General features: G+C 39.1%; 1 protein-coding gene and 2 long non-coding RNA genes across 3 annotated transcripts; all 3 read left to right on the top strand.

Annotated features, from left to right (window-relative positions):
* Positions 1-44,969: 44,969 nt before the first annotated feature.
* LOC145805658 (uncharacterized) lies at positions 44,970-46,793 on the top strand. Its single transcript, XM_082900832.1, has 2 exons — positions 44,970-45,508; positions 45,957-46,793. Exons 1-2 carry the CDS (start codon positions 45,107-45,109, stop codon positions 46,791-46,793), a joined length of 1,239 nt encoding a protein of 412 aa, XP_082756958.1. The 5' UTR covers positions 44,970-45,106.
* A 709-nt stretch (positions 46,794-47,502) lies between these two features.
* Positions 47,503-51,434, top strand: LOC145806400 (uncharacterized). The gene is made up of 4 exons (XR_014349465.1): positions 47,503-47,643; positions 47,726-47,778; positions 50,224-50,278; positions 50,895-51,434. It is a non-coding gene; the product is annotated as an uncharacterized LOC145806400 (long non-coding RNA).
* Positions 51,435-61,163: 9,729 nt separating this feature from the next.
* LOC145806401 (uncharacterized) lies at positions 61,164-62,667 on the top strand. Its single transcript, XR_014349466.1, has 2 exons — positions 61,164-61,436; positions 62,249-62,667. It is a non-coding gene; the product is annotated as an uncharacterized LOC145806401 (long non-coding RNA).
* The last annotated feature ends 9,422 nt before the right edge of the window (positions 62,668-72,089 follow it).

Raw genomic sequence — 72,089 nt, 5'->3', positions numbered from 1 at the left:
CAATAAAGATAAAGGCTATATCCTAAAAAATATATATATGTATATATTTTTAAATATATTATAATTAGTTAATTAATTAATTAATTAATTTCATAGCAGGTCAGGTCGGACTGGGTTGAAAATATGAATCTCAAGCGCAACCCATTAACATATCGGATTAAAATTTTTGGCCCAACTCGGTCTAATGGGTTAAAACAATCTTCTCACACCCTTAAAAAATAAGGTTGGGCGGGCCAACGGGTCGATATCTATCCCTAGTTTGTGGTGGTGGTGGTGGTGGTAATATGGAAATATAGGTAACACTAGACAGATATGTAACAGATGGATAGATTGATGGAAAGATAAATGATACTATAGCCTGTATAGATATGTGACACTAGACAAATAGGTAGAATAGCGAACAGATTGCCAAATATCTAGGGATAATATGGCATTTCAAATTATTGTTGTCCTTAAAAATATTAAAACTTGGGAGCTGTTGCCCAATATTTTCAAAATTAAATTTATGGCCCATTTGAAACTTATTAATGTCATATTTTAATATGTTTTAGTATTAAAATGTCATATTCTCAAAGATCCCTTTTACCGGTGCATATGTTATTTTTTAGTATGATTCAATTTTGCATATGATGCGATCTTGTGTCCCAGCAATGTCTTTAAATTATATTTTTAATTAAAAATTGTAATCTAATAAATAATATTTCTAAACACTTCGATTCATTATATTAATTCAAACTTAAATTAAATAAATTAAATAAAATTTGATGGTGAGTATTTTTTGATGAAATGCCTTCAAATTGTATTTTGAATTAAAATTATTTTAATATGATGTTTAGTATTTAAAAATAATATTTTTTATATGAAGTTATTAATTTTATATTAAAATTTCATCACGCGACAATTTTTTATATTTATTTGGTGAGGTAATATAATATTTTAAAAAAACCATCGGCCAAACATTCATCAAGTTAAAATTTAGTATGTCTATCATACCAAATTCTAACAATAACATGAATGATAACATAGTGTTAGAATTGCTCTAATAAAATCGTTTATAGAATTTGAAAATTCATAAACTCTCAGTCCAAATTGCTTTTGTAACTCGTTCAAACTGATCTAAAAAACAACCATCTTTTCAAATAATTGTCATAAATCTTATACTCACTTGTATAATTATATTCATACATTTTTCTCACGTATGAGCACTCACAACTAAGGGTGATAAACAAGCCGAATAGTTAACTATTCAAGTTTAGTTTGATAATTTTAATGAGTTTCAAAATTTATTCAAGTTTGGTTCATTAAACTTTCGAACTGATCTCAAACGAGTTTTTATTGAGTCAAGTTTGAGTAGTTTGATATTTTATATAATTTTAAATTTTTTGAATCGAGCCGAATGAGTTATTGATTGTTCAGGGTTAGTTTGAAAACCTTAATGAGCTCTAAAATGTGTTCAAGTTTGACTTATTTATTTAACGAATCGAGCTCGAATGAGCTTTTAACAAACATGAGTTGAGTTCGATCTGTTTGGTTTGTTTATCACTCTTATTCACAACTGAGTATGACTCATATAGTTATTAATATATTTGATTTGGAGTAATGCTTCAATAATTATTTAAATCTATCATCTTATCTTATCATCTGATAGGTTAGTCTAACTTTCCGTATTGTATTTGAGATATACATATCTAGCGGAACTCATCACACAAATGTTGGGTTGATAAGTATGACAATACGCATAATATAAGAATACAACAATGATACAAAAGGAAAAAAATTACCCAGAAAAGTATATTTATAAATAATAATCTTTTTTGGATACATCGGAAAGGATTTATAAATAATAATCATTCTATACTATACAACTTGTTTTTGATTAAAATTTTAGTAAGTTTTTATAATTCATAACATAATGATAATTGTGTGAGTGATTTTCTGATCACACTGCCCGTTTAGTAATCAGCTAGAGATAACCGGCAGAATAGATGGCTTCAGTTAACCTGTAACAGAAAGAGAAGGCTCCGGCGGTGGTTCTTCCACCCGAGGACACTACAACGATCAAGTCAGTATATCTCTCAAAGATAATCAAGTGCTAAACTCACTATTCAAAGCATAAGATGGCGTACCTTAGACCCACGGAGTGCCTCTCTTTTATAGTTACCTCAATCCAAATCTCATTAGAAGCCTAACTTCTGTGGATTCCTGTTCAGTACTTACTTTGAACTCCTCAAGAGATAAAGATAAACTCCCTAAGAGCTTTATCCTTATCTTGGCTAAGTCTCCTCTTCATTCTAGGACTCTTGTCCCTTATCCTTTATCCGATTATCTCGGATTCCGATATCTTCGGAGATAACCTCGGCGTATCCGAGATAACCTCGACGTCATGACCTTGACACATGACACCTCGGCTGACATGTTGGCGTCACCTTACTACGTGTCGGTACTCAAAAATATATCCCCACAATAATATACCATTATTAGTTTGAATTAGATGTAAATTGTTTGTGTTTGAAATGTCTAGAAGTCTAGCCAAATAGGCCAATATCTGGTTGGCTGCCAAAAAAATTTCAAAACATTAGCACAAAAAGTTGAAAACAGACCAAAAAATACCCTTTTTGTTCATTCACAAGTCAGAGTTGCCTAGACAATAGTCATCCAAAAAAAAAAGTGTATTAACCCATTTTGGAAAAAAAAAAATATTTAAAAAAAAAAAATTTCTTTAGTGATTTTTTTCAAAATTATGTCAATTTTTTTTACTTTTTCAGTCCACTTTGTCGAGACGAATCTAAAAAATATATTTTTAAAAAACTTCCGGAAAAAAACACTAAAGATGAAATAAGCCAAAAAATTGCTAATTTTGGCTTATTTTGTCTTTTTTAGATTTTTTAAAGATTTTTTTAAAATATATATACATATGTTGTCCTAATTCGTCTTGTCGTGCTGAATTTAGAAATCTAAAACTTTCTAAATTTAAAAAAAAAAATTCACTAAAGATAAAAATAAGTAAAAAAGCAAAAGCCAAAAAATACACTTCCCAAAAACACCCCTAAGGTGTTTGGCATATAACTATAAAAATGAAAAAAATAAAAATAATTGATTCTTTCATTTTTAGTGATTTTTTTTTTTTTTAAAGATTACATCACTTTATTACTTTTTTAGTCCATCTTGTGTAAAAGAATCATAAAAACTCAACAAAAAAGAAAAAAAAATTACTATTTTTTGGTTTTTTTGTTCTTTCTAAACTTCTTTTTTATTTAATTTTTATAAAAAAAAAATTTACTTTTTTGATCCATCTAATAGCGTAGAACCCAAAAATATAATGTTTTTTTAATTTCCTTTTTCACAAAAAAAAAAAAAAAACCAAAATTAGTATTTCTTTAGATCAATTATTATTAAAGTCAATTGGTAACCAGGGCAAACCTATATCAAGATTTTTTGCCATTTGGTCCCTAGGAAAACACTAGTTTGTTAGGAGAGACTGTTTATAATTAATTAAGTTAATTCAGTTAGTCACTTTTATATATTCCTGATTGAGAGGTCAATGAGTCAATCTTTATCAAAGTCAAACCTCGATTGTTTTTCTTTGTTATGGGAGTTTTGTTGTATTAAGTTATTTTTTCTCATTATGAGTTTAGTATTGGTTGTTGGTTTGCATTTATGATTGTCCATTTGATATAATTCTTTTCTCATATTTGTAAACAAAAGTGGAGGCTCTTTATAAGATTAACTAAAAGGGAAAGTCTACAATGTGCACCTTATAAAAGGGCATATGATATGCACTTATTGTATGGTCCATATCGTGCCGCATCATAAAAAATGACCTGCTAAACCGGTCATGTAATAGGTTACAGAAAGAATCATAACTTTTTTTCAAATATCATAACAATACTACAATGAATCATAACAATGTCATAATATTCACCGAAGTGTCATAACAAAGACACTATAAATCATAACAATATAATGACAACTCATAACAAATATAGTTATTTCTAATCAATTATCATAACATTTGAATCGTAACATTTTTTATTATGATTCACCATGACAAATCATAACTTTTGGTAGTAAAATCATAACTTTTACTAAAATGAATCATAACCACAACTTTTTTCTCCACAATCATAATAAGATTAACGAAATGTCATAACTTTTATTAATGAATCATAACCACAACTTTTTTCTCTACAATCATAATAAAATTAACAAAATGTCATAACTTTTACTAATGAATCATACACTACAAGAATTTTCACTTTTGGCGACTAAATTTTTAGTCATCAAAAGTTAATTTTTAGTCGCCGAAGGGTTTTAGCAACTAAATTATTTGGTCGCAATAGTCGTCGTCAAAGAGTTGTCGGTGAAGGTAATTAGCGACTAAAATTATTTCAGTCTTCCATTTGAATTCACCTACACACTAAATCTAAATAGGATTTTGCATTCAAGAATCAATCATGCATGCTTTCTTCGGATGCTTTTGCAAAAAGTTAAAAAGAATTCTGGTTTAATGATCATACCTTGCTGTACCAGGAAGAAGGAGATCCACATCCACTTCCTCATCACCAGTAACAGATGCAACCCTCAATTGGCTACCTCTGATATGAGGGCCTACAACATTACTATTATCACCGCCTCCACGGGGGACCAGAACAAGGCCTTGTGGGTAGTTGGAGATTTTTTCCTCCATAGATTCTGATTGGATCATATCAACAAAATTTAGTTAAGAGTTTCATGTCCCAATAGATGATGCAGTTATATTTGTATAAAGAGGGGAATGGTGATTTCAGATTGGATGAAAGAATCCAATTATTATGGCTTTGGGTATCCAAAGAAGAAAAAAATATTTGCGTTCAACATTTATGCATAAATCAAACCTAGCATATTGTATGAAAGATCCAAATCCTTTAAGAACCAGCTATCAAGATCAAGAATCATGTTTGAATCTTGTATCTGTGAAGGGAAATGAAAAGAGAAATGTAAAAAAAGAAAAAAAACAAATACATAAATAGCATCTACTTCATTCACTTTTCCCTTCTCATTTCTTTTTTCCTACACAAATTGCTCCACAAATCCAAGATCCAAAAACAGACTAAAGAAAAAGTCAAGGAAAATCTAATTATTCAGTGGCTGAGATTTGAAAAAAACTGAAGAAATTTGAAAAAAAGGTAACCGGCTGAAGAGGTTCTCAAGATCCCTAATCAAATTATTCAGTGGCTGAGATTAATTTGTAAAAATCTAATGACTTAAAATAAAAGTGTATATGATGTACACATCTTATTGAGGTGCACATCTTAACAGCTCCCTAACTAAAATTCCTCACTCAAATAAGAAAAGGGAATAGATGATGGAATACTCAACATTAGTATGCGATAAATAAACATTACAGATCAACTTGCAAAACAACTTGCATCAATCTCCCTTTAACTACTAATCTAGCATACCATCACTCAACAAACTCGCCCTCAACGATTAACCCGAGAAACCTCCTAAGATAAAAATATAAATAAATAAACAATAACTAGCTTTAAAAACAAAATATTTTTGAAGAAAAAAATTGACAAAAGCAATATAATGGAGCGAGCAAGGAATTCTAAGAAGGTGTATTGAAGTATAAACCCCTTGATGATATTCAATGTAAGCATGTTGATTCATAGATCATTCTTAATTCATCAAGGTACACATGTAGATCTCATTAGAAAACCCTCTATCTGTTTTTCGAATTCTATGGATGAATATTTGAGAGTCTTAGTTTAGATTTGACAAACAATGCACTTTAAGTGATTGAATCGACTTAAACTTCTTGAGCACAACGTTTTCTCCACTCAAGATCTTGAGCACAACTTTCTGCGCTCGAGCATACATATCTTTACTTGAGCTGCAAGTATGTCTTGACCACTTGAGCGCAACTTTCTGCGCTCGATCGCACATGTCTCTACTCGAGTACAAACTACATTGCTTTGAGCACAAATTAAGTTGGATTCGTATATAAAACACTCATTCTTACAAAAACAAAAGAACAAATGCAGTTACAATTGAATGGAGTTTTGTCTAATGAAATTGCTAACTACTAAAGGCCTAACATTAATAACAACATTTGATTGGTTAGTTTCATTTTAATAAAATTTCGTTTACTTTTGAGGAAAAAAAGTTTTTATTTGTGCTACTCGAAAATGGAGATTGAAGTTGTTCATGCATTTTCTCATGTTCCACCATTTTCAAACCAAATGGAAACTCGCATTTATCCAAAAATATCAAAAGATGATTTAACAATGCCATCTCTCTCACAAAATATTAAAATTGTTGTGGGTGTTGATTTTTGACCACACAACCAAACATGGAAACTCAACAAGAGAGCACTAACAGAATAGATTAAGCCTGAACAACCTGTTACAGAAAGATAAGAATCCAGTGGTAGTTCATCCACCTAGGGGCACTCCAATGATCAAGTCAGTAATTATCTCTCAAAGATAGCCAAAGTGCTTAACATACTAGACAGAGCCTAAAAAGCATACCTTAGTTCCACAAGGGTGCTCTGTTTTTATAGCCAGCACTGACCTGATCCCTGTAGAAGCCTAGCTTCAATGGATTTTGGCTCAATGCTCATCTTGGACCCTCAGCTAGATAGAGATAAACTCCCTAAGAGCCATATCTTTATCCAGACTGAAGTTCTCCTCTATTCTGGGACTCCTATCCCTTATCCACTCATCTCGGATTTCGATATCTCCGCAAATAACCTCGGCCTAGCCGAGATAATCTCGGCGCATGACCTAGCCACGTCACACCCCGGTTGACACGTCGGCGTCACCTTGGCCACATGCTACCATTTACGAAATATGTCCCCCCACAACTGCCCCCTAGGTTTTATTACCTCGGCAACCTAAGGTGATGGAACCTACATCGTATGTCTACATAGCACGTCAGCTAAGACTTACTTTATCCTTCACTACTGAGATCATCACTCATCGGCTCCATATGACCAAGACTCTGTAGTCTACTTTATTAATGACCAAGAACCAAGAACCAAGTTCTTCAAGTTCCTTAACCGAGATCGCTTCTCTAGCCGATGTTTTTTGCTTCATTAAATCAAGAACTCCAGGAGTTTTATCTGCTCATGAGTTGTCACGTACGTTTTTCTCAACCATTTCTGCCACACGTCCCTCTCTCATTAATTCGTACCTGACACGCACCATTAGGTCACGCCGTTTCTGCGCACGCCGCCTGACAGACATGTCGTCCAAGGCGTATTCATTATGATTTGTCGCATTTTCAAAATTTTGACAAAACTTCTCCCTCTTTTTCCGTCTCTTCACTTTTGAGTATTTCGCCTTTAAACTTTTCTCTCTCTAATGTCTCTCTCTCAAATCTCCATTTTTATACCTTCAAAGCCTTCTACAACCGCACTCCGTTCCGTACCTCCGGCAAAACCTTCACGTCCGTCTATCTCCGGCACACCTTACTTCAGCGTCCTCGTTCTCGACTCGATTCGGTAAGTCAGAATATCTTTCCACTTTAAATTTAGTCTTTCATTACTCCCTTGATTTTCAAAATCCATTGTCTGTTTACAGGCTGTTCGTTGCCATTGCAAATTAGTTTTTGTTCTTGAATGTTCATTGTATTTTGAATCTCGTGTTTTGTCTGTGATTCATGCACAAACGTAGTGTTCATAACTTCGAAGTTTTAACAATTTTGCCACTATTTTTGGCTTTTGCACATCCGCACACACCTTACTCAGTGTTTCTTAAAAAAATGTTGCTTTCTTGATTCTGAATCATGTTCCTTTCTGTTTTTCTTTGACTTGTTTCCAGATTCTAGCCTTTAGGTTTGGGATTTTGATAGAGATCACATTCCTTAGGAAAATTGAAACAAATTCCTCCTAGATCTTCAAAAACCTTTACCCCGATTCCAGCTTAGGTTTTAGCCGAGGTCTTTAAACTCATATCAACCACTTTTTTATGAATTTTTGCCCCAATCTTCACTAGCCGACATCATAGGTATGTTCAGGTAGAGAGTAAATACCCCAGAAAAAATAAAGTATTTCCATCGAGAGTTCTCCATCCCAGCCAATGTTCAACTCAGGTTGGCTGGGGAGAAGGACTTTATCATGCCGGATGGGGATTCCATACCCTTCCCAAGAGTGGCCTTTATAGAGTGTGGACTTTGGTTTCCCCTAGACATTCTCTTTAGGGAGGTCCTTCACTACTATAAGCTCAACCCTATGCAGCTAGTCATCAACGCATATAGGGTTATCAACGGCATAATTGAACTAGCACACCGAGAAAAAACTAGGATCACTTTAGCCGATATGCAATTCTGCTATACCATGTGTGGCCTTAAGTCTAAAAAAGGCTATACATACTACCTCAAGCCCAAGTCTATTGCCTACAAAGTAATAGCCAACCTCCCAAATTCTAACAAGTGTGCTGGAGATAATTACTTCATCGTCTCAGGTAACTGGAAATTTGCATCTGACGACGACCTTCATCTCTATCCTCTGTGCCAATTGGTGTTTAAACAGGGTGATGGTAAGAGCCGAGTTATCCTTTTAACCATATTTCGGCTTGGATTTGTCAATGTACATCTGTTTTTTGTAATGCTCTTCTTTATTTTTGCAGCTCTTCCCCAGCCAGCAAAGGACTTTCGGCAGACCTTCTTCCCCAGCCCCGATCTGAAAAGGCTTTTAGGCTTGGATATTAACAAGCGCAAAGCCCCTTTACTGCTTAATTATATCCCGACCTATAAGTCTGCGTTACTCGACGTCCCATCCGAAGCAAGACTCCCCCATCAGAAACAACTCCCTCAGCTGCTTCATCACCAAGGCCAGATCAAGCCTTTTCATCAGACCCAGTAGAGCAACCCTTCACTTCTGCTCTAGCTCAACTAATCCCACCATCTCAGCGCCAACACCAACGTCGTGCTTTACCAAACGTATCAGCAGGCTGAACTCGTAGCCGCAAATGACAAGATTATGAGGCGTCGACCTACAATCTAACCAATCCTTTAATCGCCCTTCCCGCCATTCATTTTGGCACAAAAGTTACACTTGTTGCCACTGCCGATGAAATGGGCCACAAACCAGCAGTTGTTAAGGACCTTCTAGCCAATATCCCAGGGGTAGTGACTGTGCAGTCCTCCCCTTCTCCTTCCCAATCTAAGCCTAAGCCAAAGAGGGTCAAGAAGGCTAAGGCCAAGGCTACAGTGACTCAGATTGATTCTGAGGACATTGTACCAATCTCCAAACTGGCCGAGGCTGAAAACAACACTCCTTCTGCTGACAAGAGGCTAGCCGAGGCCGATACATTAGATTTCCAACCATCAAAAAGGCCGAGGTCTGACCAACCTGAGGGTAGCAGCTTTCCTCGCAATATGACCTGGGCTCCTGAGGTCATGGTGGGGGACAGACCCCTGACAGCTGGCAACAGCGCAATTAATGACGTCGAGGTTAGTGCCACCTTGTCAACAGTCGTGCTCTTACCTGAGGATATAAATCACATGGCTGACCTCCATGTGTATGAAAACTTTGGCCTCATGATGCAACACTCAGTCTTGGTAATCCTCTTTATTTACTCTTTTACAGTCTTTCTACACTTAGTCAAATTTCACTGATGTGTGTTACTTTTTGCAGGCTATCCAGCACGCACATTCATATGCAGTTAAGACCGAGATGACAAGGAAGGAGTTGGCAAGGAAGACTAAGAAGCTGCCAAACTCTTTTCCTTACTCAATCATGTCGAAGCCAACAATTGAGCTCTGCTGAATCAAGCCAAGGCTTCCAAAGCTGCTCAGGATTTAGCCAAGGAAAAAGCCAAAATGGCCGATGCTGAAGTCAAGGCCGCCAAAGCCGATCTTGAGATTGCCAAGGCCAAGGCAGTTGATTTAGAGGCTAAGCTTCAAGAGGCCCTTGACTCAAAGGAGGCCGAGGTCAAGCTGGTCGATAAAAAGGCTTACAAAGAGGGCGGGCAAGCCGCCGTCTGTGACAGCACAAAGAGCAAGTCAACCTGGCTTACAACCGAGGTTATTACCTGATTGGACGATAACACTTAACAAGTTATCTGTCCCAATGGACTCTGACCTCCGAGACATCAATCAACTTCAAGTGCCTTTCCCTCTAGAGCCTAAGGATTTTGGTGAAGAAGCCGATGAGGATGATGCCGAGGATGGTGGTGCTGATGAAGAGGAGGAGAAGGCTACCACTGATGCCAAGTCCCCCACCCTAAACGAACAAGTCCTAGACTTGACTCAAGATGAGGAGGATGAGTTGGCTTCCAAGGGCGCCTCTTCCAGACCAATCATTTCTGAGGCCGAGGTACAATGTGCCGAAAAGAGTTTGGATCAGACTTTGCTTGAAATAGATGCCGAGATAGTGGCAGAGAAGAATGCAATGCGACCAACCGAGGCCGATACAACTCCAACAGCTGAGGTTGAGCAATCTCAGACCAATCCTAGTGCTTAGGATATTGTTTCCTTATTTTGTACTCTTTCTTCCTTAAGTTGTACCTTCATTCTGCTTGAACAATTTTGAGTTTCAATTTGGCAGATGTGCCTTTTTTTGTACATCAAACAAGTTGTTGTTTTTTTTTTTATTTTAATACAAGCATTCTTTTTTCTTCTAAGTGTTGAATGTTTGTTTCATATATGCTTTATTGCTTTCCATTTGCACATTTTCCATACTTAGAATATTTGTGTATTTCTTCAAAGTACACCTTAATTGTGCAATCACCTCGAGGGAAAGTACCTTGGATATATCTTCTGATTTGTTTATCTCGGCCTTGCCTAACACTAAAAAATATTTTGAATTTACAAGTGTTGTTTCTTTAAACTTTCTGCTTCACTTTCACTTACTGTCTTCTATCAAGACTTCTTCCTCCTATCCTTTCCAAGTTTGGCAACCTGGTTGGTCATCTCAGCCAGTATGTATCTTGGATACCTCTTTCAATATTACCTCGGCTAACTTCAACTTGTAAATTTTCCTGAAATTTCAACAAGTGTTAAGCCTATTTTAACTTGTAAATTTTTCCGAAAATTTCAACAAGTCCCAAGTACTTTAAACTTTTAAATTTATTCATCATTCTCCAGCTCTCTACCCCCTAATGTGAACCTAAGTTTCACTTCAGTTTACATTAAGCGCTTATAGCCTTTTGCCGAAGTCAGATTCGAACAAAGACTAGCCGAGGTGTTCAACCTGAGTTTCTCTATTAACTCGATTAAAGAACACTTAGTTCCATTCAGAGTTTAACTCTGGCAACATGGCAAATCTTATTTCAACTCTATCATATGCAAGTACAATTCGACTCTATCATATGATAAGTTTATTCGTCATGTTTCATTCAGAAACATCGTAACTTAGTTCAACTCTATTATAAGCAAGTATAATTCAACTCTACCATATGATAAGTTTAAGTTATTCGTCATGTTTCATTCATAAATATCACTAACTTAGTTCAACTCTATTATATGCAAGTATAACTCAACTTTGCCATATAATAAGTCTAAGTTATTCGTCATGTTTCATTCAGAAACATCGTCATAGGACTGGTTAGTCCTATCACACAAATTTCAGATAAAAATCAAACTAAAATTTTATTATTACTTCGGCTAATGACATAAACTTCGAAAACCAAAAATCCAATGATAGAAAAACTTCAGGTTGTAAGTGTTCTAGGGTCTTAGCAACTCTTTGCCATCACTGTTTTCAAGCCGATATGCCCCATTGCCGGTGACTGAGATGATTCTATAAGGCCCCTCCCAATTTGGGCTAAGCTTGCTCTCCCTAGGATCCTTCTTGTTGCTGACTACTCTCCTTAGCACAAGGTCCCCAACCTTGAACTCCCTTGGGTTGACCTTCTTATTGTAAGCCCTAGCAAGTTGTTGCTAGTATGCCCCCAGCCGAATTGCTGCTCTCTCTCTTTTTTCCTCCAGTAGGTCTAGATCTCGGGCTAGAAATGCCTCATTAGTACCATTTTCCACTCCCTAGGTTCTGATCCCTGTGATGCCGACTTCCAGTGGGATAACTGCTTCAGTATCATAAGCCATGGCAAATAGAGATTCCCCAGTTAATCTTCTCGGCATAGTCCGATATGCCCAGAGCACATTAGGCAACTCCTCCACCCATTTTCCCTTTGTTGCTCCCAACCTTTTTTTGATCCCATCCAAGATAATCTTATTAGATGCTTCTACTTGACCATTACTCTAAGGGAAACTTGGAATAGAGTAGTAGTTCTTGATTTTGTACTTTACACAGAAGTTTTTGATTAACTTATTGTCAAACTGAGTGCCATTGTCTACTATTATTGCCCTTGGAGTCCCAAACCTGGTGATGATGTTCTTCCATATGAAGTTCTTCGCATCAATATCTTGAATCTTTGCAAGGGACTCAGCTTCTACCCACTTTGTGAAGTAATTAGTTGTTACCAGCAGAACTTCATTTGCCTAGTTGCTTGGGGCAGTTGTCCAACAAGATCCATGCTCCACTAGGCAAATGGCCAAGGGTTGGATACTATGTTCAAATCTGCTGCTAGTTGATGTATCAAGGGTGCAAACCTCTGACACTTCTTGCACTTTCTGACGTAGGCTTCAGCATCCTTCTGCATGTAGGGCCACTAGTACTCTTGAGTAATGGCCCTATGAGCAAGTGATTCGCCCCTAGTGTGGCTGCCACATACCCCTTTATGTATTTCATACAAGAAGTCTTCAACTTGGGAGAGATGCACACACCTCAAAAGGGGACCAGTGAAAGACCTTCTGTAGAGATGTCCTTCTGCTGTTAGGCTAAACCTTGCCAACTTCAGTCTGTTCTTATGCGCCTCTTTGCGATCATATGGCAGTTTTTCGTCCCTAAGAAACATCACTATTGCATCCATCCAACTTGGACCCATCTCCACACACATTGCTTCGTACTCTGTGATTAGTGGTTCTTCACTTAGGCCTAACAAATAATCAACCATTATTGTCCTTGCCTCCACTGATTTCATTACACTAGCTAGGTTAGCCAAGGCATCGACATGGTTGTTGTCATCTCGGCTAACCTGCTGTAATTGACAATCCTGAAATAAGGCTAGCAGTCTAACAACTTCTTTGACATAGGCTATCATTCTATTATTCTACTTCATTGTTTGACGTTTTGAATCCCAAACAGATAGACTGTTCTAGCATTCGCCCATCTGGTGATACCAACACCACTCCTGCTCCCGCTCCTTAACAGTTTGAACTCCCATCAACAAATAGGCAAAAAGAGTCACCGATGTAGATATCGCAGGTGTAGACTTAACTTTCTTCGCGTCCCCCTTTCAGAGAGCTCGAATCGGTCCTACAGTTCGGACTCCTGTCACGGTTCTGAATCTAATCTCACAAAGTGCAATATGAGACAAATAAACACCAAAGAGTCCAAATTTGGCAAATCGTTTTAGAAATCGATTTTGAATCAAAAAGCACCAAACATGGACTGCTTTGCCAGATTATAGAGTCGCCACTTAACTATTTTATTTTTGAAAAATTTAAGAAACCCTGACTCGTGCCAAAGGCCACGTGTCCGTCATCACCAAAGTTGCCTCGGCTCGGGAACTTGGGTACGAGAGTGGAAGGTCTTGAAATGAGCACCCCCGCTCGCCCGGTCAAAGGATCAGCCTCTACTAAGCATGATATGTTGTTTTATAAACACATGTATTCTTATTCCGGTTATTAGCTAATTTTACTAGGTGACGCACACAAACAAGTATAGACTAAAATTGCAAGAGTTGGAATGAATTCAACTCATATTTGCTTTCGAAAATGGTTTGAAAGTGCCACCCTCAAGTGGGCTAAAATGCAGATATGTCATCCTTAAGTGGGCTTAAAACATGATGATTTGCCACTTCGCAAAGTGGGCTTAAAACTCATATTCGTTGAATTGTCCCAATTCAAGTAATAAAGCCTTCCTCCACAAGCATTCATGCAGTTAAACAAATAAGCACATAGCCTCATGGCAAGCATGCTATCATGGCAACACTCGCACTCATGCAAGTATGCTAAAGCGTAAAAACTTACAGTGTACTCCAAGCCAAGACAAAAGCTAGTTAGAAATATGCATGATCCTAACTATGCTAAATGCTTAGTGCAACACATGCAATAATGCAACTAAATAAGCTTGACTATCTAAGATGGCATATGAATGCAACTTTTTGATAACATGCTTTGAAACACATATTCAAATAAGTATTGAAATACAATGCAGTTTGAATGATACGCCGAGTTCGGTGCATGCAAAACAAATGAATGATGCAAACATGCAAGCATAAGATATGCTAATCGAAATATGACCCTAAACTAACCATCAAAAGCGGTTAAGTAAAAGGGAGAAAGACGTGGGGTTGGAAAACATGCACACACACACGCACGCTTCTTACAACATTACGCCCTCTTGAATGAGGGTCCAAATGAATAAGCTAAGCTACATTAAGCTAAGCTAATTATTACAAAACAAACTAATTAACTATTCTAGTTAATGAATACAAAATGAATCTAATTAGCTATTATAGCTAATTAATTATTACAACACAAAACTAATTAACTATTCTAGCTAATTAAGATATTACAAAACAAATTGATTAACTAGCTATACTAGCTAATTAAAGCCATTAAAACGGCCTTGTGGGGGAGGGAGACATGTATACTCGGTTGGCGTCCACTCGGAAATCCATCGCTTTGCCGTCAATTGCCTCTGTTTGCACTCGCCTTGGTTTCGGAATATTGAACCAACCTCCACATTGTTTTAGCTCCAAAATAGGATCATTTCTGCACAAAAATGGACTGGTGGCCGGTCGGCAACAAAAAGTGGCTGCCGGCCACCTTAACTGGCCGGTCGGCTAGTAGAACTGGCCAGTCGGCTACTTCAAGTGGCCAGTCGGCCACCTGCTTCTCCAAACTTCTGGTTTTGCTGCAACAGAGCATAGTAATGTATTTCTCAAGGAATGTGTGTACTACCACCCTCATCATTTCTCAAGCTCAAAGGAGTGTGACACTTAGCTCTCAAGCCACCAATCAAGCATTTTCATGCATGATGGCCGAAAACCAAGTGTGTACAAAGTCAATGAATGCACAAATAGACTCAAATGGCTGCCAACCTATCATGCATGATCAAGGATGACAAGGACCAAGAAATGTGACGCGTTTCATCACTTTGAGTATGAAACGTCCTACATTCTTAGTGTTTGGATTAACGTCCGATCCAAACACATGCAATGCAACACAAATGCTTATCTTGTTCATGTTTTACTTGGCTCATTTTGTTTACACATTTTACATTACCGATTAATCCCTTAACCGATTAAGTCCAAAGTGAAAGTCCTCTAATGCGAGAAGGATCAACCAAAGAATGATTCAAGACATGAGAGAGATCATGCCTTTGGTTAGTAGAAACCCTCAAGAGAAGGCTAAAACCATTGAGCATAAGTCTCAATCTCAAGCTTGAACACAACCTTAAGCCTAGCAAAACAAATGGAAAAATAAAGAAACGAGGGAGGTGGTAGACTTTCAGTGCTGAAATGACATGAAACATAATACAACAACATGCAAGCAACACATGCACAACATGCTGAGGGACAAAAGCATTAAATCTAGTGAAGATCATTACACAAGAAGCATGCAATACAATGCTCAAATGACCAAATCAGCTATGGAAAGACCTAAAGCATGCCAAGACAATGGCCTAAACATGCTGGAATTGAAGCTCAAGAGACTAGACAAACATGCTGTAGACGTCCCACGAACACCCCAGGAGGGAATCCCGTTCCGTTCGTTTGGGCTCACTATAGTTTAGGACTCAAATGTCACGGTCTTGTATCTAATCTCGCAGAGTGCAATGCAAGACCAATGAATCATCAAAGAGTCCAAATCCGGCAAATCGTTTTTGAAAACAGATTTTTTGAAAGAAGTGCCAAACATGGATTGCTTTGCCAAATACAAAGTCGCCACCTAAATATTTTATTTTGGGGGAATTTAGGAAACCCTGACTCGTTTGCCTAAGGCCACGTGTCCGTTATCACCAAAGTTGCCTCGGCTCAGGAACTTGGGTACGATTAGGGAAGGTCAGCTATGAGCACCCCCGCTCGCCCGATCAAAGATCGGCCTCTACTAAACATGATATCTTGTTTTGAAAACATATGCATTCTTATTCTGGTTAATTAGCTAGAATTTACTATGTGATACGCACAACACACAAGTATAGACTAGATCGCCTAATTTGGATCAAAGCATTGCATATCCATTAGCTTGGAAAATAGTTTGAGGTTCGCTACTCGCAAGTAGGCTAAAACATGGATTTTGATGAATTGTTCCAATTCAAGCAATCCAACCTCCACCCACAGGCAACCAGGCAGTTATATCACATAAGCAAATAGCCTCATGGTAAGCATGCTATCATGACAGTCACTCACACACATGCAAGGATGCTAAAGCATAAACGATTACCGAGTATTTCGAGCCAAAATACAACTAAGCTAGGCTTGGCTATTCTAAGATGGCATGTGATGATGCTACAGCTAACACGTATTCAACTTGGAATTGAAATACGATGTAGTTAGTATGATGCGCCGAGCCCGGTGCATGCAAGACAAATGAATGGATGCAAACATGCGAGCATAAGTATGCTAATTGAAACATGCCCTAATCTAACCATCGTAAGCTAGTAAATAAAAGGGAGAAAGACGTGGGATTGGAAGACATGCACACATGCACGCACACTTATTACACAATTGCCCTCGCTCGGAGGGTCCGAAAGAATAATACAGATTAACTAATTAACTAATTGACTAGCTAATTAAATATTACATAACCCTTAATTAATTAAAAAATTAATTACAAAAAAAAAGTCTAAATATGAAACTGGGGAGACCGCCGCAGCTCTACCTCGGAATACGTGGATGATGCATGCTTGACTCGTCTTGCTTGGAAACTCACTGCCATGTCAAAAGCTGCCTCTGCTTACACTGCTTTGCTTATCTGAAAATTATGCAGGTTTCCAGAACTGCTTTGAGCTTCCTCCCGAGTGTTGTGGAGTGCCACCGGCCACAATTCAAATCCACCGGCCATGGGAATAGGATTATCGGCCAAACATTGAACCACCGGCTGGACATTGATGGTCGGTCGGCACAAAAAGTGGTCGACCGGCCATTTCTTCCTGCAGAGCCCTGTTTTGACAGCAGCAGAGGACAGACAGTGCATGGCATATAATTTTCAAAGCAATGTGTGCATGGCCACTCTCCCAATCATGCTACGGACTCAAGGGAGTGTGGCCCTCGGTACTCGGGCCACCAATCAAGCATTTCGATGCATGATGGCCAAAGGCACCGAGTCTGCAAATCAATGTAAATGCATGCAACAAAACAAATGAATGCCTTATGCCCTATCATGTTGAGATCAAGGACATCAGCGACCGAGGATTGAGGCGCATTACGTCACTTTGAGTACGAACGCCCCTCATCCCTCATGCTTGGTTTGACATTCCAAACCAAGCAAAATGTAATACATGTATGCAATGTGACTCAAGTATGCAACATGGGTCAAATATGCAACATGAAGCTAAGTTAACAAGGCATGCCAAAATGCAATGTGCCAAACATGCGAGATACAATGCAATGCAACCTATCGTGCAAGCTAGGATATGAAATGCAACTAGCTAAACAACATGCAAACGTGCAAAGATGGTACAATGCAAGCATGAAACCAAAGTAATGCAACGTGTCAAAACATGTAATGGTGGACTTAAACTGAAATGGGAGGCCTCAGCCATGCCCCAAAACAGTGGCCAAAGATGATGCAAATGATGGACAAATGCTCATGCAAACATACACACCAATGGGCCTAAAGCTAAGGCACAAAAGGTAACTTTCAAGATCACTCAAAAGATGGCAAACATGGACATTAGACCAACATGTTAAACTTTGAAAATGCATAGAGGGTGATGCCAAATCAACCATGTTATGCAAGCAAGGCATGCAACAATGACCAAAACTTGAAACCAACAAAGGGGTCCAAACCATAGCTATGTCAACCAAACCCCGAAGGACCAAAATGACATAAATTAGTCCTAAGGCACTCCAAAACAAGACTAAAGCATGCATAGATCATGGTCAAAACATGCTAAGAAATGGGTGCAAAACAAAGGGGGATTCAAGGCCACAAAAGGGAGCATTACTCTACACCTACCCCAACCCAACATGGCATGGGTTATGCAAACAAAAACAGAGTTTCAATGCATCAAAATACACCCCAAAACCCACTAATATGGCAGCCCAAATGACTTAAACAAAAGGCATGCACTATGACCCATTTCAAGGCATAAAAGAACAACTCTTTAAGACATGAAAGGGATGATGAATGCAAGCATACAAGCATGGATTATGGACTGAAATAGCATGAGAAGTGATTCCAAATCACTGAAATAACCCAACTAAAGCATGCTAATGACTCACACACTCAAGGCTCACAAGCCAAAATGCAAAGAGGCTATACCAAACATGGCAAATATGATCAAATCAGTACCCAACAGACCTCAAGCATGATGAAATATGACCAAAAGCTTCATGAAGTTAAGCTAGAACATGCAAGCATGGAGGGGGCAAATGCATGGCACATGTTATGACAATAAAGGGGATTACTAAGCAAGTGTGTGATGCATGTAATGGACCATGAGTCCGACCAAAAACAGAAGCATAATATGACTAAATAACACCCAAAAACCTCTGAAATGAAGCTAAGAACAACTAAGCATGCATGCTACTTTTATGAGCCAATAACATGAACAAATGAGACACAAAGGGAGAGGGGTGTCCCTCCTCTGTGCAAGACTTCAAAATCTCTTCTTCACCACTGAAAATCCTTTGGATTTCAGTGGTGAGGAGGCCAATGCACAAAAGTATTCAAAGCTCAACAAAAGAAGGCACAAAAGGGGCCAAACAAGGCCTAAGAGGGGGAGGTCGACCCCAAACACAAAAGAGACCTTAATGAAAGATCTTAAGCATGCAAATACAAGACTTTTTTCAGTTATACACAAAGAATAAATCAGTATGCAAGATGGGTTAACAACTAGTGCAAGAATGGGGAATATAAAGCAACTATACTCACCCTTGAAGAACACTTGAAGAACAGTAAGTCCAGCCCCTTTTTCTGATCAAAACCAACCCAAAACCTCCAAGAACAATCTCTCAACACCTCAAGAACCGAAGTATGGTGTAATACTATGTGTCCTAGTGCAAAACTAAGAACAAAACACACTTTTGAACTTTCAAACACACACAAATGAAGAGAGAGAGGGGGATATAGAAAGAGAGTGGTTTATATATCAGATATATTTGTATTATCTCTGGTTTTGCTGAGCCTCTTCAAAGGAAGAGGAAGGTCCTCTTATATAGAGCAAGATAGAGGCTTAAGCTTCCAAGAGAAGCTAACAAAAGGGGTCAAGGCTTCTAAAAGAAGCTAAGGCAAAGGGGCCAAGGCTTCCTTAGGAAGCTGAGACAGGTGTCTAAGCTTCTTGAGGAAGCTAAGACAAAGGTCCAAGCTTCCCAAAGAAGCTAGACCAAAAGGGTGCAAAGGGTGTGGAGGACAGGTCCGTGCACTCCAGCTGGCACAGCTGGCATGTACAATGCCTGAAAAAGGCAAAAAGGAGGTACCGGCTAGAAAATGAGTCCATCGCCCAAATAAATAGTCAACCGGCCTCACAAAGTGCCGACCGGCCATCACCAATGGCCGGTGGCAAGAAGACACGGCCGGTGGTCTCAAGACATGGCCGGTGAGGCGTGGGGATGGCCAACAAGCCATTCTATACCTCCCAAAGCAAAAACCAACAAGTGTTTGGTCCAACCAAGCACAAGACAACTGAGTTAAGAGATCTTGAGGCAAGGCGCGTAGCCGAGACCTCCGGGAACTCAAAACGAACACGAACATTGATGATCACCGAGTGTTCAAATGGTGACGTCCAAGTCTTGAGGACGGTCAAAAATGGGGTGTCTACAGTTGCCCCTCTTTGACAGAACTCGAAAGTCATAACAATGACGGGAGTGAGTGTCAAAACCCAGAGACGACCCATTTTTGACAAGGTCGAAGACTTAGACAAAGCAAACAAGCTACAAGCAAAGATATGCGCCCGAAGGCAGGGGCAAAATGCAAGACAATGCCCAAAGCCGAGCCCAAAGCCGAGCATAACTTATGATCATGCAAAGAAAGCTGTAACGAAGCATATACATACAATAAATGCAACAGTTTTAAGAAATCTAACATAAATCCAACTACATCACAATGCAGAAAGGATGTAAGAGAATCATGTAATTCTCGCTACGTTTTACGCGGAGAATACAATACCTGTGCGGTTCGTCTAGTCGCGCCAGCTTCGAATGAACCGTTCATACAATATCGTGCCTATAAGAGAAAGAAAACCTAACAGGTACAATATCGGTAGCAGTATGCATAACAACGCAATCTGAAGCTGCGTGACAACGCGAGTCGAGTAGGAAGCATAACAATGCGACTCAAAGCAAGCATAACAATGCTATGAAGGTACAAACACATGTAAGTAATGAACATGTGACAACATGCACAGTGCGTGAAGATGCAGACACATGTAAGTAAAGCACACGCGACAACGTGCACAATGCATATAAAAGGAAACTTGAACATGTGTAAGTAAAGCATAACGCGACAACGCATGCAGTGTGTATAAAAGGAACTTGAACACATGTAAGTAAAGCATAACGTGACAACGCATGCAATGTGTATAAAAGGAAACTTGAACACATGTAAGTAAAACATAACGTGACAACGCATGCAATGTGTATAAAAGGAACTTGAACACATGTAAGTAAAGCATAACGCGACAACGCATGCAATGTATGAAAAGGAACTTGAACACATGTAAGTAAAGCATAACGCGACAACGCATGCAATGTGTATAAAAGGAACTTGAACACATGTAAGTAAAGCATAACGCGATAACGTATACAATGTGTGAAAAAGGAAACTTGAACACATGTAAGTAAAGCATAACGCGACAACGTATGCAATGTGTGAAAAAGGAAACTTGAACACATGTAAGTAAAACATAACGCGACAACGCATGCAATGTGTATAAAAGGAACTTGAACACATGTAAGTAAAGCATAACGCGACAGCGCATGCAATGTGTGAAAAAGGAAACTTGAACACATGTAAGTAAAGCATAACGCGACAACGCATGAAATGTGTGAAAAAGGAAACTTGAACACATGTAAATAAAGCATAACGCGACAACGCATGCAATGTGCATAAAAGGAACTTGAACACATGTAAGTAAAGCATAACGCGACAACGCATGCAATGTGTGAAAAGGAACTTGAACACATGTAAGTAAAGCATAACGCGACAACGTATGCAATGTGTGAAAAGGAACTTGAACACATGTAAGTAAAGCATAACGCGACAACGCATGCAATGTGTATAAAAGGAACTTGAACACATGTAAGTAAAGCATAACGCGACAACGCATGCAATGTGTGAAAAGGAACTTGAACACATGTAAGTAAAGCATAACGCGACAACGCATGCAATGTGTAAAAAGGAACTTGAACACATGTAGGTAAAACATAACACGACAACGCATGCAATGTGTAAAGCAAGCAAGGTATGAATACATGTTCAGCATATGTATAGTAAAGGCATGCTACTCGCATTTGTTGAGATGCAACCAAATCAAGATGAGGCATTTGTTGAAAGGAAGACGTGTAACGAGCGTGCTTCATCAAATGAAGCAAAGTAATACAACGCAATTGAAGCGATTTATGGAAGTCACAAGAGACAAAAGGATACGGGAAAGGATGCTCCTTGCACGCAACGAACATCGTTCATAGAAGACACGGCTCGAGGTTGACATGAAGATCTACTAAGGTTTCAAGAGTGCAATTCCCTGCATTGTCTCGAGTAATGAAGGTGCCAGACCACATAATTGACCCGAACAAAGGCGTAGGAAGTGCATCGACCACAAGGGGAGGCTACTAGTGTTAATCCGGACACTCTGCTGCCCTGCTCCTCCTTTTTGCTTTACCTATCTTTTTTACCGGTAGTTTAGGCACATTGCACTGCCTCAGGCAGGTTTTCAAAACTGTATATCTTTGCAAAAGACATGATGGAAATGAAATAGCTATTTCATTCAAAAAGGTGTTACATTTGTACTTTCCATGCATCGCATCGCATTGCATTACATAACAATGTAAATGAGGTTAGAATCTTTTGATTGCTTGAAAAGTAAGCGCTTGCGTCGTAATAATCAGTTAGTGAACCGACTTACAACTCGATAAGCAAAACAAAGAAACTCGATAAGCTAACCATGTACGAGTACAACTCGATAAGCAAAGAAAAGACTTAAAGAGAGTGAAATACAACTCCATAAGCAAATATACAACAACTCGATAAGCCAATAGGCGTGGCTCCGCAAAATCAATCACTAAAGACACTTGAAGTGGAACCAGTCACAAGTTTTCAGCATTTTCAGCAGATGGACAACTCTGAGGATAGGAGGGAAGGCCACCGGCCAAATAAAGAGGTCACCGGCCACAATAAATGGCCACCGGCCATTATCACTAGCCGATCGGCCAAACATGGTGGTCGGTCAGCACTATTTATGGTCAAGAACCACCAGAATGTTGACACCTGTCCTCCACCCACACCTTATCCTCTACAAAAGGCCTCAGCTTTGTAGTTTTTCGCAATTCATCATTGATTTGCTCCAAATGGAAGAGTTTCTTGTACAGAATCTCATGGCTTGGATTGCCAACTTGGACGGCTCGAAAAAGCTGCATTTCCGGGGCTTCGACATAAATGCACTATTCACTCTGAGTTGTACCCCGCTGCACTTTCCGTTCCTTCATTCCGTGGCGAGTTTTTAGAACCTAGTAACACATGTCTTTAGCTTTAGCGGGCAAGAGGTGTGTCCTACATTCGAAGACTTCCAAGTTTTGATGGAATCTGAGCGCAACGAAGAAGTTCTACCTCAGCTTCGCTTTGGCCATGCCCAAGCCTTAGGGCGAATGTGTGGACTTACTATGCACGACGCTCGATCTTTGATTTGTGATGGAATGCTGGATATTTCGAGTTTGATTTGTCAATTTTTTGATGCCGGTGACCACAGTGACCATCATTGGCAAGGCTTTCGGCGACATGCCCTTTGTTTGTGCATGCTATCTCATTTTTTGTTTGTCTCGGGCTCCGGAGGGTCTAGTTTCCGGTTGATCGAGGTTGCCCAAGGTTTGAAGGAGGGCAAGAGCTGCATTGCCATGATATTGGCTGAAACATTAATGGGCTTGGACGCTTTCCATCGCCGAGAAACGACCAGATTTGCGGGGAGTCCACTACTGCTGCAGGTAATGTTTCCCGCCCAATCTCACATATGTATTGCTCACATCACTCGGCCCTCAGGCTCGGTTTTTCTCACAAAACCCTTTTCTCAGTTTTCTCTCATCGTACATCTCTCTATTCTTTATTCTCTCATTTTTCATCCCTTCCCAGGTGTGGTTGATGGATAAGTTGCTAATTGTGGACTCTTGCCCAGCGTACTCAGCTTGCGGTTACTTCTTCCGGCAACGCCTAGTCGATGGCCTTGATGAGGGATGGTGGTTCGATTGGATGTGCAGCTTGTCTGGGGACCGTATTGCTTGGCGGTGCCCTTGGCTCAACCTACCGACAATGAGTTACAGCATGTCCCGAAAGACCGGGATTCAGTTGATTGGCTTAACTCACCGTGTGTTCTACTTCCCATTCTGGTTCCAGCGCCAGTTCGGCCATGATTAGATTTGCCCGCCAGAGGGGATAGAGTACCCAGCTGCATTTCCGGTCTGAGGTGCACAGCTTGCTCGATATCCCACAGCATGGGGAACTAGAGAGCTTCTGGCCCCCGCTCCCACTTTCAGTTGCACTTTGACTGATGAGTGCATTGATTGGCTCAATGACGAGGCACAGATTGGGCCCAGCTTGGCATCAGAGGCTTCGACCAGCTCTGGGAGGGGGCACAGGAGTACCTGACTTATCTATGCCCCGGATTTATTGCTTTATTAGTACTTTCAAGTTTTCTTTATGAATGTAATAAAAAGCAACTTCAATTTGTATGCAAGAGCAGGAAAACTCTGTATTGAAATCAATGAAATTGAAGGTTGTGGGTACTGAAAATTTTCCGCTTTGGTCCAAAAATGGTCTAAGTTGTAAAAAAGATTAATTTTGAACAAAGTCAACTTTTATTAAAACTTTTCAAAACCGTTTTTGGTATGGATCAGAACTGGACACGCCTGAGATCTATCACTGAGAGGTGCAACTCCGGATCCCAGCAACTGGAAAGTTGCCCCTAGTCTGAAAAGTACTGCACCGGAGATCATAACCAGGCTCTTGAACGCTGACTAGACAAAGATGGCCGAGATAATCAAATGGACAAAGTTGATCGGGGAAGTGTTTATGGCTGAACTTCAGGATGAAGTTGCCTACGTATCCCAAAGATGGGGATCAAGCCTTACGTAGTTCAGGCTCTGGTTTACTCGAGTATTTTCACTCTCCTTTTGCGCTCTAACTTTTGCCAAGGCCGCCCTTTGCGGGCTTTCAACCTTGCGAGCTCAGTTTTTATGATTTCAAATTTTCTATGCTCTAACTTTTGCCTAGGTCACCCTTTCAGGTTTTCGGCCTAGCGAGCCTCTCAAGGTTAATATTTCTTCAACTTGTCCATGTTGATCGGTTGTGAGAACTCGAGGCCATCTAGGTTCATCAGAATGACAGCTCCACCTGACCAGATAGACTTGATGATGTAGGGACCAGTCCAATTGGGTTTGAACTTGCCCCTAGGGTCGTGGATGAGAGCTCTGTTATCCTTGAGCACCAAATCTCATTCCTTCAAATTCCTGGACTTAACTTTCTTGTTGAAAGCCCTGGCAATTCTGCGCTGATAACTTTGAACATGGTACAATGCTTTCAGTCTTCTTTCGTCAAAGAGCATGAGTTCCTTAAACCTGTTCTGCTACCAATCTGCCTCAACTATCTGACACTCAGCCAGCACTCTCAAAGACGGAACCTCAATTTCAATAGGTAGAACAGCTTCCATCCCATAAACCAATGAATACGGAGTCGCCCCAGTAGAAGTTCTAATTGAAGTCCGGTAGCCTCACAAAGCAAACGGCAGCTTATCTGGCCAGTCCCAGTAGGTTTCCACCATCTTCGGCAGTATGTGTTTGATATTCTTGTTGGCGGCCTCAACCGCTCTATTGGTTTGCGGCCGGTATGTGGATGACTTATGAAAAGCCATGTTGTATCTTTCCAACAAGTCAATCACTTCCCTCTTGAAGTGGGAACCGTTATCTGAAATTATCTCATTTGGGACCCCATAACAACAGATGATGTTGTTTCTGATAAACTTTGCAACATGCGACGCCTTCAACACCGCATAAGATTGGGCCTCAACCCACTTTGTGAAATAATCTATCGCGACTAGGATGAACTCATGTCCATTCGACCCCTTCGGAGTGACAGCCCCGATCACATCGATTCCCCAAACCGAAAATGGCCATGGCGAAGTCATATTGTACAGCTTCGATGGTGGAATGTTCATGCGGTTTGCATGGATCTGACATTTGTGGCATCGCCGAACAAAGCCGATACAATCCTCCTCCATGGTAGACTAGTAGTAACCCTGTCTAAGGATCTTCCGAGCCAACATCACCCTGTTCATGTGTGTACCACATTCCCCTCCATGGATCCCCTCCATCAGGCGCTTCGATTCTTCGGCTTCTACGCACAGCTTATGCATTCCCAGATGACCTCTTTTATACAGCTTACCCCCGCAAATGATGAATTGAACGGCCATTCTTCTGACTGCCCTTTTATTCTTGGCATTTGCCCCTAGTGGATACGCCTCTTTCTCCAAGAAGTTCCAAATGTCGTAATACCAGGGGTTCCCGTCCTGAACCTCATCTATGGCAGCAATTGATTCGTATGCCGAGACAAACTTCTGGTCAATGATGATCGGACGCATCCGGACTCCAAACGGGATGTCTATCATGGAAGATAGAGTTGCTAGTGAATCTGCGAAGCTGTTATTCTCTCTTAACAGATGAGCAAAATTTAGCTTCTCAAACCGAGGAATTAACAAGTCCAAGGTCTGGTGGTACATTATCATCTTTTCTTCTTTGACTTTCCAGTCTCCTTTTGCTTGAGACACAACAAGGTTCGAGTCCCCGATGACGTCCAACCGCTTTGCCTCTACTTCTAGGACTGCTTCTAGACCGGCAATGCATGCCTCATATTCTGCTTCGTTGTTCGAGACCTTGAACCGGAGTTTGAAGGCTAGAGGGATACGGGAATTGTCGGGTGCTATTAGCAACACTCCTATGCCATACCCATATTGGTTTGACGTTCCGTCAAAGTACATCGTCCAAGTTTCATCATCGATATGCAAAATGGCCTCATCTGGGAATAAGTACTCAACTGCTTCACCCTCTTCCACTGGATGATCGGCTAAGAATTCTGCTACCGCCCTTCCCTTGACTGACTTGCGCGTCACATATTTCAGATCGAATTCGGAAAGCAAAAGCAACCAACGAGCTAGCCTACCCGTAAGTGCCGGTTTCTCGAAAAGATATTTGATGGGATCGAGTCATGAAACCAACATTACGGAGTGAGCTAACAGGTAATGCCGCAACTTCCTGGTAGCCCATACCAAGGCTAAGCAAGCCTTTTCCAACGGTGTGTAGCGAGTCTCATATTCTAGCATCTTCTTGCTCAGATAGTAGACAACCTTCTCCACCTTGTCCTCTGATTCTTGCGCGAGCATACAACACATTGTAGTCTCAGTTACTGAAAGGTACAATATCAACGGCTTCCCCGGTTTAGGCGGTGACAACACGGGTGGGTTCTGTAAGTATTCCTTGATCTGTTCAAAAGCAGCTTGGCATCGGCCGTCCCATTGGAACTTCGTTCCTTTCTTCAAAAGACCAAAAAGTGGTTCACAAGTTAAGGTTAATTTTGAGATAAACCGTCTTATGAATTGCACTTTACCCAGAAAGCCTCGCACCTCCTTTTCAGTCCTTGGTGGTGGCATTTCTAAGATGGCCTTGATTTTGGAAGGGTCGACTTCGATACCTCTTTGTGTAATCAAAAACCCCATCATTTTCCCCGCTGTAACACCAAACGTACACTTTTGAGGATTCAGCCGCAACCGAAATTCTCTGATCCTTTGAAAGAACTTTTGCAAGGCGGTGTAGTGGCCTTCTCTTTCTTTAGACTTGACAATCATGTCATCCACGTACACCTCAAGCTCTTTGTGGATCATGTCATGTAATATTGTGGTCGCAGCCCGTTGATATGTAGCTCCAGCATTCTTCAACCCAAATGGCATCACTCTGTAGCAGTAGGTCCCCCACGGGGTGGTGAAAGCAGTATTCTCCTGGTCTTCTGGTGCCATCACTATATGATTGTATCCTGAGAAGCCATCTATGAACGAAAGCAAAGCATGCCCCGCTGTGAAGTCTACTAACTCATCGATATGCGGCAAGGGGAAGTCGTCATTCGGACTGGCTCTGTTCAAGTCCCTGAAATCCACGCATATCCTGATCCTGTCATCTTTCTATGGCACCAGAACGATGTTGGCCAACCAAGTCGGGTATTCGGATACCACCAAGAACCCTGCGCCAATTTGCTTGGTGACCTCTTCCTTAATCTTGAGGGCCCAGTCCAGGTGGATCCTTCTGAGTTTTTGCTTGATGGGTCGGGCCTCGGGGTCAAGAGGGATCCGGTGCTGTACAATCTCAGGATCGATTCCAGGCATGTCTTCGTAGGACCACGCGAAAACATCTTTAAAATCTTTTAATAAAGCGACTAAGCGCTCGCGTTCCTCCGAAGACAACGTGGAACCGATCTGGACCAGCCGCGGGTCCTTCTCAGTACCAATATTCACAGTAGTGATTTCATCCATTAAGGGTTTAACAAATCTCTCCTGCTCTTGCTCAATTAAGCGTTGCAAAACCGGAGGAATTTCTTCCTCGTCGTTTTCATCAAAGTTTTAAAAGTCTGAGGTAATGTAATAAATCAAGGGCACAGAAAAGTACTCAGAAACCACAGCCACATCATTCTCATTAAGCACATCCAAAGCGTCCGATTCTTCGGTTACAATAGACTCAAAAGAGAAAGAAAAAGACGACCTGGACAGGACTGTGGCATCCGGGTTGTCACCCCCAAGAATACCGAACTCAGACTCAGTCGAGCGGGAACCTGATTCCGACTCACAAGACTCGGTGGAATCAGATTCCGGCTCATTACCTGAACCAGTGCTGCTTAACAAAAATCCCTCTTCATACTGTCAAATGAGAGAGGGTGCGATAGATACATCCAAAATGTTTGCTAGTAGGCCTGCAGCCGTTTTATTCCCGATCATGGACACCGAGAAGTTATCCCCCAAGCACTTCTGTTCGATCAGAGGATCTAAAAGTAGACAAGCCAGTGCTACCCCCATTTCAATTTCAACGTCCTCAGACTCCACTTTCTTGCTCTGCTCAGCCTCAGCTAATGGGTCCTTCTGCTCTTCGGCAACGTCATCCCAGCCATCTCCTTACCCTTCCTTATCCAATCCTCTTTGGTGGGCAGATAAGCCAAACCAAAGGTGTGTGGGTTGTGTGGCACTTCGGCCAACGTTGCAACGCCCTTCCGGCCACTCTCTCCCAATCCTATCCCGGGGATGTGTTGAAGCTTGTTCATGAGGTATACTGATTGAGCACTGACATGCACCCTCTCATTAACAGCCAAAATGTTCTGCACGACCCGGGCCTCAGCCAGAGTGAAACCGGATAAGAACACATCCTCCATACTGTGCTCAATTTCTCAGACTGGTGTAGACACCTCTGGCGGTGGATGGATCGATGAATTCCCAAAAACAATAGCTACTCCCTTCCCATGGGGGTATTTCACCATCTGATGCAAAGTGGACGAAACTGCCTTTACTTGGTGCAACCACGGCCGCCCCAAAAGTAGATTGAAGGTCACAGGAACTTCTAAGACGTGAAAGTCTACCTCATGCTGTCCCGGCCCAACCTTGGTCTGAATTTGCACGGTCCCCTTCACCTCTCTACTTGTATTATCATACGCCCTTATCACCTGGGTGGTTGGCACAAAGTCTGCGGGTTTCAACCCAATTGCATAGGCTGTCCTTGCCGGGCACACATTGATGGCGGATCCGGTATCAACAAGAACCACCAGTATCCATTTGTTCTTACACTCCACAGAGATGTAGAGTGGCTTGTTGTGATTCGCACCTTCAGGTGGCAATTCTTTGTCAGAGAAGGTCAGCGTCGGGGAAGCTCCTCCCGGAAAGACCAGTCCCATCAATTGTTCCGGTGTGGTTTCTATTGAGAGCTTGGCCTTATCCATTGCCGATAGGACGGCCTGTCGATGAACACGTGATGCCATAAGCAGTCCCCAGATGGAGATGTCTGCTGGTATCTTTTTCAACTGCTTCAATACAGCCTCTTCTTCGAGTTGCTTCTCTTTCTGTTTCTCCGTCTCCTTATGTTTCCCAGACGCCTCTGGCTGATCTAGATGTGGGGGCTTAAAATACCGCCCGCTTCTAGTCATATAATCGACTTCGCTGATATACCAGGTATCGTCTGGTTGATTGCTCCCTCAATCCTCATCCGTGTGGACAAGACATAAATCATTGTCCTTCCACCACAATCCGTCAGTAGCTGATAGGCACCTGTCCGGCTCCAGTATGACTGTTCTCGTACTCGCAGTACCTCCCGTCCATATGCTTGCAGCACTTCCTGTTCTCGTGTATACAGCACTTTCATTCCCCTCATGGGCTTTAGCTTTCTGGATTCTCTCAGACTCTTCACTTCTTCCCTGTTCTAGCTGCGTCAATGCAGTCTGCTATACAAAATTCCCTGTATCCAAAATGCCCAGATCCTGAGCAAAATTCTTGGCACCGGCGCTCTCTGGCGACATACTCTGATCTTCGGCCCTTTCAGCCACAACTGATATCCTTGCCCTGCCAGGCCCTGTTCCAACTGAGATTCTTCAACAATGTCTGGTAGGTCATCAAGCCACCCGGTAACCTCTACTGACTCTTCGCAGTCGGACCAGTTGACCGCCACACCCTCTAGGTCTTGTTCGTTGAAAAACTGGAGGTCAGCAAAGTCCCTTTCCACAGCCGCTAAGTCCTCTGATCTCTGATCAAATCTATCCCCCTGTATCACACAAAGCTCTGCCCCTGCTGGCAATTCCACATTTGGTCTAACCTGGCCTACTGATAGAATGTAGTCGCTCGGACTGTATACCTTCTCAGCAAAATTCCCAGATTCCTCAGATTCTGACTCAGTAATACCATTCTCCACTGAAGTCTCCCCTGTTCTGTCTTCGACAGTCACCACCGTTGGCTCGGGTTGGGTTCTGGAGATGTCCAACATGCACAAGTCAGTGCAGTCAGGAAGGAGCACCTCTGGCTTAGGTAGGCGGGACGGGGTGATATAGATGCTGGGGTCGTATGACGTGACCTCAGTTTGGATAAAGTTGATTCATTTGGGAGGTGGAGCTTGGTTGTGTGGTGGGAGAGGGTTGGTTGTGACGTTGGGCTTTTTTGGAGGCACAATCACCCTATTATCAATGAGATCTTGAATCTCATGACATAATCGGAAGCATTGGTTGGTGTCATGACCGTGTTGCTGGTGAAATGCACAATACTTGGCTGGGTTGTGGGTAAGGGAAAGTTTTTCTGGTAATGGCCGCGGCTCTAGGGGCCTCAAGTGCCCTTATTTGATTAAAACCCCCAGAGCTTTGGACAGGGGCATATATAGTGGGGCGAAGGTTCTTTGGTTTTTGGGTTGGTATTTGGCTGTTTGTGTATTGGTTCCGGACGCACCGGAGAATGGCGTAGCTGCCATGGTTCTTGGAGGGGTGTTGGTGCTGACCATGCTCACTTCTGAGGCTCTTGTGGTCGCAGCGCCACTCGAGCCTGCATTGGTATTACGATTGAAAGTTCTTCTGGGTTGCTCTCTATCATTGTCAATCAAGCCCTGCTTCAAGGCATCCGCAATCTGTACTCCCATCTCATGCAGATCCGAAAAGGTAGGGAAGGGGAGCACGATCATTTTCTACATCAGCTTAGGCTAGAGATTGCGTACAATCATCCGAATTTGATCTTTATCGGTGGGCCTTAGGGTCATCATTGAGGCCTTGGCCCTCCATCTAGTCACGAACTCCGAAAAGCTCTCATTAGGCTCCTGCCTTGTCGTCTCGAGATCACGGGTCGTAATCTCGATTTGCGTGTTATAAGAGTACTGTGCAATGAATGCCTCGGCCATCTCATCCCAGTTTCTCTTAACATCATCTTCTAATTTGGCGTACCAGATGGCCGCCACACCCGACAGGGTCCGGCTGAACAAAGATAACTTCTGTAGTCTAGTGAGGCCCATCGGCCTTAAGATATCTTAAAACAACCGTAGATGTACCATGGGATCCTCGGATCCATCAAAACGGTCAATGTGTGGCATCTTGAATTGATCTGGCAGCGTCACAGCCGCGTCGATATACCCGTCATCGATATCTGGGATGGACTTTACCCCTTGGGACTTCTTGAACAACTTCTCAAGCTTGCTCAACTTCAATGCTGTAGGGTCTACCTCGAACTCGAAGGGGGAGTCCGGTTGATTAATAGGCGTGGGTGCCTTGGATAGTTGCGGTAAAATCGGAGGCGGAGCCGGCCCCATTGGGATGTCCGTATCTTCTTGGGCATTCTGGACGTTTGCCGTCTCCTCAAGTATCGGGACCCTTGTTGGGGGAGGAACCTGGTGTGAAGTGGATGCTCCGGTTTGTTGCTGTAACCGGGTAATTAGCTCTGCCCATTGGGCCATAACAACGGCTTGCTGTTTGGGGAATTCTGCTTGACGAACAGCGTCCTCTTGCATGGCTTTCATGCTTTCCTGGAGCTGGCGCACCATGTCTTCCATCCCTGACATTCTACCCTGATTTATCTGAACTGTCGGTGTATCTGCCTCTGTAGTAGGTTCGGAAATCTCAACCCGACTGTTCAAAGACCACTAATCTGGCAGTCTCGGTACCGATACACTGCGTCTTCTCAACCTCCGTCTGATAACTGGGGGTAGGGAATAAAACACTGGTTGTCTGTCGACCAGATCCTTAGATCGATTGAGTCGGCGACCTCTAATCCAGAGTGCTTGGGGAATATCTGTTGGGTCGGAAACAATCGTGCTAAACTACCTAGTAAGAAGATAAATAAAGCAATAGTAAATAACTAGACAAACGGACAGCATAGCAGCGTAAAATAAACACACAACACACAATTGGGCATCATAGCACACGGTTCATAAGTTGAATACACTGTTCCTCAATACTGATTATCATCCCCGAATCACTGTTCCCGAAAACCGAATCTGATACCTGCAGATAACTGACTCCCAAAATACTGAGCTGGTGCCCGCAGGCCTGATACCCAAACTTGTGAGCTGATACATGCATTCTTTTAGAGGCCAACTCTAATGCACATAACAGATAATTGAGAGCCAAAACACCCCTATGTTGGGGTAGGGTTTCCCTGTCCTATTTTGCCAGGAGCTAGGGTTTCACTACGCACGCAGCGGTTTCAAACAATCTAACATCGGGTAAGTAACCTGTCCTAGTTTGGAATGGTCACTACGGATTCCGAATATGCACTAGGTCGAATGGTCAAAAGGGTGCCTCGGTAAAATCGGGGTTTGTGTTCCCATACTGGCAGAGCCCGTAACTGGTCAACCTTATGGCACGCAGCCTCAGGCTAACCGCTCAGGAATAGCAGACGGCAAACACGGTGTCCAAGGCGCACCAATGCACATGCAATGCAAAGAAACACATAAGTGAAATCAAAACAAGATATCACAAGTCCGAGTCAAGCTCTCTAACATCCCCAGCAAGGTCGCCAAAAACTATAGACGTCCCTCGAACGCCCCGGGAGGGAATCCCGTTCCGTTCGTTTGGGCACACTACAGTTCAGGACTCAAATGTCACGGTCCTGTATCTAATCTCGCAGAGTGCAATGCAAGACTGATGAATCATCAAAGAGTCCAAATCCAGCAAATCGTTATTGAAAACAGATTTTTTGAAAGAAGTGCCAAACATGGACTGCTTTGCCAGATACAGAGTCGCCACCTAAATATTTTATTTTGGGGAAATTTAGGAAACCCTGACTCGTTTGCCTAAGGCCATGTGTCCGTCATCACCAAAGTTGCCTCGGCTCGGGAACTTGGGTATGATTGGGGAGGGTCAGCTATAAGCACTCCCGCTCACCCGATCAAAGATCGGCCTCTACAAAACATGATATCTTGTTTTGAAAACATATGCGTTCTTATTCCGGTTAATTAGCTAGAATTTACTATGTGATGCGCACAACACACAAGTATAGACTAGATCGCCTAATTTGGAACAAAGCATTGCATATCCGTTTGCTTGGAAAATAGTTTGAGGTTCGCTACTTGCAAGTAGGCTAAAACACGGATTTCGATGAATTGTTCCAATTCAAGCAATCCAACCTCCACCCACAGGAAACCAGGCAATTATATCACATAAGCACATAGCCTCATGGTAAACATGCTATCATGGCAGTCACTTACACACATGCAAGGATGCTAAAGCATAAACGATTACCGAGTACTCCGAGCCAAAATAGAAACTAGTTAGTAATCATATGCATGATCCTAGTTCATGTTAAGATGGCTAATGCAACACATGCAAGATGTAACTAAGCTAGGCTTGGCTATTCTAAGATGGTATGTGATGATGCTACAGCTAACACGTATTCAACTTGGAATTGAAATACGATGTAGTTAGTATGATGCGCCGAGCCCGGTGCATGCAAGACAAATGAATGGATGCAAACATGCAAGCATAAGTATGCTAATTTAAACATGCCCTAATCTAACCATCGTAAGCTAGTAAATAATAGGGAGAAAGACGTGGGGTTGGAAGACATGCACACATGCACGCACACTTATTACACAATTGCCCTCGCTCGGAGGGTCCGAAAGAATAATACAGATTAACTAATTAACTAATTGACTAGGTAATTAAATATTACATAACCTTTAATTAATTAACAAATTAATTACAAAAAAAAAGTCTAAATATGAAACTGGAGAGACCGCCGCAGCTCTGCCTCAGAATGCGTGGATGATGCATGCTTGACTCGTCTTGCTTGGAAACTCACTGCCATGTCAAAAGCTGCCTCTGCTTACACTGCTTTGCTTCTCTGAAAATTATGCAGGTTTCCAGAACTGCTTTGAGCTTCTTTCTGAGTGTTGTGGAGTGCCACCGGCCACAATTCAAATCCACCGGCCATGGGAATAGGATTATCGGCCAAACATTGAACCACCGGCTGGACACTGATGGTCGGTTGGCACGAAAAGTGATCGACCGGCCATTTCTTCCTGCAGAGCCCTGTTTTGACAACAGCAGAGGACAGACAGTGCATGGCATGTAATTTTCAAAGCAATGTGTGCGTGGCTACTCTCCCAATCATGCTACGGACTCAAGGGAGTGTGGCCCTCAGTACTCAGGCCACTAATCAAGCATTTCGATGCATGATGGCCAAAGTCACCGAGTTTGCAAATCAATGTAAATGCATGCAACAAAACAAATGAATGCCTTATGCCCTATCATGTTGAGATCAAGGACATCGGCGACCGAGGATTGAGGCGCGTTACGTCACTTTGAGTACGAACGCCCCTCATCCCTCATGCTTGGTTTGACACCCCAAACCAAGCAAAATGTAATACATGTATGCAATGTGGCTCAAGTATGCAACATGGGTCAAATATGCAACATGAAGCTAAGTTGACAAGGCATGCCAAAATGCAATGTGCCAAACATGCGAGATACAATGCAATGCAACCTATCATGCAAGCTAGGATATGAAATGCAACTTGCTAAACAACATGCAAACGTGCAAAGATGGTACAATACAAGCATGAAACCAAAGTAATGCAACGTGTCAAAACATGCAATGTTAGACTTAAACTGAAATGGGAGGCCTCAGCCATGCCCTAAAACAGTGGCCAAAAATGTTGCAAATGATGGACAAATACTCATGCAAACATACACACAAAAGGGCCTAAAGCTAAGACACAAAAGGTAACTTTCGAGAACACTCAAAAGATGGCAAACATGGACATTAGACCAACATGTTAAACTTTGAAAATGCATAGAGGGTGATGCCAAATCAACCATGTTATACAAGCAAGGCATGCAACAATGACCAAAACTTGAAACCAGCAAAGGGGTCCAAACCATAGCTATGTCAACCAAACCCCAAAGGAACAAAATGACCTAAATCAGTCCTAAGGCACTCCAAAACAAGACTAAAGCATGCATAGATCATGGTCAAAACATGCTAAGAAATGGGTGCAAAACAAGGGGGATTCAAGGCCACAAAAGGGAGCATTACTCTACACCTACCCCAACCCAACATGGCATGGGTTATGCAAACAAAGACAGAGTTTCAATGCATCAAAATACACCCCAAAACCCACTAATATGGCAGCCCAAATGACTTAAACAAAAGGCATGCACTATGACCCATTTCAAGGCATAAAAGAACAACTCTTCAAGGCATGAAAGGAATGATGAATGCAAGCATACAAGCATGGATTGTGGATTGAAATAGCATGAGAAGTGATTCCAAATCACTGAAATAACCCAACTAAAGCATGCTAATGACTCACATACTCAAGGCTCACAAGCCAAAATGCAAAGAGGCTATACCAAACATGGCAAATATGATCAAATCAGTACCCAATAAACCTCAAGCATGATGAAATATGACCAAAAGCTTCATGAAGTTAAGCTAGAACATGCAAGCATGGAGGGGACAAATGCATGGCACATGTTATGACAATAAAGGGGATTACTAAGCAAGTGTGTGATGCATGTAATGGACCATGAGTCCGACCAAAAATAGAGGCATAATATGACTAAATAACACCCAAAAACCTCTGAAATGAAGCTAAGAACAACTAAGCATGCATGCTACCTTTATGAGCCAAAAACATGAACAAATAAGACACAAAGGGAGAGGGGTGTCCCTTCCCTATGCAAGACTTCAAAATCTCTTCTTCACCACTGAAAATCCTTTGGATTTCAGTGGTGAGGAGGCCAATGCACAAAAGTATTCAAAGCTCAACAAAAGAAGGCACAAAAGGGGCCAAATATGGCCTAAGAGGGGGAGGTCGACCCCAAACACAAAAGAGACCTTAATGAAAGATCTTAATCATGCAAATACAAGACTTTTTTCAGTTATACACAAAGCTTAAATCAGTATGAAAGATGGGTTAAAAACTAGTGCAAGAATGAGGAATATAAAGCAACTATACTCACACTTGAAGAACAGCAAGTCCAGCCCCTTTTTCTGATCAAAACCAACCCAAAACCTCCAAGAACAATCTCTCAACACCTCAAGAACCGAAGTATGGTGTAATACTATGTGTCCTAGTGCAAAACTAAGAACAAAACACACTTTTGAACGAACAAACACACACAAATGAAGAGAGAGAGAGGGGGATATAGAGAGAGAGTGGTTTATATATTAGATATATATGTATTATCTCTGGTTTTGCTGAACCTCTTCAAAGGAAGAGGAAGGTCCTCTTATATAGAGCAAGATGGAGGCTTAAGCTTCCAAGAGAAGCTAACAAAAGGGGTCAAGGCTTCTAAAAGAAGCTAAGGCAAAGGGGCCAAGGCTTCCTTAGGAAGCTGAGACAGGTGTCTAAGCTTCTTGAGGAAGCTAAGACAAAGGTCCATGCTTCCCTAAGAAGCTAGACCAAAAGGGTACAAAGGGTGCAATTCCTCCATACACGTGTATGGAGGACAGGTCCGTGCACTCCAGCTGGCATAGCTGGCATGCATAATGCCTGAAAAAGGCAAAAAGGGGGTACCGGCCAGAAAATGAGTCCATCGGCCAAATAAATAGTCGGCCGACCTCACAAAGTGCCGACCAGCCATCAGTAATGGCCGGTGGCCTCAAGACATGGCCGGTGAGGCGTGGGGATGGCCAAAAAGCCATTCTCTACCTCCTAAAGCAAAAACCAACAAGTGTTTGGTCCAACCAAGCACAAGACAACCGAGTTGAGAGATCCAGAGGCAAGGCGTGTAGCTGAGACCTCCGGGAACTCAAAACGAACACGAACATGGATGATCACCGAGTGTTCAAACGGTGACATCCAAGTCTTGAGGACAGTCAAAAATTGGGTGTCTACACATGCATACATGTTAGCCCACAAATAAGGCACAATACACAACCCTCAAAAGCAATGAAATAGTGAAATATGTGAGAGTGTGACTGAAGTATATGCACTGAAATTACATGCTAAATGATGCTATGGCTTGCAAACAACCCAAGCAAAGCATGTTAAAGGCCTTAAAACTCAAAGCTAGTAAAGGCTATTTACACTACAACCACACAAAGCATGAGTCATATGACCAAGACCAACCAAAACAGAGTTAAAACATGCTAAAACGTTAGCAAAACACATGCTGAGATAGAGCTAACACAAGCTAGGATGATTGGCTAAATCATCAAGTATGCTAAGCTAATAAGCAAGATTGCAGTACAAGTGCAAGAAGTAAACAATAGAGCCTAAAACATGCTTGAACTAAGCTTCAAAAAGGGAGAAATACATGCTCACATGTTAAGCCATCAACACATGCAAACAAGGCACAAGGAGGGGAGGCCACCCCCTCCTATTTAGGACCTCAAAACCAACTTTCTACCACTGAAATTTCCCTAGAAGTCAGTCAATTTTAGTGGTTAAAAGGCCAAAAAAGGATTGTTTTAAAAGTCTTAGAAGATGGCACAAAGCTTAGCAAATAAGCCACAAAAGATGGTGGAACACTCCTAACTCCAAAAGGGCCTCAAACTAACATTTTTAACACTTAAAAATAGAGATTTTTGTAATTGACAACTATGCCAAAAATAGCATGCAAAGGTGGCCAAACCAATGTGTAAAAGTAAGCTTAAAAGGGGGAACTCCTTACCCTTGAAGCATAGCAAAAAAAACAGCAACTTTCTAAGTCAAAACCAACTTTGAGAGCTCAAATAAGACCTCCAAGTACCTCAGCAACAAGGTAGTCCAATTTGGCTAAGAGGGTGTATGCAAAAATGCAAAGAAAACTCACTTTCAAGCACTAAATGAGAAGAAAGAGAGAATTCTAGAAAGAGAGAGTGAAATTTTGCTCACAAAAATTCTGAACCCTCAAAAAGGGGGAGGGACCTCCCCTTATATGGGAAAACAAGCTAAAAGCTTGTTTCCATGGAGGATGCATTCAGTGACCAACAGCTGGCACATAAAATATCTGAAAAAGGAGAAAAATGGCCGTTGGCCACTCTAGGTGGCCAACCGGCCACCTACCCTAGCCGACCGGCCATTCCAAGTGGCCTACAAGGGGGAAAAGTGGCCAACAATAGCCAAAAGTGGCCGACAAGGCCTTCCTCTCCCCCCCCCCCTCCAGGCAAGGGGCACCAAGGTTTGGCCCAAGAACAAGGCCAAAACAAAGAGAGTTAGAGGCTCAAAGACAAGGCGCTCAGCCGAAACCTTCGGGCGCTCAAACGAGCACAAACATGCGCAATCATCGAGTGCACAAACAATGACGTCAAAGTCTTGAAGTCAGTCAAAAATGGGGTGCCTACAGCAGGGCTTCGATTTTTCTTCTTTCTTTTATTCTGTTTTGGGATTTTTCATTCCCAATTGGGTTTCCTCTTGTTCCCCTGGACACCTTAAGCCATGGCTTACCAGAGCCCGACGTGGTATGGCACCAGGTGTGAACTCAGCCACAAAGTTAGCCAGAACTTGGCTTTTGATTGTCGTTCCGGGTCTAAACTCTAAGTCATATTGGCCCAACACTACTACCCATCTGGCCACACTACCTGTCAAATCTCCTTGCTATAACAGGGACTTCAAGGGATGCTTAGTCAATACCACAATCTTGTGGGCTTGGAAGTAATGATTCAACTTTCTGGAAGCCATCACTAAGGCCAGTGTCAATTTCTCCAGGGGCAAGTACTTGGTTTCTATGCCTGTTACAGTTTTACTCACATAGTATACTGCCCTTTGTTCTCCATTCTCTTCTCTGATTACCACTGCACTCATTGCACGCTCTGAAACCGCTAAGTATAAGAACAGTTCCTCTCCAGGTACTGGAATTGAGAGAACTGGAGTTGTGGTCAGGTATTTTTTCAAGTCGGCCAAGGCGACTTCACACTCCTCTACCTACAAAAAATCTGTGGCCTTCTCCAATAAATTGAAAAATGGTCTACACTTATTTAAACTTCTACTTATAAACTTATTCATGGCTGCGGCCTTTCCTATAAGCATCTGTACTTGTTTTGCCGATGTTGGGCTTTTCAAGTTAAGGACGACCTTGATTTGATCTGGGCTTGCCTCAATGCCCCTTCTAGTGATCAGGTATCCCAGAAACTTACCTGACCCAACTCCAAATACACACTTTGAAGCATTGAGTCAGAGCCGATATGTTCTAAGAATATCGAAAATTGCCTTCAAGTCGGCCAGGTGATCCTCAAGTTCTTTGGTCTTCACAACCATGTCGTCAATATATACTTCTATTATTTTGCCGATCAGATGTCTGAACATCTTGGTCACCAATCTCTGGTAAGTAGCTCCTACATTTTTCAACCCGAAAAGCATCATTCTGTAGCAATCAACCCTTTTGGGGTGATATATGCAATTTTCTCCTCATTAGGAGGTACATTGTTATCTGATGGTACCCTTTATAAGCATCCAAGAAGCTCATCCTTCCATACCCTGAAGTGGTATCCACTAATTGATCGATCTTGGGGAGTGGAAAACTGTCTTTGGGACAATCCTTATTCAGGTTGGTGAAGTCCACGCAGACCCTCCACTTCCCATTCTTCTTTTTCACAACAACTGTGTTTGACAACCAAGTTGGGTAGTTTACCTCTCGAATGGCTCTAGCCTCCAATAATTTGTCCACTTCCTCTTCGACTGCTTCTACATGAACCAACGTTAGCCTCCTTGCTCACTGAATGACGGGTTTAGCCGACCTATCTACATTTAGTCTATGGCAAGTGACCTCGGGATCAATGCTAGGTATCTCGTATGGCGTCCAAACAAACACCTCTATGTTTGCTCACAAGAATGACTCTAACTCCCTTTCCTCCTCCTCGGCCAGTCCTATGCCGAGAAGGAAAAAGCGTTTTTCATCACCTTGTTGGACCAGAATTTTCTTTAAGGCTTCCTCGCTTTTGTCGGCCGGCTCTTTGCCGACATCATCCAGGACCTCCATGTCCTCGTCTTCAATTTCTACTGTTTCTGCTTCTCACACGTTGTAAGTGGATTTCATTGCTACCATGGAGTAATTCTTTGCCTACACCTGATCCTCTCTGACCTCCTTAATTCCATGCTTTGTTGGGAACCGCAACAGCTGGTGCAGTGTTGAGAGAACAGCCCTCATTGCGTGCAACCATGGCTTTCCCAAGATAACATTGTAAGGAGAGGGGGTGTCAATTACTATGAACTCTGTGCTTACCTTCTTGATGCTTGTCTGTACCTCCAAATTTATTACTCTCAGCGGCCAGGTCGGCATTTTATTGAACCTGTTCTAGATCATCTCAATATAGGCCGAGCTCTTTGTAACATCTGACATGCATGATGTCACATGAGCTGCCTTGGTCGATCAAAATGCGCTTCATCTGACATTCTCCAATCTTGAGGGTCACTACTAGAGCATCGTTGTGTGGATGCTGCACCATGTCCAGGTCTGCTTCAATAAAAGACACCATTGGTTCCTGGCATTCGTTTGTCCTAGGAATCTTCTGCTAGACCTGATACACATGCTGTAAGTGCTTCACCCTTTGAGTCTCCCCACGTACCGAGTTCTCATTGACCCTTGGGTGAATCACATTGATCACTCGTGGTCCATCTTCTTGCAATTGTGGTCCTGGTGGAGGTGGTGCTGTCGGTGCTTGGGGCAGCCTTGTCTGTTCTTCCCTCGTTCTGGCCTCATCTACTAGGTCCCTTAAGTGACCTTGTCTAACTAGATCTTCCAAATGTGCTTTTAGGGCTCTACAACCCTACGTCAGGTGTCCATCTTCATTGTGATAAGCACAGTGCTTTCCCAGACTGCTCCCCATAAATTCGCTAGGGATCTTCTCCAGTGCTCTGTAATACGGCTGGTTCCTGATCCTTTCCAAGACTTTATGAACTAGGATCCGGAACATGGTGTTGACTAACTGTGTAGCCCTCAGTCTTGTTTCTTGTCTATTAAAATTTTTATTACCTCGGCCTCGTTTCGGCGAGCCATTTCTCTTTTCTTGCTTTGACGCATTCGTTTCTGGCGTATCCTCTTCGGCTCTTGAATATTTTTCGATCCTGGCCATGAGCTCCTCCATACTCTTCGGCAGAGTCTTTGCCAGTGACTTTTGAAGCATGCAGTCATCGTTCCGGCTGTTTTTAAAAGATACGACCGCCAACTCTTGGTTGCACCCTGGTATTCGGTTAAACAGCTCATAATACCTTTTAGTATAAGCCCTGAGGCTTTCATCCTTGCCAATTTTTAGAGCTATCAGGGAGTCTACCCTTAACGGCTACAATTTGTTTGTAAAAAACCTAGCCACAAACATCTCGGCTAGGCCATCCCAACTCTTCACAGTTCCTTTCGGCAACTTGTGAAACCAATCCGATGCGATTTCCCCAAAGGATGAGGGGAACACCTTGTATAGCAGCGGCTTGTTCCCGGTGTACAGTGCCATTGAATTCAAGTACAAGCCGACGTAAAAGTTCGGATCAGACTTACCATCATATATTTGGAACCTCGGCATATGGAACCTTTTTGGGGCCTCAAACCTATCTAGTTTTACTAAGAACAACGTCCTCGGCTTGACGGGGATGTGACCTCGACATTCTGTCACTTCCTCTGGAGGTAGTCCCTCAAATCCTCTTTAGTCCAACCCAGAGCTCAACTATCAATGGATTTCAACCTTTTTGGTACGCTGCTCCCAACATCGTTATGAGTCTTCTTGGACTTCTCTTTATTCATCGTGTCAAAACAAAGTTCCCTCCCTTGAACATGCCGATGTTCCTTAACATACGTTTTGTTCGTATGAGGTGTCCTCTGAGACTGTCCTTTCATTGATTCTACTCGCCCGACGTCCCGTGAAGGCCGGAGTGAGCGTTCCTTCACCCTGTCATGCTGAGGAACTACTAGGACAGCTTTCTGCTCCCCTTTCTGGGCATCGTTCTTGGCCGCTGGAATCAGCATGTCCTTTAACGAAAACGGTGACTGCATGACGTTGTTTTGCATCATGAAGTTGACAACCGATTGTAGGTCTACCAATTTGTTTGTCATTCCCTTCATCTCACCGTCCCTCCTCAAGCATCTATCTTTCTATACTTGGAGATCGCTTTCGTTGTAATCCCCGCCCTGACATACTTTCTTCGGTGCGTCTCCCTCTTGGCCGACGCCCTTTTTCCCGGGATTCTGATCCCGAGGTCCTTTATTACAGTTCTCCTCCTCCACATTAGGATTGGCGTGTTTGCCACTCCTACCAGGGATGTCATCCTCGACCTTTTCTTTCTGTCTGTCGTTGGCCATTTATTCTCCTTACTTTCCCACAGGCGGCGCCAAATTGTGGGTGTTTATTTTTGACCACACAACCAAATAGGAAAACTCAGTAGGAGAGCACCAACGGAATTGATTAAGCCCGAACAACCTGTTACAGAAAGATAAGAATCCAACGGTGGTTCGTCCACCCGAGGGTACTCCGACAATCAAGTCAGTAATTATCTCTCAAAGATAGCCAACAATGCTTAACCTACTAGACAGAGCCTAAAAAGCATACCTTGGACCTATGAAAGTGCCTTGCTTTTATAGCCAACACTAACCTGATTTTTGTAGAAGCCTAGTTTCAATGGACTTTGGCTCAATGCTCATCTTGGACCCTTAGGTAGATAGAGATAAACTCTCAAAGAGCCTTATCTTTATCCAGACTAAAGTCCTCTCCTATTATGAGACTCATGTCCCTTATCTGCTCATCTCAGATTCCGATATCTCCGCAAATAACCTCGACCTAGCCGAGATAATCACAGCGCATGACCAAGCCACGTGGCACCCCGATTGACACGTCGGCGTCACCTTGGCCACATGCTGCCATTCACGAAATATGTCCTCCACAATTGTCAAAAACAATTTGATTATTGTTTTTATGGGAATTTGAATAAAATCTTATTGAGTAATTAATGATTGAAATTAATTACTCAATAAATTCAATTTGGCCCATTTTGGCAACAAAAAAAAGTTACCTCTTTTTCTAATTTTTTTTGTTTTTGGTGATTTTTTTTAAAATTATGTTTCGTCTTGTCAAGACAAACCTAAAAAGTATATATATATATATTGAAAAATTCTAAAGACAAAAATAAGTAAAAAAAATTTACTCATTTTGGCTCATTTTTGTCTTTTCTGGATATATTTTTTGTTTTTAAAAAAATTATAATTTTTTAGTTCGTCTTGTTGATCTGAATCTAAAAATCTAAAACTTTTTCAAAAATTTTAAAATAAATTCACTAAAAAAAAAAACTTCCCATAACACCTATTTATCAAGTATAAAATTGATCCCATTTCACTATATTTCAATCTCATTCATGTGATGGAGAATCCACTAGAACTATTGGCTATGCTCAATAAATGCATTTAATCTTATTCAATGCATTTTAATCTAAATTTTTACAAAGAATGGAGAGATTGATCATGAAAGATTTTTATATTAATTATATTTATTACACATTATTTACCTTATCATGATAGAAAAGAAAGACTTTGTTATTAACAAAAAGATAAAATAAAAAATGAAAATAAAAAATAAAAGAAAAAGGGAAGAAAAAGAAGCATATAGCATTAGAATATAAAGGGGAAAAAAAAAAGATTTCTTTTAAGGATCACTAATGTTTATTTTAAGGACCACTAATTTTTTAGTACCAAAGATTAATTTAACATGAAGAAAATGTAGCCAATTATTTATTTTTAGAAACATTTTAGTTTTCAAAAACTGTTTTATAAGTTTTCAATTCGTATTTTTATATTTTTAATAATTTGTTAAAACACTTTAATTAATTTTTTTTAATTTTTAGATCCACTAAATCTTAATATACTTAAAAAGAAAAAAATTTGTACAAAAAATTAAAAAAAAAATCATTGAATACAACAAAATACGAAAATATATTGAATTTTTATTTATTTATTTATTTATTTATTTTGTATTTTTTTATATTTGTTGAATATTTTAAAGTTTTTTTTTCACAAATTATATTTTTAAGTTTATTTAAATTAGGTGTATTTAAAAAAATTATGTAAAATATTAAAAAAATTCATTACAAAAAAAAAAAAAAAAAAAAAAAAACTCAATTGTTTGAAACAAAACATGGTGAATTGTTTTAAAAATGTAGAAGGGGTCGGAAGCCAACTTTTCGTAGTTGGGCATCAAACCTCTAGTTGTAAGTTGTACTGATGAGACACTCGTAAATCTCAAAATTAATATTTTTAGTTAATAGTGATGACAAATAATTGAAAAAAAATCAAATTCCTGTTTTTAGCTAATAGTAATAACAAATAATTGGGGAAAAATGTCTACATAGAGAGAGAGAGAGAGAGAGAGAGGATTTATATTTACAAAAATGTTGATATATAACATCAATTGTGGCAGTTTCCATTAACATAGTCATTACAAGAATTCAATGGAATGTATGCATCATGTCTCATCATATACTTGTTATCTGTAACTTTTAAATTACTGCAAGGTAGTTCTATCTTTCTCTACAAATTCCTCAATTGTTTCCAATTCTCTTAGTCTGTGTTTGGATCATTATGGATTTGAGTAGGGATTTGGAAAGGGAAATGAAACACAACATTAATCTCATCCTTCTTCTGCATTGCTAGATGTTTTGATTTGTTCTTTTGAGTTTTATGGTTTCTATTTTTTTTTCTTTTTTTTTTTTTTTGGGTCTATTTGGTTTCTTATTTTATGTTGTGATTGAAAAATAGGTTTCCTGCATTGGAATTTGGGGCTGAGAATATAGTGATCATGAGATACAAGAAAGGGAGAATTGTTGAGGTCCTGAGCAAGAATGAGGTGCCATCAGGCTCATGGCATTGTGCTGAGATAATCTGTGGTAATGGGCACAACTACACTGTTAGATACGAGATGGACCCTGCTGCTACCGATGAGGCGATTGTTGAAAGGGTATCTAGGAAGTCAATTAGTCCCTGTCCTCCTCCAGTGAAACTATCGGAGAATTGTGTTCCTGGTGATGTTGCAGAGGTGTTTCAGAATTTTTCTTGGAAGATGGCAACTGTTTCTAAGGTTTTGGGTAGGAATTGCTTTTTGGTTAGGTTACTTGGATCCTCCCATGAATTCAAAGTCAGTAAAGTTGACCTCCGGGTGCGACAATCTTGGCAGGGTGGCAAATGGTTCATGATTGGAAAGGTAGTTTTTTTTCTGAATCTGTTTTCGGCTTGCAACTCAAATATTCCAGTGTCCGGTATTTATTTATGTATTATTTAGGAGTTCTTGTTTTGAATTCTCTTGCATCTGCTAAAATTTTCATCTTCTGCTTCCCAAATTTTCCACAAATCCGTTTATAGCTGATACTCTTTTGCAGATATAATAAGTTAACACTTGAGAATAATTAGATTCAAGTTTATTTGGATATGTTATTAGTGACATTTGAACTAGTTGATTTATTTTGGGGCTTCTAGAGCAATATTGATCTTGTTCTATTTTTTTTTTTTTTTTTTTTGTTGTCATACAATTTAACAATAGTTTTAATGGGATCAACTTTATATTGATTTTGTCTTTCTTTCTTTTTTTTTTTTGTTTTGTTTTGTGTGTGTGTGTGTGTGGTGGGGGGGGGGGGGGGGGGTTGTTTTGCTAGCTGGGTGTTGGAAACTGTGAAGATGGGAAATGCAGTGAATGGTCAACTCTGAAATACAATCAATTGAGTTCCCAAGTTAAGAAAACAAATAGAGGGATGAATTTCCCTGTAAATAAGGAGCTTTGTGCTGCTAAGAGCAATAACAATTTCCAAGAATCACATATTGATTCCTCCAGAACTCTGAAGAGAGGATTGCCCGATTGTTATTCTCAAGTTGATGCACCTGCAAGAACTTCCCAGAAGTTTAGAGTAATTGCGAAAGAGGGTAGGTGTCATCGTCTGCTTGCTGCAAATCCATCCCCTTTAAAGATAGATGCTGTTTTGTCCCATCGAGAAATGCAGGGTGAAAAAAACTTTTATACTTCTTCTAACAGCAGAACAGCTCACTTTACTGAAGTCGATGTGGAGAGGGAGAAACGAAGCGGAGCTGATGGGTGTTCGCATGCAATTAGCTTAGAACCTAATGATGCAGACAATATTACATGCTCTGTGGCTAGTTGTAGCATTACTAGCTATGATTCCTTTAAGTTGCGTTGTAATTTTTCTGTTGAAGATACTGAAGGAAATTGTAGTGATGCTGAGTCTGTTTGTCACAGGGGCTTTAACGAAGGGAATTGTTTCCTTCGCAGTCAGGTGGAATTGGCAGAAGAAATTCATAGGTTAGAGTTACGTGCCTACCATTGCACTATTGAGGCATTGCATGCATTGGGACCCTTAAGTTGGGAACAAGAAACATTGGTGACAAATCTTCGCCTTTCGCTCCATATATCAAATGATGAACATTTGATGGAGCTACGGAACCTAGTTTCTACTGCTACCAGCATGCCTCTTAGTTGACAGGGAAAAAAAGAAATCCCTTCCCCCCCAGTTTATTCTCTCCCTTTTCTGTTCATTTTCTATGCGTAGAATTTGTTTTACCCTAGGTATAGTGATTGTCGTTCGTTGTAAGAAGCAGATAGATTTTGTTTGTTTGTTTTGTTTTGTTTTGTTTTTTTTTTGTGTTGCTTCTATTTTGGTTATATAATTCTGTAATGGTCTTGATGAAATGTTTGTACCACAAACTTCTATAATGCATGCAATGGACATTTCTGAACTCAACTTGTTTATCTTACATCTATTGGGCTGTTTACTGTTTTGACATTTATTAGTAAAAAGTTGGATATCCTCTTGATTAATTCCTAATATATTTGAATGCTTAGTGGATTAAAATTTGCAAATGATGACTAGATGTATAGTTACTAGATTTCATAAATTCACAGTGTCAGATATAATCTTTGTTGTTAAGGATGGTATTATATGGGGAAATGCCATTGCGATAATGCTTATAGTTTTCTCTGTACTTGTATTGTATGTGTATTTTTCTCTTTTGTGTTAAGTGGAGTATGTAAAGTTCCTCAATTTTTGGAATTTTGGGGTTTTACGAAAGCACCAATAATATGAAAATTTTGTGGGTTCCATTCTACAAATAGCTGATTATGTCCATACCATTTGGCAATGTAAGTAGTAGTTTTAAGGACATTATTGATGCTTCCCCTGCATTTTCCAGGGATGAAGTAGGAAGTTTGTACACCTTGCTTCCAAATCTCTAGTAATGATATTGGGGTTTGCCACTTTCTCTTGCTGTAGACAAGTGTTCATTCTTGGCATCGAACTAACAACAAATAGGAGAGCTTATGATGAGCTACTGGTATGTTTATTGTAATTAGGCTCTGCATTCTTCGATTTCAGGCCACCTTTGAGCCTTGAATGTGTTTTGCTGAGGGATGCAGAACCAGAGTTATGCAGCTGCCAAGGGATGTCCTGATATGTGACTACTTGAAAGGTTTTAATTTTGAACCTTTACCTCCGCTCATCCATATATTTTCATCTTGTTCTTGCAGCTGTGTGATTTCATTCTCCATATGTTGCAAAGTTTTTTTTATTTGCCACTATAGTTGATTTGGATAGTGATTTGTCTGTATTAGTTTCATTTTAGTTATGAATCTGTGGATTAGAATTTAGTTGAAACTCAGACGGAGATATATAAAATCTGTATTGAATTGTGTGGGTGGCACACCTATAATATACGTAATAGAATGTAGGTGAACTCTGTACCATGACATCAGATGATGGTGTCTTCTTTCTTTCTTTCTTTTTTATTATTTTTTTATTTTTTTGGGTATGAGTTTTATTACCAAATAATAGAGATGTGAAATGAAGCTCAATACACAACCCTAACAGGTAAATAAAGATATGCCTTAAAGCTGCATCTTCTCTGACCGAGAGGCACTGTCATGTGTGAGAAATATATTGCCTATATTGTATTTTAAGAATTTAGAATGATTGTGATTGTGTAAATATTCTGTGTAATTCTTATTTCCCCTTTAGTTTAGGGATTAGAGTTCTATATAAGTAGTGTACTCTTTGTATCAAAAATACATTTGAATATAAAGAAATATTCAGAAACTTACATTATGTACTACCTAGACTACAAAGACTCTCATAATCACAACCCAAGGACCTAGGTCACATACAAAGGACAGACAGAAGACTATCCTCTCATAAACCCAAAGGCTAGTATGCAAAACTAGCCAAGAAACATTGGCATCTCCACCTTGCCCTTGCTTTGGAAAGTTTTGGCCTCTGCTTGAAGGTTTGAAGCATGGCTTCTTCAGTTTGATCGACAGATTTGCAAAGCCTTTTTCCATTGCTAGCTGTAAATATCTGATCTTCTTATCTAATTTCTTCTTGTTCTCTTCCCTTGAAGTGAAAGACTTCTCCATCCTCTTAACAATCCCATTGTTGTAGGATGGACTGCTAGTCTTCTCCTCAAGTTTACTCTTGTTTTCATCCTGTGATGAAGAAAGTATAATAGCTCAAGATTCCATCTCATTAAGAGTGGAAGAAATTGAAGTTTGTCTCTTGTCCTTACTAGGACCCACATCAACCTTTTCCTTTTTTACTTCTTCACCCCCTGTTAAGGGTATGTACCATATATATATATATATATATAATATTGTTATGTACTTTTGTGATTTTCCCCCAATTGTTTTTTCATTATATGATTGTTTTTTAGTCATATAATGGAAGTACACTTGTAGCACATTCCCTTTTGTTTTTTTTTTTTTGTTTTTTACCTTTTTACATCTCATATAATGAAAAAACAATCAAGAAATGTAATTTTATTTAAAATACTTGCAAGTGGGGTAAAAAAACAAAAGGACTAACATCACACAAGTTAGAAACCCAACTAGGTTGGCCTTTTCTATTTCGAATTTGATCGTGTGCTACCTCCCTCAAAAACCTCACGAGTTTAAACTAACACATTAAAATAAAATTGCAAACATCAGCCTAAAAGTACACATTCAATATCATACATATATATATAATTATTAATATATTTAATGGATTGAATTTGAACTGAACGGTGTAGATTTTTTTAGATACATATCAAAAATAAATAAATAAAAATATGGACGGGATAATTTGAGTTAGGCTAATGGGATGGTCGAGCTAGGCTTACCCATGCGGGCTGTTACGGGCCGAGTTTATGGACGGGCTTGGATAACAAACTTTTGTCAAATCCTTAAATCATCTTTATGGATTGGAATGGGCTGGACACTTAAGCAGGTTGGAACGGGTTGGGCGGATTGAATAATATTGGGCTTTTTTATTTGCAGGCCATTTGATGACCTCCAGGCCTAGACATTGGTTAATATCGGGATATTTTGGAAATAATTGTGAGTTGCGATGATTTACCAAGTGTCTATTGTCCTAGACATTGGTTAAAATAGGTATAGAAAGAATTTTAAAAATGAGTTTGGTTTCTTTCAAGTTGGTTTCTTTCTAGAATTGCAGGTTTTTATTTGTGCTCTATTTGGATTATAATCGCATCCGAATTATTTGGAGAAAAATATTTTTGAGCAAATCAAGCAGTTAAGAATTACACTCTGAGAAACCTGAACTGTGTGATAGATATAATTTTTCACTTAATAATGAAAAAAATTATTCATTTTGATGCATTTAAAGATTGGCAACAAAGCTTCTTGCCCCCGCCCCTGCCCAACACTAAAAAGTTAAAAAACTGTATATGTTATAATGATACCTTGGGAGGATTTTTGGGGTTTATATGCTGCTTGACTTTGTTTATGTATAAGTAGTTTGTTGTAAAGCTCCCAAGCTTGCTTAAATTCTTCCTATAAACCAATAGAATTAGCGTTTTTGCCAATACAAGTGTCGATCATATTTCAAATATCTAATAATCACTTGGATTTTGAATTCCTTTCAGGGATTGCATGTCAAGCCAGCAGCTAGTAGATTTTCTACGTGAGCAGTTGAACACAGTAAGTGTGTGAGATCTCTCTTTGTTATGTGCATTTGTATTGGTGGAATAAGGCATATATAATAAAGTGTGGTAATTCTTATCAATAGTATACTTTGAAGAAGCTACTTAAGCAAGTACATGCATTTTTTTTTGCCATGGACCAAAAGTAGAAATGCATGCTTACTGATTGATACTGAAATTGGAATAAGATTTTCCTTGCAAGAAAAGATAGAGAAAGCATGTGTTATATTGGTTGGGATTGTGGTTGTCTCTCTGGGTACATAAGTATTGTTGGTAATGTTATACATAAATAAATTTCTCACCACACATCAACTCTTGGGCAAAGCTTTGTCAACCCCCACTGGCTATGTGTATCAATGGTGGTACATTTACCATATGCATGGTTTTCATTTTTTCAATCCTGATATTTGAGCTTTCACTGTCGACATCATAAATTGTTTGTTGTAATACATTACCACCTGTTGTTGAAAGAGTTGCTGATCTTAGTGACCAGTTTTTTGAGCTTTTGACAATCTTAGAATTCTTGCAGAAGTAGAATTTGGCAATGCAAATTTTTGGGTACCTCAATCAAATATAAAAATTTGTTTGTTTTTTTTCCTAATTATGCATGAAAGCAAGCTTTCTGTGGTATGTGAAAGAGTACTTGATAGGTGTTTGGCACCATCTATTTCTGGCGGTGAGGGATGTGACGACATGACCATGATCTTGGTTTAGTTCAAGAAACCCCATGAGTCTGCTGCTGCTGCTGATGCAGATGAGAAATCCTCGACTTCTGATCATGGAAATCAGTCTGCTACTGCAGCTGCAGACGAGAAATCCTCAACTTCTAACCCAGCCGATACTGAATTGAAACCAGCGGAAACTGAGTCAAGCCCGTGACAAGTTTATCAATGTGTCATCAGATTGCGTTGGTGCAAGCTGTAGTTCCAAGGATATTCAACAATCCTTGGTTGTCTCTGTAACTGAAGACAGTTTGGCCAGTAAAGATGGGCCGGTTACAAATTTACGATTGAGATTCACTGTGTGGTGTGTTTTTTTCCTTTTTCTATACGATATTATAATTGCAAGTAACTTGTACAAAATAGATCTGGATCAAAGTTGTTCAACTGTCATCTAGTTTAGCAGTCTATATTAGCTTGATAATGGTTTTGATATACCCTGCTTGTTTTTTCTTCAAAATCATTGGTTCTTTTCTGCTGAAGATGTCGATGTTTTTTAAATTTTCCTTGTTTATGTTTCCAAACTAATGAAAAATTATTAGTGACAAAAAATGAAAATGATAAACAAGTTGCGGTTGAATTTTGTATTTGTGAAAGAAAATTAAAAGGAAAGAAAAAAGACCTGTAAAGAAAATTAACTAGAAACTATAATGTTGTGTTTGGATTCAAAATTGGAAATTTAGTCAAGCCTCTCCATTGGACTTTTGTTTGGTGAAATAGACAATTTAATTTATTTTGTTTCATAAATTCCCAAGGAGGAGGCGCATAATTAAGTAAGGATAAAGTAAAATATTGTTATTTTTTTCTTGGACAATATTGCAGGAGTAACATGTTACTGTGAGATAGAGTAACATGTTATTGTTTACAACAATTTCGACGGTAATAATTTTTTTTTAAGAATTTCATAGTCAACGTGGATCTTATTTGATAGATCTTGATGAGAGAATTCTAAAAATATTAATTTTATTAAAAATCGACATCTAAATCAAAATTATATTATTTTAAAGTTTAATATTTAGTACTAGTGGTATGTGTTGGATTTTTTAAGGAAAAACTATTTCTATTTGTCCATTTTATTATGAGAAAGTTTTCACCAAATTCCCCATTCAAAATTGGGAAATTTGATTATTAATCTCTACGAGTTTCATTTTCTTGTTAAAAGGACCCCCCTCCCAAAAAAAAAAAATTAGTACTTTTAAAACTCACTCATAATTATAAAGTCTTGTATAAAAGACAAAATTTGTTATTTGAATATTTTACTTGACCATTATATCCTCTGTTTCTTCTCTTTCTTTTACGACATCTCTCTATCTTTACCAACTCGATGGTTGTTTATCGTCTCCACCATCTTCTTCGTCTGTCGAAGTCGCTCATGCTCGCCGTCGGCCGACAACCACCATTTTTATCGTCAAACCACCACCCTCTCAAATTTGATATCTACAAAATCATATTTGAGATTAATAACTTCAAATTTAAAATAAAAGAACTTAGATTTGATAGAAAAAGAAAAATCGAGATATTGTAACGAAAAATCAAAAAAAATTTGTTTGTTTGTTCATAAATCTAAAAGTACAATTTGACTATGATTTCTTAATTTAGTATGTACTCTGTTTTTTATAACAGTAAAAATTTACTCTAGTTAACAACATTCTGATCTGCTTAACGACAGTAAAATTTTACTTTGAATCATAATAAATTTTGCTCCGATTCCAAGTACATTTTTATTCTTATTTATTTATTTATTACAAAGTAAAATTTTATTCTGAATCAAAGTAAAATTTATTACGATTCAAAAAAAAAATTTACTCTAAAACAAGCTGCGATGATGGCTTTACAGGAGAGTGCTATGTTATGAACCAAAGTAAAATTTTACTGTTTGAATAACAGAGTATCATGAGAAGAAGATAGAGAGAGTATCATGAGAAGAAGAAAAAGAAAAGAGAGAGTGAGAGAGAACATAAATGGTGAGTAACACATACAAACACAAAGAGAGAGAGAGAAAGCATGAACCATCAAAACTAGAAAGAGATAAAGTGAAGGCTCTCAGATCTGAGGTTTTGCGAATCGTCGCGAACCGTCATTTTTCGGTGATGATGACTGTGAATGATCTCAGATTTGAAGTTGTAGATGCAACAAGTGACGGCGGTGATAAAGACGGTTGAAAAAAAGTTCCATGGTGAGTGGTAGCGGTGCTGGTGAAGACTGGCAGTAGCACTGATAGAAAGCAACAGTGATAAGAGCAAGATAAAGAGAAGAGAGATTGAGATAGCAGAGAGTGATTGTAATATGATATACATACATATATATGAGGGTATTATAATAAAATAAACAAATTTTAAAATATTAAGAGGTTTTGAAAGGATTTATATAATTCTTATCTTTTTTAAGGATAAATTAGACACTAAGGGATCTATCACCAAATCCCTCTTCAAAATTTATTGATGAAACAGGAAAGAAAGATGAAATTACTTATACATATATATATTATTAAAAAAAATATTATTATTATTTTTTTTAATAAGAAACTAAACTAACAAAAAATTGACAAATATATATTTATTTTCTTAACCAACCAAAAAAAGAGAGAAAAGTCTGTTTGGTATTGTTTTTATTTTTTATTAATTTTTTAGGTTTTGAATGTCATTTTCCTGTCATTTTGATTAATGAAAATTTGAGAATACAATGGTGCCGTTTGGTAACACTTAAGTTTTTAATTTTCTGTTTATATTTACAAAAATTAAAAAAACTCAAATAAAAACTTATTTGGTAAATTTTTGATTCATAAATCAGTGGTCTCAGTTTATAAATTTGGCCAAAAAATGTAAACTCAAAAAATGTGTTTTTATTTTGAGTTTTGAGTTTTTTTTTTTTTTTTACCACCCAACACTAACCACCACCCGCCACTATTTTCTACCACCGTCTTCCGCCACCACCACCTATCCCCCACCCCCCACCACCACCTACCACTACCACTCACCACCCACCTGCCACCACCATCCACCTGCCACCCACCAACCACTTGCCACCCACCAACCACCTGTCACCCACTCGCCACCACCACCACCACCCGCCACCACCCACCACCCGCTACTACCATCCACCACCCGCTACTACCATCTACCACCCGCCACCACCACCCCGTTACCTACCTACCACCACCACTCACCACCCACCTGCCACCACCATCCACCACCAGTCACCTGCCACCCACCCGCCACCACCACCCACCACCCACCATAGCATAACCACCACCACCACCACCACCATCACCCACTTGCTACCATCACCCATTACCCACTCGCTACTACCCACCGTCCACCAACGTCACTCATCCATCCACCACCACCACCACCTACCACCTACCCGCCATCCGCCACCCACCTGCTACCACCACCACCACCACCACCACTACCACCCACCACCTACCCGCCATTCGCCACCCACCTGCCACCACCACCACCACCACCACCACCCGCCACTGTCACCCATCCACCCATCATCACCACCCACCACCTACCCGCCACCACCCACCACCACCCGCTATCCGCCACCCACCTGCCGCCACCACCACCACCACCACCCACTTGCGACCACCCACCATCACCACTCGCCACCTACCCGCCACCACCAGCCACCCGTCACCAGCCACCACAACCCGCCACCACTACCACAACCACCTATTCGCTACCACCCACCACCCACCACCACCACTCGCCACCTACCCGCCACCACCACCCACCATCTGCCACTCACCTTCCACCACCACCCGCCACCACCGCCGCCACCACCACCCACTCGCTACCATCAACCACCCGCCACCGTCACCCACCCGCCACCACCCACCACCACTCGCTATCTACCACCCACCGTCACCACTTTCCATCATCGTCTTCCGCCGCCACTTTTCACCACTTGCTATTTCTCACTATTTTTTATATTTTTAATTTTTTTTAAACATTTTGTCAATTACCAAACGCGTTTGTAGTTTATGTTTTTCTAAAAATAAACAAAAATCAGTTTATAAAATTTTTATAAATAGAAACTGAAAACGTAAACGTTACCAAACAAACCCAATGAAATCAGCTTTTGAGAACTCTAAAAATTGGTCAAAACTTTTTCCTGAAACGGGACATTTTTGAAAAAATAAATAAATTCTTAAAACAGTTCTCAAAAACAATTATAACAAACAAGGAACAAGAAGTCATCTAGAGTAAAAAATTTTGACTCCAAGCCAAACAATCGGACCAAACCAAAACCAACCGCACCAACGGAATTTCAAAACCTTCCGTAACGGCACAGTCTCTACTTTAATTACAAACAAGTCCAATAACTTTTAAATATTCACAAAATCATCCCCAAAACAACCAATAAACTTCCAAAGCTATAAAAAATTGAAACCCAAACACATTAAAAAAGTACACTGCGGTATCAAATGCTTTTACCATGTCAGGATCTCCTACCTTTTCTTTTCTATAACTATAACTATAAATGTATATTTATAGATGATATAACTATTTGAACACACAATCAAACCCATCATCAAAACGCTCTCTGTTCATATAGTAGAAAATGGAGATTAAGGTTGGAACCGATGGAGATGGAAATTCAACTTACATTCCGGCGGCCTCTTCAGTCAACCCCCCTCTTCATCGATCAAGAAATGCAAGGTTCGCCGCACAAAAAAAAAAAAAAAAAAACCTTTAAAACCTTGTCTCTGTTTCTTTCGATTGATCACGTTATTCTGCTTCTTTCTTTGTTTTTAGATTATCCCTTTAAACCCTCTCTCTGTTTCTTTCTGTTGATCTCTGTATTTTGCTTCTTGTTGTGTTTTTAAATTATGTATATATATATATATATACCAAAACCCTTTAAACCCTCTTTCTGTTTCTTTCCATTGATCACTGTATTTTGCTTGTTCTTGTGTTTTTACATTATGCATATATATGTAAGAATGTATGTGGGTATTTAATGTGTGTGTTTGTGTGTTTTGATTTTGTGGTTTTATTAGCTGCTCTGTTGGGTAATCGTCCAAACATTCATCGGAGGAGTGAAATTATGGGGAACCCATTAGATATGACTGAGATGATGATTGTCAGAGAAATGGAGAAGAGGAGGATAAGGGAGGAGATTCTCACGGCAGAGCAGCTGTTGCAGTGGCGAGAGTTGGAAGGGGAAGTTGTTAGGGAAATCGTGATGGAAAGAGAGATTTTTATGCAGCAAGGCAGCCAAGGGTTGCCTTTGGCCGCGGATTCTTTGTTGAGGAGGCCGGATGGGCAGGGAATTCTGTTGTTGGGACAACGACATGGGTTTGGGATTGGGGAAAGGCCAGTGACAGGGTTGAGTTGGCAAGAGGGCCGGAGTGATGGGACTTTGTCAATGGTGAGGCGGGAAGGGGGCGGTGCTCTTGGTGGTTCTCTGTTTCAGTGTCAGCTCGAAGTGGCCATGGCCACACATGGGATTGCAATTAAGCCCACCTACGATCTTAGTAATGGACAAGTGCTCCCAATGGCCGTGAATCAAGAATTTGAGGGGGGATTTTGATCCAAACATCGCCTGAACAATTTGGTGCCGTTTAGGACAATGTAACAATTTTTTGGCCAAGGTTTTGATGATTGATTATTAGAGGGCATCTAAATAACTATACTTTGATATAGAGACTTGAAAATTTTAGTAACTGCAACGCGAAATGGGAAGGCCCAATGGCTGTGTAGCATAGTTCCATCAGAGGATCTAATTTTCGAGCTACACATAAAAATACTTTCCTAATTAGTCCCCGAAATGCCCTTTTCAAATATTTCTTTCCCATTCTAATTTTTTTTTCTTCATAAAAAAAAAAATTCTTGTAGTAATGTTGTATTATGTAATCAATTGTGATATCTTTATCTCCCTCAAATTTATTTATGCTTGCTTACATCAATTGGGTTCTTTTAAAAGCCACCCTTGTTAAAGTAGGGGAGGCTTTTTAGGTAACAGAGTATGTTCTAATCTCTTAGTACTCGGTTAATGATTTGTGAGGAGCATTGATGCAGTAAGGAAGGTGAAGATTTGAAAGTTGAAAAGGGGGCAATAGTCTGACATCTTCTTGTATTTTTCAGCTCGTTGAGCTCATGTTGAATTTGAGAAGGTGGAACATGGAGTCAGGTTGAAAGGTATAGAGGTGTTAAAAAGAATTTGGTTGAGCTTGCTGAGTTTGTTTGAAAGCTTTTATTTTTATATGTATTTGTTTTATGTTTCAGGGGTTTGGGAGTTGTTTTTTTTACCAACAACCTTATAATCACTCTGCTAGCTGGGGTTTTATTTGTTTTGTGGTGATAGCAACAGAGTCTTCCCTGTTTCTATGATGTACTTATATTTACTCTAAATAAATTTGTTTTCTAATTTTTTTTTTAAAAGATTTATCTTCTTTTACCTTAACTGTTTTTGAGACCTTCTGTCTGAATATTTGACCAAAATATGAAAATTCATCGTATAGGAGAATTTTGAAGTTCTTCTCCATTTTTGATTCAATCAAATACAATTCTCAATTTTTAAGTCAAGTTGATTTTTTATTCAACTAAAAAACATATGCTTGGATTTGGTTGATTGTACATTTCACAATTATGTGAGAAGAAACTCCGTTTCTCCTTTTGCATTAAACTCTCTCTATTATCTAGTAAGGAAATCCGTTGTATTATTTTTCTTTTTTCTTTTAATTTTTTGGAATGAAAAATATCTGTCGCTTCTTGATTTCTAGAATCTTAAATGAGTTTCAAGTATTGTGGTTGCACCTAATACTTTTATATTGAAATCATTTTATTTTATTTTTACATTTTTGCTTATTAGATTGAGCAAATTAGAAAAATCAGTGTGTGCATCCTCATCTGTGTTTGATGCTTATGTAGTTGGATTTATGTTGAACAATAATGCCAAAAGGAGAGGGCATTAGGGGAAAGCAATACAAAAGTGAACAATAATACCAACAATTCAAATCAGTTGCCTGTGCCCGTCCCAAGTGGCCATATGAAACCAATAACTACATATACTAAGAAGAATATGGTCAGTTGAATAACTATATTAAAATATATTTTATGTATAAAAATTATAAAAAATAACAAATAATCTCAATTGATTAATAACTTCCATATTCACTTGAGCAACTACACCTATGATGTGTTTTGGCCTAATTCCTCTTCACTTTATTTCATAAAGTTTATTGTAAGTTGAAAATTAATCAAAAAGTAGAAGTTAAAAAGCACCCTCAAATTTTAGATAATCAATTTTTTTATGGCTTATTTAATTTATTTTTACCTAATAAGCTATATGAGATGGGTTCATGGAAGCTTACCAGACATGGTGATTTTGTCGGGAAAGTCACCGAAAAAGATGAACTTCACTGGAAAAAATGATTTCATTTGGAACTGGAAAAGAAGAGGCTAGAGATTTGTTGACAATCAAACTAGATTCAAGAAGAAATGGAGAGAAATGGTGGATGGGTGAAAGATCAAAGCAAGCAAGCTAGAGAGAGAGAGAGCATCCCATAGAATTCCACTTTCATTCTTTATTCCAACTTTCCAGATTTTTGCTACTGTGTTGGTTCTTCTATGAAGAGCTATGGGTGAGTGTATATATATGTACGCCCAAAATTGGCTTGATAACCAAACAATTGGCAATTCTGGATTTGGTGATAATTGTGGTGAGGTTCTCCAAACTAGAACTAAGAATGACAGATTTGATCTCATTGCAGCCCTCATGCCCAGTTTCATCAAAGCTGTTAATTGATAAAATTTTTATTCCTTGTCCTGTGAATCTGTACTTTCCTATGAAAATAAGATGTATTTTTTGAAAAAACGAGCAAAGGCATTAGCACCATTACTCATACCAAAATTTCATAGTGACAACTAGAACAATTTTTTGTTAAGTTATAAGGTCCGACCTTGGTTTCAACAATGTCCAACAGGTCAATTTAATTATTAGCTAAGCGTTTATAGATACTATATGTTGTTTAGAGGGGTGATTTATGAAACCTTCCCTTTCTTTTTTCCCTTTCAGAGTCTACAATCTGAAACAACCCTAAGACCTTTGCTAGCTCAGAGGAACCAAATATGACAGAAAGTAATTAGGAGCTGACAAGTTAGTTAACTAGAAAATTGGAAGATCACAAGCTAGTTATACTAATATGGTCTCTGTTCTTTTTAAGTAAATGGTTGCTGACTTAGTTTTAATAAAAAGATATCAAGCTAGCACAAATTGACAGCCAATAGTACTAAATTATAATGCATTTGTTTGTCTCAATTTGGGATTTCTTGAGGAAATTATCACGCTTTTGATTCGATTTGGGATTTCTGTGCTGCTACATGCTTCTAATGGGAAAGCTAAGGAAAAATTGAAGAATTCGAACGATGGTCCTCCTTATGCATTGCAGTTTTAGGGATCATGCATGCTGTTAATCGTGTTTATAATTTTCAATTATCAAACAACAAGAAGATTAAGTTGATGGCTTTGGACATTAATTGAAGTAATTGACTTGTACATTTAAAAGAATAACAAATAATTTCAATTGATTAATAACAGCATCAGATCAGAATCAAAACTTTCGTCAGTTAACATGTTGACAAATTACCTATATAACAACATTCAATAATTACATATAAAATAAGAAGATTATGCCTAGTTGAATAACTATATTAAAATATTTTTTATGTATGAAAATTACAAAAAATAACAAATAATCTCAATTGATTAATAACTTCTATATTCACTTGAGCAACTACACCTATGATGTGTTTTGGCCTAATTCCTCTTCACTTTAACAAGAGCGAACCACAATTTTGAACCCACCCGAAACGACCAAAGTTGTACAATCATTCCTTCGCGCAACCTATTATTCTTCACAACACGATTCCAACTTGTTGTAAGATTGTAAGTTGTACTTACTTTGTTTGATTTTTTAGGCATGTCCCACTTCTTAAGACATATATCAGAATCGTGGTCCGACGGTTCAATTAATTTGGCTTCAATAGGTGTCTTATGATTTCCAGTTCTTGTGTTGAGCAAGTCCTTCTCTTCTTGCGTGAGGAATCCATTATCGATTTGACATAACGGCAAAGATAGACGCCCATGTGTATGGCTAAGGTCTGTACGGTATAATGGCTTTTCAATCACAAAATTCAATTCAGTACCATTCAATCTTTCGATGTAATTCTTGAATTTAGCCGGCAATTCTGGTGGAACTACAGTCACCTTTTCAATCATCCTCCTCTTCTTTGCCGTGCCCTTTTCTACGTCATCACTGTAATCTCCATCATGGCGTGGCTGTTTTGAACAAACTTTCTCAGATTTCTGAACCATCTTCTTGATTTCATCACCATAATCTCTATCAACTGAGAATCTTGCAGGCTTCGATACAAAGGACTGGTCAGGCGGCTTCAATTTCCATCGAATTTTGGTAGGCTTCTTTGTCATTGTTGCCTCAACCTCAGATATCTGATCAACTGGGACTATTACAGAACTTATATTCTTGCAGCACTTGATGTTCTCTCTCATTGATCTTTTCCCCTTTGGGATTATAACAGATTTTCCAAATGGTGATCTTTCTCCATCATCATCATCAACATCAATAACAACAGAACATGAAGAAACAACACCATTCTTCTTCGAGCCCTCTCTGTCGACAGAGACAGAGACAGAGTGAGTACGATCATCATCGTCGTCGTCATCAGAAAGTGGCTTATGGGTTGAGTTGTGTAACTCAGACATAATGAGCCCATATAAATCAACATTACTGTTCCTGATGAACTTCCCTAAGACCTTCAATTTCGTGTCGTTGTCGAGTTCGAGAAGACATTTTCTTGAACGCTCTACTTTCTGATGGTATTTGGCCCAATCAGACCAATTACCATCCTCCACCATCAACATCTCAATAAATTTAGAGAAACTCATGACAGCTCAAATTTGTAATTTGTGGGTTGGAGTAGCTATGGTTATGGGTGTATATATATATAGAGAGAGAGATTTCCTAAACTGGGCCGATCTAGATTTCCTAAACTGGCTTGAACTGAAGCTTCCAAAATCAGATCTTGGAGATTCTAATAGCTGCCAAAATCAGATTTTGAACTGAAGCTTCCAAAATCAGCCATCCCTCCAAAACGACGTCGTTTTTTATTTTGTATTTTTTATTTTTTTTTTGCCCTTCCTTATTCTGCGTTCCCCTTTTGGTTTTTGAACCCTAGCCACTGAGACAGACGAACAGAGAGGAGAGAGAGAGAGGCGATGGAGAGGCATCGGAGTTACGGCGAGGAGAGGCGGCGGTGAGGCGACTGGAGTTGAATTGCTTGGTTTTGTTTTGATGTCAGAAAACCCGTTTTTGTTTGCTGTTAAGTTGCCTGAGTTGATGGCATATGTAAACATTGAAGAGGAGACGTTGTTCCGCTTGCAGTAGAAATTACTTGACTTTCTCAAGTATATACTCTATTCCTTCACATTATACTGAATGCTCTTAAGAAAATTTAATGTTCTGAGTTCTGGAAATTAATAATAATAATAATAATAATAATAATAATAATAATAATTTTGTTGCTCTGTTTTTTTCTATTGTTGATGATGCTGTTTTTTGTTGCCATGAATTATCGTGTTTCTTTAATCTAAAAGAATGCATTAAACATTATATATTAGGCAAAGTGACTTTCCTGCATCCAGAAGAAACTTCAGTATGAGAGCATTGTATACAAATTTGTTGTTTACAATGCAATTCATAGGTTTTAAAGTGAACTTGATCTGAAAAGAAAGCTATGGAATTGAAGTTGGATAGATAAAGTATAATTTTCAGTCTCATTCTATGTTCATAGGAAGATGATTAGTAAAACTATTCATTTAAGCTATGTTTGGATCTTGGATTTGTTAAGGAGAAGAAAATAAATAGGAAATGGAATTACTTGAACATTTATTTTTTATGGGTAATGAAACCAAAAAAAAAAAAAAAAGTATGATTTTTTATTAGAAAGTCTAATATATACCCATTTTCCTCACCCAACCAGAAAATAGGGACTTGATTTTCTTATGTTTACAGAATGAACCATTTAACAAAATTGTTTGTGTTTGTCATCTCAAAAAAAGAAAAAAAAAGGTCATTTCTATTTTCTTGAGTCTACAAATTGGTGAGTTTGACAGTAATGCATCTAAAGGAAAACTTATATTCATAATATACATATGGAAGTGGGTAGTTTCATTTAAATATTTTATAATGCTTAACAAAGCTCTTTGCGATTATGCAGGTTTCTGCAGAAGAATTAGGGCACTTTCTTCCTTTCTGCTTATGACGCCTCTAAAGTTTCCGAAGGGAGTGGCAAGGGGAAAGATAATTGAGCAGCAACTTCTGTTCCACCAACAATGCGATCATACTTGCTACTGTCTCAAGGCAAAAGCATTTTGTAGAATTGCTTGACGGTGCTGCTGGCTTGTCTAATTCTGTTTTGATGATTCAACAAGATAAATACTTCATTTGTTGTTGTAACATTATTGCTTTATAATTTGTTTTAGTTGACATTGATTCAACGCTTTATAGAATGAAGAGAGCTACTTGGTGTATTAGCTAAGTGTTCTATACTTGTTTGTAAGCATTTGGTGAGTTGTTTGTTATGTATGTGTCCAATACATCATGAAGAGAAGTTATCCAAACAGAAGGTTAACAAAATGCTTCAACTTGCAATGTTTTGATTGTTGAAATTGAATCACAGAATCAACATGAGATTGATTGGAGGTAGAATGCATGGATTGGAAGTATAATTTACCTTATATTTAATTAAGTTGAGTTGAGTGACGATTTGTGATCCTGATGCAAGAAATGAGACGATTTGGGAGTGAGGCCTGCACCATCTGTAATTCTAATTCTTTATAATAGAATAAAATTAGAGATTTATTTTCTATATTATATTCACAATGAGAGCCAGGACTGTTTAATAGAAAATGAAGTATTTGTATAGGACTGTTTATAATTTGGAAGAGTTCATGCTAAGATGATAGGCAGACCAATTTCTCTGTGTCTGATAATAGGTTATTTTTGTATTAAGTATCAATAATCATATAATCAAATCATATGAAAACTTCAACTTATTGTATCTTATTTAATCGAGCAGCTGATTCATTTCTATAATAGCCAGTTCAACATAACTGACAAACAAATCAAATGCAAAAACTATAAATCAGTTTATCATCAAACAAAATCTAACCCAAGAATCAAACCATGGTAAGAAATTAAACAATAAATCAGTAAATTAGTTTATCATCAACAAATTTAACCCAATAATCATATATATATATACAAATTTATCATCAACACAAACCCATTTAACATAAATCAGTTTATCATCAAACAAATCTAAAAACCAAGAATCAAACCATGGCAAGAAATCAAACAATAAATCAGATTATCATCAACAAATATAACCCAATAATCATATATATATATACAAAACAACAACAAATCTAATAGAAAATCCAGCCCATTTCAATTTTGACAAAAGGAAGGGGGAACTCAAATTTTGAAAAAAAAAAAAAAAAAAACCTAATCAAAAGGACGTCGTTTTGGCTAGCGCTACAGAAAGGGCCGCAGGAGAGGGCAGCCGAGGATCCGGACTCATTTTAATAATGCTCTGTTTTTTGGTTGCCAAATTGGTGTTTTAGTATACTTGGGACTGAAGTCTCCGAACTGCCTTGAACTGAAGCTTCCAAAATCGGATTTTGGAGATTTTAATAATGCTCTGTTTTTAGGTTACCAAATTGGTGTTTTAGTGTACACTGAATTTGTGTAGTCTATGTGGGGGTGGAACTAGTGAAAAGATGAGGGGAAGTAGAATTATAATTGTAATTGAACACATGGTATTGAATGAGGGGTTCAAACTCTAACACCCTCCCGTCAAAACTTGGGCCGACTTTAAAATAATTAAATAATTGTTAAGACATAAATCAATATAATACAACTAGCTAGTAAAAAATTATAGGGTATTAGTCTAATTTTACACACCTTTACCCACTTTTTAGAAATTTATAGTCATGTTTGGTGCAATTTATTGAGATTGTGTAATTTTTTTTAAATATTGTGAATATATACCGAAATATTTGGTATAACTTTCGCTTACATGTTTTTAGACCAAAAAAAAGAGCTGCCTATTTTTTTTTTTTTTTTTTTTTTTTTTGAGGGGGAGGGCATAACAAGTAAGTGGGTATTTCAAAATTAATTATAAATTAATGATAAAATTAATAAAATATTAATCATGATTAAAATCATTAGTTTTTTCATGAATTTGTAACAATTTTACGAAGCCACCACTGGGTAGTAATTTGCCCTTTTTTTATAAAAAGAAAAAGAAAAAGAAAAAAAAGTATTGAAAAGTTGGGAAATAAATGTTTTAGCTTTTGAATATTAAGAAGTTATAATAAAAAGTTAAACCTAATAAGCTCTATACAATTATTTGAATATTATTCAATGAGCTGACCCATAAAACTTTAAAAGTGGTTTAATTAAAAAAAAACAATAAGAACCTAGACAAGAAACCAATTTACTTTGTTTAGCAGAAATTAAGCAAAATATTCTTTCTTTTTTTTTCTTTTTTTCTTTTTTTTATATATGATTTCATATCAATCAAATAGACTATATTTTTATATTAATTTTTTTGAGGGTCATTAAATGAGACATTTTTAAGGCTCACCCTTATATAAATGAGATCTAAATTTTTGAAAATATGGAATTGAGTTTGGGGGACCATTTCAAATGATTCCATTTTTTTTTTTTTGTAAATACATGCATATAAAAATAAAATTTTGCAAAAAAAAAATTTGGAGGAAATAAAACCGCCCCTCCCCTCTTGATTAAGAGATCAATAAATAGTCATTCTATTCTTGCCTAAAATCATTTCAACAAACCAAACATTACTTAAAAACCTTTCCTGGAGGGAATTAACTGAGAAGAGATTCAGTCATACTATATACATATGAGTCCTTTTCATTCCAATACAAAGAGAGCCTTGCAAAGTTGCAATATGTAGCTACGGACTCATCCGTAGAATCTCTGGTTCAACAGGAAACACCTGTTCTCTTATTATACAAAAAAGAAACCCCATACTATTGCAAGTTTTTTTTTTTTTTCAAATTAGTTTTTTTTTTTTAGTTATGTTAATTGACCTCACACATGTTAGACTGAAGCTGGATTTTTAGACTTTATTTTATTTTATTTTTAATCTTGTGAGATCAGGGGTGCTAAGCAAATTTGCCAATGAATATGACTATTTTCAACTTGCCTCCAAGAGTGAACTCTAGCTTTTACATCGTTCTCTCAATTGCCTTGATAATACTGCTTTATCCCTTTTATTTGAGTGAGCAAGTACTCATTTCTCTCCATACAAAAGAAAGTATATATAAAAAGATCAAATATTAACTATTGTAATGCCAACGCCCTTCACAAGAAAACAAAAGAGTATTTTCTTCACAAATAAAATGTATAAAATTTCAACCTTCAAAGGCATCCAATCTAGCTACTTGACTTCTTCTCTACTCTCAATTGTTCTCGACCAATTTGTACCTTTTCTTCTCCTTCCTCATCTTCAGCTCTGTGTAACGTAACGAGTAATCAATACAAATAACAATCTCATTAAGGCAAAACAACATATATTGACAAAGCCTAGGTTCTCTTTCTCATTTAAAATACTTACCGTATCTGGATTTGAAACCAAAATTGAATATGGGCTTCCCCATGGAGCTACATTAGCACTACAGTTCCGTCTCTTTTCATGAATTTTTCTTGTCATACCCGAATTCTGTGGTTGAACAAGATCTTCTTCAAGTTTTGGAGATTGCATTTTCAATAGATATCTACACCTTGGCCTATAAAAACTGCAATTCATTTGAAAATGAGCAAAAACCCTAGTTATCAATCCCACAATGCCAATTTTGACAAAAATTCAAGCCTATTTGAACTAAGATTATGAGTATTCATACCCGGCTTCTGCCAAAAGGATATCTCTCTTTTGCTTTGAAGTCTGCAATTTTCTTTTTTTTTTTTTTTTTTTATACAAATTCGTATATATGATCAAAACCAATGGTACATGACCACAAATAATGGGATATTCAAGAACATAATGGAGTGATATAGACATCAAACAGTAGAAAACAAGGTTCAAATTCAATATGCAAATTCTTCCATACTGAAATTTTACTGCACATTGACTGAAATCTATCCATATGGGTTGAACAAGGGACAAGATATCATTTACACTAATACTATTTTTATGTTACACTCCAGAACCCGAAGGACATGTATATACAATATGTGACTATTCACAATCCTTGTGGACAACAGTTAGGAGAACTTAAAAAGCACCTCAAATATTTCGGACCACAGACCTTGGAACCTTTTGAAGCATGGCAGTAGCAATCTCACCACCAACATTGCAAGCATGACTAGGCCCACACTATCACAACTAAAATGATCAAGTACTATCAAGCCAAACATTCCTGGAAAAAAAAAAAACAAACAAGTGTAAGCAAAATTAAGTGAAAGGTTACCAACTAAAAATTAATACACAACCAATGTCAAAAATCTAAAATTCAAAAAGGTAGTAGAAAAGCCAGTGATGAATATTGGGGATATGCCAGAAAGAAATCCAAAGGATTGATAACTTGCGTGCCTCGAGTACTGGTATCAGAAATTAGGACAATGAAAAGCTGAGGAGTAACCCCAAAAAATTCAAAATTAATTAGGAAGCTGTGCAAATGTCCCAGTGTTGGGGCTGCAGCCCCCAGCCATCATCTTCTCATAGACTGCATATCCTCGAATGAGAGCATTGTATGTGAAAACATTAGGTTCAAGGCCCTTAAGTAGGTGTTCTTCATACATTTTCCCAGCTTCCTCGATCATTCCAGCAATCCCAAGATTGAGAATTAAGGAATTGTAGGTATAAAGGTTAGAAATAATCCCTCTACTCTGCATCTTATTGAAAAGAGAGAGAGCTTCTTCTATTCTTCTTGATCTCCCAAGACCATTAATCATAAGGTTGTAAGAAATTAAATCAGGATCAATGCCAGTCGACTTTAATTCCTCAAAGTAGTGCACAATATCATCCACTTTCCCCACCAAGCATAGGCAATCTACGAGAATGGTGTATGACTTCAGATCTAGTCTTATTCCCTCTTTAACCATTCTATTAAACAACTCACAAGTAGTTTCCACATCCCCTCCTTTGCCAAATCCATTTATAAGAATATTGTAAATAGTGCAGTTTGGTTTACATCCGTAATTCACCATCTCATCAAAGAAACTCCTCGCTTCATCCAAATTTCCTAGCTTTAAGAGACCATCTATGAGAGGACCATATGTACAAGGAGTGGGATTGAAATCTCCACTGATAAGATCATAGTACAAATCTACAGCTTTCTCTATTCTATTAGACTTAACAAGACCATCAATAACTATATTGTGAGTTATGGTGTTAGGCTTACATCCCTTGCTGAGCAAAAATTTCATCGACCCTCCCAGACTTCCCAAGATCATCAAGCAACAAGTTGTACGTGAAAACATCAGGAGCAAAACCAACAGTTTTCATCTCCTTAAAAAGACCCCAAGCCATTTCAGTGAGATGAACATCAAGAAACCCCACAATCAGAACATAATATGCTTCTAGTGTAGGTTGAATTCCAAAACTGCTGGTAAACTTCACAAAAAGTTTGTGAGCGTCGAGGGCTTTCTTATGCTTGCACATAACCTTAATTAGAGGAATCAATACTGAGTCATTCCTGCAAAGCCCATCAACTATTAATCTTTCAACTAATGAAATGGACTGAATAATTTCAACATCACACAGAATTCCTTCAATTAAATCTCTCCAAAAAGAGTTGTCTCTCTGATTCCTAACCTGTTGAACAAAGCTCTTTGCGATCTTAAATGCATCCTCAATCCGCCCGTCCTTCGCAACACCTAGTAGAAGGGTACACAAAGTTATATTATCAGGATAGAGCATCTTTCTCATCTTTCTCATTCTGCAAAACATTGCCCATGCCTCATCTACCCGATCAGCCTTGTAAAGAGTGTCAATCAAAGAATTGATATTAACCACGTCAGGATCACATCCCCTTTCTATCATCTCAGAGAATAATTGGAATCTGGAGCTAGTCCACTCTTTCTAAGTCCATAGAATATACCTTTTGCCTCCCCAAGCCTACCCATTTCCACTGGACTATACAAAGATGCATTACAAGCAACAATATTAGGAACAATTTCAATATCCCTTCAAGTAAGCCCATGACAATTTCAATATCCCTTCTCTTCCTAGATGCTACCATAAGTGCGGAGTAGGTCTTCAGACTAGGCTTAATCCCTTCTGAAACGACTCTTCTATAAACATCTGCTCAAGTGTAAATGGGGCTTGCCGAATCCCTCCTTTTACATGAAGAGCCTTAAATATGACCAAATAAGTATTCAAATTCCTATAGATAATTTGCTTTTTCATCAAATCAAACACAACAACCATATCACCAACCCTCCTATGAACCAACAAGAGCTCAAGCATGTAATTACATGTTTCGGTAGTGTGATTGATGGGTATTCGTTGAATTGTCTATGAGAAAGAAAATTGCATAGATATCAAGTAGTGAGAGTGTTCTCAACTATCTCAACTATCATTCGTTCGGAACCATATCTTGTGTGCAGTCCAAATAATTTTTAAATGGACGATGCAATCCAAATAAAATATTTATATAAAATTATTTTAGAAATGTTTCCATTAAACTTTTTTTTTTTTTTACAATCCATATATGGTTTTGTGGGTAATGAAATTTGGAAGAGCCTCCGTAGACACTATCAAATGTTTCAATAAATATACTAATTAGATATTATATTATGTTAGTTTCAAGTCAAGAGATTAAACTCATAAATATGTGTTTTATATGGTATATCTATTAGTCCGGGTGGTCGCAGTTCGATTTTGGACGGTTTGTGGATCGGTTTAAACTCGCCCACATATATACGGTTTGGAAAAAATTCAACCCCCAACCGCCCACAATGCGGGTTGCGATTTGTGTAGATAGGGTTCGCAGATGTGCGGGTAGTTTGCGAATTGGACTTTTTTCTTTAAAAATTTGTTTTGTAGCATTTTTTTCCCCATTTTGTAAATATTTATTTTTGGCCATTTTCCCCCCAATTTTCTAAATTGCTCTAGCATTAATAATTAATGAATTAAAACTTATAAAATTAAAAACACAACAAAATCAATTCCTAACACAAACGAATCATTCAAAATCCTAAACTTTTAAATCAAATCATAAACTAACACAAGCACATCTTTCAAAATTCTAAACTAGATCATCAATCTCATTCACTATCTACTATCCAACAATACAATTAAAGTAAAATCATTCAAAATCTTAAGCTTACCTAAAAGTAATTCTTCATTAACTTTTACATACATCCAAAATGCAATAATAAAATAATAACGGTCCAGGTTCTATTATAAAAATGAAAATAAAAATCTAAATCATTCAAAATCTTAAGCTTACCTAAAAGTAACTCTTCATTAACTTTTACATTCATCCAAAATGCAACAATAAAATAATAACGGTCTAGGTTCTATTATAAAAATAAAAAAAAAATCTAAATGCGGGCAGGTTCTTGAGGGTATGGGTTAAACCGGCAATCCGCACGCAACTCACAATCATGTCATATTCCAAACCACATTCGTCCGCATTGTATCTGCGAAACCGCCTATTTGTATGTAGATTGGTTCGAATTGGGCGACTTAGATAACCCTACACCAGCCCTATCTATTAGTATTCCTAACATTACTAATATAATGGGCTTAATCGGTATTTAGGGTGCCTTTGTCACTACCTGCATCCTCTCTGCTAAAGTATTTAGCTTTAGGAAATGGTACTTCTAAATATATCTTTAAAGGTTTTTTCACCATTCTAAAATAAATCAAATTATTTGCGTAGGCATAGTATCTCTTGTTGTGCTCAAAGGCACAACTGATATCCCTTCTCCAACCTTTGGGATGTACCAAGGCTACTTTTTAAACAATTGGCAATGATAGAATTTTCAAGGAACATCACTTCTACATAGGTATAAATGAATTATAAAATATTCAAAAGCAGTGTTAAAATTCAATGTATAAAGAGAAATAGAGAATTGTATAGATATTGATTGTATTATTGATGGATGTGGAATATGTTTACAATGATGCCTATATATAGAAGAGTAGAGTAGGTAGGTGTGTAGTAGGTGGAGTAGGTGGTAGTAGGTGGTAGTGGTATAGGTGTGTAGTAGGTGGAGTAGGTGGAGTAGGTGGAGTAGGTGGTAGTAGGTGGTAGTGGTAGAGTAGGTGGTAGTAGGTGGTAGTGGTAGGTTTTAACAGCCCCCCGCAAACTAAATGAGGAGAGACACAAATCAACTTGAGTTTGGAAAGAGTAACAAAATAAGAAAATACATAAAACAAAAGAGGAAAGGAGACACTGTATGGTCGTGTCAGACCGTTGGTGAAGACACGGTATGGTGGTGTCAGACCGGTGTAGGAACTAACCGGAATCAATGTTGGAACAGTTTATGGGGTCATGTCGGACCGTTGAAAAAGCTAACCGGAATCAATGTCGGGACAGTTTATGGGGTTATGCTGGACCGTTGGAAAAGTCGCACCCTCAAAAGGTGTGCCCAATCTTTCAAAAGGCGTGCCATCAAAAGGCGTGCCCAATCCATAAAAAGGTGTGCCGGACATTATGGCGATGCGCGTGACTACCTTGGCTTGCGCGCCCATGTTGTCGGCTAGCGCCGAGCGGCGCACGATGCGCGTGTCTGCCTTGGCTATTTAACCAAGACGGAGGCTGAGGCAGAGGCTGAGACAAAAACCTGCTAAAAAACCTCTGAAAAACTCTTCGTTTGCTGAGAGAGATACTCTGTAACACTCTTCGTTTTCTGAGAGAGATACTCTGTAACACTCTGTTGCCCAGAAAATGGCCTCTTCTTCCCGTGGTCTGCTCACTCTCTTTCCAGACCTCAACGAGTCCACAAGAGAGATAACTGGTGCGGTTGCCCGTGAACCTCAACCAAGCGCCCCTGAGTTTGCTCCGTTGACCTTTCCTATGCGGTCTGTGGAGCAAAGAATGGCAGCGCAATCATATATTAAGGCGAATCAGTATGCATTGAAGTCATGTGTGGAGACGATGACTGCAGTCACAAACTTGTCGCACCGGCTTCAGAGTAGGACAAATGAGGTGCAGCAGTTAAACGCCCAACTGGCTCTGCTCCAGCGCATGTATAAGGATGCGCGAGCAGAAATATGTGTACTAAAGGCGGAAAACAAGGAGCTGAAGCGGAAGGCTACCGTGATGTTCCGATTTGGAGGTCCGCCATATGCTGCGATGGAGGAGCAAGGAGGAGTGAACGGGCTCGGCGGCGTGGGAAACACGGAGGCAACACCGTCAAGGGCCGTCCAGGATGGAGGCAAGAAGAAGAGACCGGCGGAAAAGTAGAGGAAGGGAAACGAAAAATGTGTGGTTGTTTGATTGTTTGTTTGTTTGTTTTTTTTTTTTTTGTGTGTGTGTGTGTGTGTGTGTGTTGGTGTAGAAATGTGATCGGGGTTGATCCCTGTCATGAATAAAACGAGATTTGGTTTTTTTTTTTTTTTTGTTGTGTGCAAATCGTATGGCAGGAATGACAGAATACGGAGCAGAAATAATAATGGAAAAAAAAAAGATTAAAAATAAAGTGAAAGAAAAATAAAAAATAAAAAAAAAGAAAGAAATAATAATAATAGGTTTGAAATCAAAACGAGAGAGAGAGGGAAAAAGGAGATTGGTTCACGTGGGTTTCTTGGCCCACAGTTTTGTTAAAACCTGCAATGGTTTTTTTTTTTTTTTGTGTGCAAATCGTATGGCAGGAATGACAGAATACGGAGCAGAAATAATAATGGAAAAAAAAGAGATTAAAAATAAAGTGAAAGAAAAATAAAAAATAAAAAAAAAGAAAGAAATAATAATAATAGGTTTGAAATCAAAACGAGAGAGAGAGGGAAAAAGGAGATTGGTTCACGTGGGTTTCTTGGCCCACGGTTTTGTTAAAACCTGCAATGGCTTTTT

This window comes from Camellia sinensis, chromosome 13, assembly GCF_055761805.1.
Source record: "Camellia sinensis isolate YWXY chromosome 13, ASM5576180v1, whole genome shotgun sequence".
Taxonomy (NCBI): Eukaryota; Viridiplantae; Streptophyta; class Magnoliopsida; order Ericales; family Theaceae; genus Camellia; species Camellia sinensis.
This window is presented reverse-complemented; position numbering and strand designations above follow the sequence as displayed.

Coding starts and splice junctions, on each gene's coding strand:
- LOC145805658 (XM_082900832.1), top strand. CDS start 45,107: ATGAGATACAAGAAAGGGAGAATTGTTGAGGTCCTGAGCAAGAATGAG. Junction 45,509..45,956: donor AATGGTTCATGATTGGAAAG/GTAGTTTTTTTT, acceptor TTGTTTTGCTAG/CTGGGTGTTGGAAACTGTGA.